We start from the raw sequence: 72,089 nt of genomic DNA on the forward strand, positions 1-72,089 counted from the left end.
GAGGATAATGTTTGCTGTGGGTTTGTCATATATAGCTTTTATTATGTTGAGGTATGTTCCTTCTATTCCTGCTTTCTGGAGAGTTTTTATCATAAATGGATGTTGAATTTTGTCAAAGGCTTTCTCTGCATTTATTGAGATAATCATATGGCTTTTATTTTTCAATTTGTTAATATGGTGTATTACCTTGATTGATTTGAAGATATTGAAAAATCCTTGCATCCCTGGGATAAAGCCCACTTGGTCATGGTGTATGATCTTTTTAATGTGTTGTTGGATTCTGACTGCTAGAATTTTGTTAAGGATTTTTGCATCTATGTTCATCAGTGATATTGGCCTGTAGTTTTCTTTTTTGTGGCATCTTTGTCAGGTTTTGGTATTAGGGTGATGGTGGACTCAAAGAATGAGTTTGGAAGTTTACCTTCCTCTGCAACTTTCTGGAAGAGTTTGAGTAGGATAGGTGTTAGCTCTTCTCTAAATTTTTGGTAGAATTCAGCTGTGAAGCCGTCTGCTGCTGCTGCTGCTGCTAAGTTGCTTCAGTTGTGTCCAACTCTGTGCGACCCCACAGACAGCAGCCCACCAGGCTCCCCCATCCCTGGGATTCTCCAGGCAAGAACACTGGAGTGGGTTGCCATTTCCATCTGGACCTGGGCTTTTATTTGCTGGAAGATTTCTGATTACAGTTTCAATTTCCATGCTTGTGATGGGTCTGTTAAGATGTTCTATTTCTTCCTGGTTCAGTTTTGGAAAGTTGTACTTTTCTAAGAATTTGTCCATTTCTTCCACGTTGTCCATTTTATTGGCATATAATTGCTGATAGTAGTCTCCTATGATCCTTTGTATTTCTGTGTTGTCTGTTGTGATCTCTCCATTTTCATTTCTAATTTTATTGATTTGATTTTTCTCCCTTTGTTTCTTGATGAGTCTGGCTAATGGTTTGTCAATTTTATTTATCCTTTCAAAGAACCAGCTTTTGGCTTTGTTGATTTTTGCTATGGTCTCTTTTGTTTCTTTTGCATTTATTTCTGCCCTAATCAGGCTGATTTACTATCTCTATTTGGAGAGGACACAATTGGTAACAGGATGCTCCTGATTCTGCTTCATCCTGAGAAACACTTCTCTGTGATATGATAGCATCTAGAGTCTACTCATTTAAGCAAACACAATTAACCAATAACAGATAGTCCCTGGGGCAACTGTTTGCCTAAACACCTGCATAAACACAGGATATATACAGTCTCTGTAATTCTTGAGTTTTCTTAGTGCTTTCCTAACTTTAGGGAGTAGGACGCAGAATGGAATGCTTGGCTATTCCTATCTAGAGGACGGAAGGACGGTATTTCACAGGGCATATTTCTTCATAATTCTAGATCATTTGTTTATGAACTAAATATAAAATCTTCATGAAGAAAGCAAACTAAGAAACCAGAAGACAGTGAACTTACAGGAGACTATGAATAACTGAACAGCACATATCTCCATGGGGAAGGAGTAGAGTTGAGTTCAGGGGTGCTGGTTGGAAAGGAGCATCTCCCTGGCTAATTAGGTGGAGTTGTACAAGATGCAAAGGTCCCTCCTGCTTTCTCTGTGTTTTCTGCAGGAGTCATAGTCATGTGAAGTCTACTGGAAACATGATTCAGAAGCAAAAAAGAATGCCAGTTATCTATTGCCTGGATACTGGGTTAACCTTGAGAGAACTTTGGAAGGTGTTTTCAGTAAATAAGAGCTTTAGCAGTGATAGATGAAGAGAAATTATGGCACCAAATTTTGACACTGAAAACTCTTCAGTTTATTGATGGCAACATTTCTACAAGTTGCAATAACTATTTTTTCTTGGGTGTTATCAGGTAAAATATTTGGCTTTCCTTAGGAGCTAATCACACATTTACAAAACTTCATAATCTTTCAGCTACTATTGACCTATCAATCATAGAAGGCTTTGACATTTGAGCAAGCCAAGCAGAACTCACAGTTCAGAGTTTCTGCTCCCAGGACTCTAATGCTGGTGTGTTCTGAGGATTATACTATACCTTGTGTTTCTAAAGTACCTTTCTCCTGGGAATTTCATAGATATAGACTTTTGCTCTGAGCCTCACAAACATTTCAATGATAAAGAAAGTGAAGGATAAGTCTTCCGAGGAAAAGTTTAGTCATCTCTATCTGACTCAACACTTTCCATTGAGGAGAGCAGCTAGTCTAGTGGCAATAAGCAGAGGCCCAGTCACGTCTCTGAGTTTGCGCCTCTCTGTAACCAGAGATGAGTCTCCCTGTTGTCTCCATTTCTCCAGCTGTAGGGAAGGGTTAGCTATCAAATAGGGCAGACGTCCAACATTTACAGGGCCTGGAGCATAAGTCCAAATGGACCTCTCTCCAAGTGTTCTGTTCTTCCCACTTCCCATGGTTCTACATAGGGAGGTCTTCATTCAGATGCTTGTGGACAGCCCGGTGTGTGCACGTACCCTCCCAAATGTCTGTCTCTTGGCCACCTCTGCAGCCTAAGCTTGAAAGATTGGGGTTTGGGAAAGTGCAGTTAGGAGGGATTCAGGCTTTGGGCTCTAAGGCCCTTGACCCTTGAGGAGGGGCAAGTTTGGAAAAAGAAGAAATATCAGGGTGGAATCCTCCAAATGACAGGACCCAAGGCAAGGATCCATGTCTAAAGTGTCACAGTCTAAAAGACTGTGATGTACCTCCCAGAATCCTCTGTGAGATAGAAAGACACATGCCTCCAGCTGCTGGAAGTCCTGTAGCTCAAAGCCCTCAACCTCAATGACATCTCTCCCTCTCTTGGAATAGCTCGAGACTGAAGAAAGTTGCCTCAAATAAGTCATATCCCATCCCTGATGGCAGCCTGCATCCCATGGCTGATTGACATGAGTGTACAACAACCTGGACCCTCGTCTCAACTGTGGAAAACTCTGAAGGGACATCCTGTCCTCAGAGTTCCCCGAGAGTTAGCTGAGGCCTTTACTGAGACTGCACCACAGTGAGATTCTCGTCTATACAATCCTGTTTCCTTCCCTTCCCCCATGCCTCTCCTGGACACTACTGCCTTCTCAGAGCCTACTTCCCAGGGAACCTGATCTTCAACAAAGAGCAATGATGGAAACACTCTGAAAAAACTGAACATAAGAAAACTATAAAATACTTGTTAAAAATAATCAAGTAATGCTTATTCATCTTAAAACAATTGGGTCTTTGCTTTATACAAATATAAAATGGGATTTACTTTGCCATTGTTGTTGTTTAGTCACTAAGTCACGTTTGACTCTTTGTGACCCCATGAACCATAGCCCGCCAGTTTCCTCTGTCCATGGGATCTCCCAGGCAAGAATACTGGAGTGGGTTGCCATTTCCTTCTCCATGGGCTCTTCCCGACCCAGGCATTGAACCCACACCTCTTGCACTGGCAGGCAGATTCTTTATCACTGAGTCTCTAGGGATGCCCGGGATTTACGTTAGGGTTAAACAAACTATGCCTGTGTATGTGTTTGTTTACTCATTTTTTTGTGTTGTTGTTCTTGAAGAACGGAGGGAAGAGACAAGTGATCTGGGGCAGGAGGACTAAAAACAATGGCCCTCCACAAAGATCAAACAAAAAAATAAGACATTTCTGTCATTAGAGTATGAAGCAAGGGGAAACATATGTTTTAACTGTACCTTTACAGAACTCTTAGCAGAGAGTTCTTTACAGGTCATACTAACAATGCTGCAAAGACTCCTAACCATTTAGAAATGCAATGCACTTATTTTCAGGATGGAGGGTGATTTTCTGAGTTGTATTGAAGGGAAAAACAAGCAAAATCCATTCTTCCTAAAAGACAGAAAATGTATAATGTTCAAATGGCTTCTCCCCAGCTCAGTTCAGTTCAGTCGCTCAGTCGTGTCTGACTCTTTGTGACCGCATGAACTGCAGTACACCAGGCTTCTCTGTCCATCACCAAATCCTGGAGTTCACCCAAACCCATGTCCATCGAGTCAGTGATGCCATCCAACCATCTCATCCTCTGTCATCCCCTTCTCCTCCTGCACTCAATCTTTCCCAGCATCAGGGTCTTTTCAAATATGTCAGCTCTTCACATCAGGTGGCCAAAGTATTGGAGTTTCAGCTTCAACATTAGTCCTTCCAATGAACACCCAGGACTGATCTCCATTAGGATGGACTGGTTGGATCTCCTTGCAGTCCAACGGACTCTCAAGAGTCTTCTCTAACACCACATAGGAAAGAGTAAATAGAAGGGCAGGAAGATAGGAAGAAGGAAAAGTCATCTGAAAGGCTATCTTCACTGAACCAATGGACCCAGAGGAGAAGGATCCACCTATATATTCACAGAATTGGAAAGATTTATGCTCCTTCAAAATATTAACACAAACTGGAGGTGAGTGAGTGTGGAGGGGCTGACTGTCCCATAGGAAGTCCTAAAGTCATAGGCCATATTTTCATAGCTGAATGATTCAAAGATAAAAATAGTTAATATTTACTAAGCCTTTTTATATAAGAAGCTGTGTGCCAGATACTTTATATTCTCAGCCACTCTGCAAGGGAGGGGATATCATCCACATGTTATAGATGAGAACAATGATACTCAGAGAATTAGGTGATTTACCCCAATCACCAAACTTGTCAGTGACAGAGTCAGGACTCAACCTTAGCTCTAACTCTCCAAAGCCCTCTGTTTTCCCCTATGACTAAGCTTCTTAATCCTGAAATCAATGGCCAAAGTTTTAGTTGCTACTTTGAGCTGAAGAATTTCTGGGATCATTAAATCATGATTTGTCCATTTGCTCTGCTCCTGTTCTCTGAGACACTCTTGTAATTAGTCAGAAATATCTCTGTACCTTTGATGACCAGATCACCTGCAAACTTGACCTGGCAATTTTAGTGAGGTAAAAGGCTGCCAAGTGTGTTTATGGGATGCAGGACAATTTGGGTAGGCCTGTGCTTGTGTCTTTGTGCTTTAAGCTCAGTATCCAGGTACTGTGATGGTCACCAGCTCTGATGTCACTTATCTGCTATGGTTGGCACGGTATGTTGTCTGCAAAGATGGCCACCAATAAATTCACCATCTCTGATGTCACTTACATGCTATGGATGATATGGTATATTGTCTGCAAAGATGGTCATTAGTAAGTATTCTCATCTTTATAGGAACATGCCCTTTAAGAGTTCAAGACTACATCTGGGCTGGCTATGCTGTTTGCTTTGCCAATAGAATGTGACAGAAGTGACTCAGGCTGAGCTCTGGGCCCATGCCTCAAGAGACAAGATAGCTTCTCACTTTTGTTTGGAATCCTGAGGTATTACACAAAGAAATTTAGTTATACTCTAGTGGACACGCAACATGTAAAAAGAAGTCCCACTCAATAGCTAGTACTAACCACCAAATGCATGACTAAACCACCTTGTATCAGTAAGCCCCAGAAGGATGCTGCCACATACAGAACCCAGCTGACACCAGGTAGAGCAGGAGAAAAAGGATCAGCTGGACACAGCCAACTCACAGAATTTTAAGAAATAATACAATTATTAATATTAGTGGTTTTAAGCCACTAAGTTATGGGATAGTTTATCATTTAGATCACTCACCTACAGCCAGACATCTTGGAATGTGAAGTCAAGTGGGCCTTAGGAAGCATCACTACAAACAAAGCTAATGGAGGTGATGGAATTCCAGTTAAGGTATTTTAAATCCTGAAAGATGATGCTGTGAAAGTGCTGCACTCTATATGCCAGCAAATTTGGAAAACTCAGCAGTGGCCACAGGACTGGAAAAGGTCAGTTTTCATTCCAATCCCAAAGAAAGGCAATGCCAAAGAATGCTCAAACTACCACACAATTGCACTCATCTCACACGCTAGTAAAGTAATGCTTAAAATTCTCCAAGCCAGGCTTCAGCAATACGTGAACTGTGAACTTCCAGATATTCAAGCTGGTTTTAGAAAAGGCAGAGGAACCAGAGATCAAATTGCCAACATCCGCTGGATCATCAAAAAAGCAAGAGAGTTCCAAAAAAAACATCTATTTCTGCTTTATCGACTAAGCCAAAGCCTTTGACTGTGTGGATCACAATAAACTGTGGAAAATTCTGAAAGAGATGGGAATACCAGACTACCTGACCTGCTTCTTGAGAAACCTATATGCAGGTCAGGAAGCAACAGTTAGAACTGGACATGGAACAACAGACTGGTTCCAAATAGGAAAAGGAGTACGTCAAGGCTGTATTTTGTCACCCTGCTTATTTAACTTATATGCAGAGTACATCATGAGAAATGCTGGGCTGGAAGAAGCACAAGCTGGAATCAAGATTGCCAAGAGAAATATCAATAACCTCAGATATGCAGATGACACCACCCTTATGGCAGAAAGTGAAGAAAAACTAAAGAGCCTCTTGATTAAAGTGACAGAGGAGAGTGAAAAAGTTGGCTTGAAGCTCAACATTCAGCAAACTAAGATCATGGCATCTGGTCCCATCACTTCATGAGAAATAGATGGGGAAACACTGGAAACAGTGGCTGACTTTATTTTGGGGGGCTCCAAAATCACTGCAGATGGTGATTGCAGCCATGAAATTAAAAGACGCTTGCTCCTTGGAAGGAAAGTTATGACCAACCTAGACAGCATATTCAAAAGCAGAGACATTACTTTGCCAACAAAGGTCCATCTAGTCAAGGCTATGGTTTTTCCAGTGGTCATGTATGGATGTGAGAGTTGGCCTATAAAGAAAGCTGCTGCTGCTGCTGCTAAGTCGCTTCAATTGTGCCCGACTCTGTGCGACCCCATGGACTGCAGCCTACCAGGCTTCTCCATGGGATTCTCCAGGCAAGAACACTGGAGTGGGTTGCCATTTCCTTCTCCAAAAGAAAGCTGAGCGCCGAAGAATTGATGCTTTTGAACTGTGGTGTTGGAGAAAACTCTTGAGGGTCCCTTGGACTGCAAGGAGATCCAACCAGTCCATCCTAAAGGAGATCAGTCCTGGGTGTTCATTAGAAGGACTGATGTTGAAGCTGAAACTCCAATACTTTGGCCACCTGATGCGAAGAGCTGACTCATTGGAAAAGACCCTGATGCTGGGAAAGATTGAGGGCAGGAGGAGAAGGGGATGACAGAGGATGAGATGGCTGGATGCATCATCAATTCCATGGACATGGGTTTGGGTGGACTCCAGAAGTTGGTTATGGACAGGGAGGCCTTCACTTTCACTTTTCACTTTCATGCATTGGAGAAGGAAATGGCAACCCACTCTAGTGTTCTTGCCTGGAGAATCCCAGGGACTGGGGAGCCTGGTGGGCTGCCATCTGTGGGGTCACACAGAGTCAGACACGACTGAAGAGACTTAGCAGCAGCAGCAGCAGCGAGGCCAGGTGTGCTGCAGTTCATGGGCTCGGACCCGACTGAGCATCTGAACTGAACTGAATAGGAAACTGATACAGATGGGCTCTGTATGATTATTGTCCCAGAGCCAGCAATACAGCAAAGTTCTATCTGTCTACTGGTGGCCAGCTTATAGAGTATGCATTCTAGACACTGCAGGCAACCAGCTGCCAATGGAAAAGCCAAAGTCCAAGTCTCTCAGTCTTGACCAACTCTTTGCAACCCCATGGACTACAGAGTACATGGAATTCTATAGACCAGAACACTGGAGTGGGTGGCGTTTTCCTTCTCCAGGGGATCCTCCCAACCCAGGGATCGAACCCCAGGGCTCCTGCATTGCAGGCAGATTCTTTACCAGCTGAGCCACCAGGGAAGCCCAGCTACCAATGGAAAGTAAGTGAAAAAGGAAGACCCTCCTACCACCAGTTTATTCCATATCCTTAGTTAGCACTGAATGAGACTGGATCACCTAGCTTGCTCAGCAGAAATGCTCCAAGACCTCTGGATCAGTTAATCATTCAGCTGTCTTCTGTAAACCAATGCTTTTCTTAATAAGTGCTAAATCAAAGAAGAATAACAAAAATATCATTCCAAAGCTATTGATCCCAAATCTTTGTTAAAATAAGCTTTAAAATCTTGCCTCATAGAGCCCCATTACTGAGCTACACTTGCCAGCCTTTAAGGCTCCCTTCAAACTTCCCCAGATAACAGATCCACATCCCTGCATTGATGTTCAAAGAAATCCTGCCCCCTGTTATTCACTTCTCTGTAGGAGGCAGAATCTCACCACCTCCATAAGAAGCTCTTCTTTCAGCTCCCAGAAGGAATCACAAATGACACGCTCCTCAATGAGGTGTTTTATTCAAGGGTAGTATTTGCCCTTAGACCTACTTGGCTCTGGTCATGTGTAAGTTTCTTCAGTTTTTCAGAGCTACTTCATTTGGAGCCTTTTTAAAATTTATTTCCCTACTGTATGGAGGAAAGTTTCATGTTGACCTTCCTCGTATGGTATATGATATTGAAACAAGTGAAAACTTGTTCTAATCCTGGTTTTATAAATTCACAAACTCTTAAAAATCTTCATTGCACAGAAAACCAATCTCTAAAAGAGGGATGAGACATACAGAAAATAAAGAAATTCATTCTACAGAGGGTAAATTAACTGCTTTAATTTGGAAAGAGGCAGGAGAAAGGAAGACTATATTATAGGGGAATTAGACTGGAGGCTTAATAATCACAGAGAGAAAGAACATCTGCTTGTGTTTTCATAATGGTGGACCACCTTGGAAATGGTACTAAAAGATGGGGGTGGAGGGTAAGCAGGAGGGGAACTGCCTTGGTAGGAAATCCAAGAAGTCATAAGACTTGACTCTCAAACATGAGAAAAGGAGTTCAAAGAACAGGGCAAAAGAAAACTGCTAGAGTCTTTGAGACCAAATAAAAAGAGGAAATCAGAGTGGGAAAGTCCACTCTAGGAGTCTGAGAAAGTGTTCTTGGTAACAATCCTTAAAAATAGTCCAGTCACTTAAACAAAAAATGCTGTCTAGACAGGAGATTTTATCTTTTGTTATTTTGTATTATGTAAACATTTGAGGCTTATTTAAGTTAGTTAAGTTTTAGTAAAGATCATCTTTTTTTAATTAAAAAGAAAAGGAAATCCTTTCCTATGCTGGTCAACCATTTCCATATGTCACAGCATTTGGGACCATCTGAGCATGCATCTCTACTTCACTACATTATTGAAGGTATAGTAGATGGAGACTACCAAAAACAAAAACATATTTCCTGATCTCATATAGTCACGGGAGTGACAGCTGTGCACATCCTCTTTGCATTTGACCCTGAAGCTATGAACAGGCTGCCACAGATATAGCAAAATTCCCTTGGTAGATAAGAAGTGTTTCTCCTCCTCCTCCTCCTCCTCAGCTGCTTCTCAGTTCTTAATCTCCATCCTGACACTTCCATTAGCCTTTGAGTCCATTCCAGGCTCACTTTGATTTAATTATTTGTATTGGTATCACAGACTGCAAAAACACCCATAATTCATCATTTTCTGGAGAAGGCACATATCCCCTTTGAAACTGCATTTTCATTTTCAGAAAGCCAGCATTCCAGCAAAGGTATCACTTCCTTATTTCAACTGAAATAAAAGGCTCCTCTGCTGTTAGCCAGACTCCCTGACTCACCCAAGCTAGAACAACTCATATCTAACAGATCCTTCCTCTGCACCAGACGCTATGCTAAGGGTCCTCACAAGGACCCTTTGGGGAGGCACGATTATCTTCCTCCATTCTCAAGCTAAGATGGTCTGATATGCCCTGGTTCCCAGGTGGCACTAGTGGTAATGAATCTGCCTGCCAATGCAGGAGACGTAAAAGATGAGGGTTTGATCCTGGGTTGGGAAGATCCCCTGGAGAAGGGAATGGCTAACCATTCCAGTATACTTGCCTAGAGAATCCCATGGACAGAGGAGGCTGGCAGGCTACAGTCTAGGGGGTTGCCAAGAGTCGGACATGACTGAAGTGACTTGAACATGCACACACATACCCTAGTCAGTGACAAAGCTAGACACCCACAATTTTACCCCCTGACTCCAGGGACTATTCCTTCCCGGGAGTGTAGAAATAGGGAGCCACAGTTTACCAGATCAAGTCTCTTCAGGTTGGCTGTCAAAGCTATTTCTACAAAATGTACTCATAAACCAGTTTGAATTTCTCAATTGATCTTAAGTATTGTACTTACCCAATCCATGGAAATTTATATTTAAGAGTATTATTGATTTGTAGTTAACTCTAAACCCAGATCTTGAGTATGGTAGGATGTAATACCTCATTCTTCTTGGGTAAGGAAGATATTTAAAGTTAGTCTATCACACTTCTTTCTCATTTCACATACTAAGTGAACCATTCCAGTCACTAGATTATCTACCACCTATGGCCTTTAACAGAAAAAAAGGCAGAACAGCTTAAACAGCAGGCAGGATCACTTCCTAACTCTCCGCTGCACTGAAAATGATATTTGGGATAATGTCCTCCTTTTATCCTCCAAGTGAATTCTCCATTCTTCTAAACCCTGCTCTCTGCCCTAAGAAGATGACATGTTCAGAATACATCAACATAACCCCTTGCTGCTGGCGCCTGTCAGATTTCACAGGTGGTCCAGTGTCAGGAGATGAGAAGCAAGAAGCAAGTGGGCGTGGGTGGTTTTCCCCGGGAAATCCCCATGCTGGGCTGTGGCTTGGCTGTACTCCTCCACAGTTAGGCAGTCCTCTCTGCTCACCTCTCTCTCTGGGTCTCCCTTGTATGCTGAGTCACTCGGTCATGTCTGACTCTTTGTAACCCCACCAGAGTCCTCTGTCCAGTATTTTCCAGGCAAGAATATTGGAGTGGTTGCCACTTCCTACTCCAGGGGATCTTCCCAACCCAGGGATTGAACCCACGTCTCTTGCATCTCCTGCATTGGCAGGCAGATTCTTTACCGCTAGCTCCCCCTGGAAGCCCCTCACCCTTCACTTGTTCCTTCAGGCCTGGCAGTATTAACACGAACCATGGCACGTGGTTTGCTTTGATGGAGTACACACCATCCTTGTCGCTTTTCCTAAGCCATGCTTGCATCCTTCTAAACTGACTTTTCATCAAACTCCCCTCAAATCACCTAATCTTAATGTGCCATCTGTTTCCCGTCAAAATCTTGACTGATACAATACTGAAAATGTTGGCAAGAACCACAAGCTTCACAAAAACATTACTGCTCTGTGTAATTCCTACTTAAGATAGAATCTCAAAAATTAGGAGAGAGAGCTTTTTTTCTGAAGGCCAGGCTTTCATTTATTAGAGGTTAATTATGCATTGACTCAGATGAAGAAAGGAAGGTTGATTTCTTTGTGCATAAGTAAAAATATTCTAACCTCATATAGCAGAAGAGAAAGAGATATGTTTATTTTTGTAGTTACCAGGGTTCAGGTGCCCTAGCCTTCCAGTGTTGTTTGGGAATCCTAAATGTCTAACAGTACCACAGACCCCCACTTCCCACTTGTTCTTTCTTATTCTCTGGCCTTCTTGACTCAAAGTAGCACAGAGGCCCATCTGCCTCCAGAAATTTGGGGATCCTGTACTTGCCCTTCTACCCAGTAACTCTGACCTTGGCTGTATTATGTAATCTCCCCAAGCCTTAGTTCCTGTTATGAACTGAATGTCTGTGTCCTCCCATATGTTAAAATCCTAAACCCTAGTATGATAGTATTTAGATGTGGGGTTTTGGGGGAGGTAGTTACGGTTATTGGGGGTCATGAGAGTGGGGCTCTCCTGAAGACACTGAATGCCCTTATGAGAGGAGATACTAGAAACTTGCTCTTTCTCCTCTATGTGAAGACACAGTAAGAAGGTGACCACCTGCAAGCCAGGAGGAGAGCTCTCCACAGAAACAAAACCCTGCTGGACCTTCATCTTGGACTTTCTAGCTTCCAGAACTATGAGAAAATAAATCTCCTCTTGGCCACACAGAATTTTGTTACAGTATTTCATTGTGGTAACAGCCCAAGCAGATTGATGCAGTTCCCTTCCCTTTAAAACAGAGGCGATTAAACTAGACCACCCACAGTGGAATGTCTCTCTCTCTCATTTACTAGTTATAAAGCCCTGGGCAGGTTGATTAAATGTTCCTCAGTTTCCTTGTCTGTAAAATTAGAGCAATATCAGTACATAGTTCTTTGGTTTGTTGGGAGGACTGAATGAGGTAATGAGTACTCAACACAGTATCTGGAACTTAATCAGCGTTAATCATCATCATCACTTCTATGGAACCTCAGAATAAATCACTCTGCCAGGGGTAGAACAGAATTAGCAAAGTCTTCTTGAAAGAGATGATGGAAAAAACAGGCAAGACCACACCCTATGGTCAGTGCTTGTTGCACTCCCCATATATGTAACCCAGTTTAACCCATATAAGTGCTTGTAACCTGCTCTTTGATTAGTATATTGCTATTTGAAGCAATAATCCAATTATAAACAAGTACAAGCTGGTGAGTTTACATAAAGCAGGTAGTTTCTAGGCAGAGAAATGCCTTGGAAAAGGTCAGTTTATAACTAATTTCTCAAAGAATTTTGTAACTCCTGTTTTTCAGTTGTGTGTAAAAAGAATTGCATAAAGTTAAGAAGAAGAAAAAGGAGAAGGAGAAGAGGGAAGAAGCTGGGGGAAGAAAGAAGAAGGAAAGGGAAAAGAGGAAGAATAAAAATGCCCTAAAATTTCTGGGAGAAGCCCAGAGACAGCCCAGGACAGACTGAAAAAGTGTGAGTCGTCACCGTTCCTTTGGTGGGAAATGGGGAATGCTGGAGCCGGTTAGTTGTAGGACAGGGCAGCAGGACCATCACCTGCTCTACCATCCAAGTCTGACTCACCTGAACAAACAGAATCAAGACTTGCTCCATTATCAATCCCCACCCCATGTTTCTCTAATTTGACAAAATACACTCAGTCAATATGATGGTTCACTTGGTAAAGAATCTGCCTGCAATGCAGACGACCCGAGTTCAATTCCTGAGTGGGGAAGATCCTCTGGAGAAGGAAATGGCTACCCACTCCAGTATTCTTGCCTGGGAAATCCCATGGACAGAGGTGCCTCGCAGGCTACAGTCCATGGGGCCACAAAGAGTTGGACACAACTGAGCAACTAAACCACCAGCACGTTATTCATGGAGTTTATGGGATTCGCTGCTTTGCTAGTCCCAAATGCTGGAGAGTTATGAGACGAAGCAAGATAAACTAGAATAGACATCTGTTCCCAATGACTTTACAAGCTGAGGAATAGAAAAGACACAAAAGTGACTATATAGAAAAGAATATTACACATAGAAGAGATTGATTCAAACACCAGAAAAGTTGTGTCTTTGTCAACTATTTATAAAGCTGATCAGAAAGGAAGAAGAAAAGTGAAAGATTTCTCACAGGATGTGAGTTTGATAAATGTCCTGAAGCACGTGATGGACTTGGCTTGACCAGGGTACGCAATATCATTCCAACTGAAGGCTAAAGGAACAATTTGTGGAAAAACTGAACAAAAATAGACAAGATATACCCATCACTTAGAAATAGTGCTTGATACCCCCTAAAACTGTATTATTGAGCATATTTTGGATTTATTGTTCTCTCATAAACAGATATCCAAAGGGGGTTGATACAAGTCTGGTATGGTGTTCCTGGATGGCATCAGAGATCTAGACACTTGAATTTTCCATTTCTCTATCCTTGAGACCTACCTCTCACAATTTTATGTTCTCAAGATGGCTGCCAAAGCTCCAACCATCATGTCCGTGTTTCAGACAAAAGGAAAGCTAGAGTAAATAAACACATACTTCTCTTTTGAGCAGCTTCTCCAACAATTTCCAATTATGCCTTGTTGGCTAGAATTCTGCCACATGGCTACGCTTGACCTGCAAGGAAGGCTCAAGGTATATGCTGTTCCCTGGGCACTTTGCTACTGCTCAAAGAATCAAATATTTATGAGTAAGAAATAATTCTAGAACTCAGCAAAAAGTGCATGCATGTGTGGCTAAGACACTTCAGTCATGTCCAACTCTTTGCAACCCCACGGACTGTATAGCCCACCAGGCTCCTCTGTCCATGGGATTCTCTGGGCAAGAATACTGAAGCAGGTTATCATGCTCTGCTCCAGGGGATCTTCCCAACCCCAGGGATTGAACCCACATCTCTTATGTCTCCTGCATTGGCAGGGGGGTTCTGAACTACTGTGCTGTGCTGTGCCTAGTCACTCAGTCATGTCTGACTCTTTGCGACCCCATGGACTGTAGCTCATCAGGCTCCTCTGTCCATGACATTCTCCAGGCAAGAATACTGGAGTAGGTTGCCATGCCCTCCTCCAGAGGATCTTCCCAACCCAGGGATAGAACCCAGGTCTTCCAAATTGCAGGCAGATTCTTTACTGTCTGAGCCACCTCCAGACAATCTTAACCACTAGCACCCCCTATTCTCGACAAAAGATGAAAAGCACATGTAAACAACTAACCATATCATTTGTGGCCTATGTCAGACTTTGCAGAGAGGGTTAAAGACAAAGTAACAATTGTTGCTCCTGCAAAGTAATCTGGTTTTGAAGAGATGGATTAAAAGCTTGTCAAAGAGTTCTTGAAAAACCTCATGTAGAGGAACTGCTAAGTGCAAAACTTGTTCCACTGGATATGCAATGTCAATCACTGTTGAAACATGCTCAGCGGAACACACAATAGTCCCTGAAAGTTAGTGGCTCATATGAAATATGACACTGTGATCACAGCCTCTTTTAGGATCATTGACACACCAATTTGCTTCTTAAGACCTTCAAGCTCCCTTGTTTTGATGTTTGGTGCATTTTCAAACTGTCCTCATATGATTCTGACTTTCCATCAGTTGAGTTTAAAATAGAAATCAAAAAATTTTCTCATACCATTTTGTAAAATGTATTTGGATGCATATTTAGTAATACAAATGCAATTTTTTAAACTTGGGTCAAAAATATTGATTTAAGATACAGGTAGGTTCTCTGAAGTTTAGAAAAACCAAGAGGCATTCTACCAAGGCAACATTGACCAGGAAGAGGTTCTGCAGAGTGTACCTATGACTATACAATGTGCACACTGAGAGTCCAGCAGGAGATAAACCCATGCAGATTAACAGGGTCCCAGAGCTTAAAGCCTCTGAGGGCACCATTCATACTGTGATCTATGATAACGGCACCCCTGAGGCACAACTTCATAAGCAGCCTGCAAACACCACCCCCAGAATGGTCCCAGGAACAAATGTCTATGGAAGAGGGTAATTCACTAGAATTTCCATGTGGCAGTAACTGAAAACAATTGTAAGACTTTATTCTTATTAAGTGTTTTACAATTTAGAATATCTTTAACATATGCACCAATCTGGATCATTCATTTTTTTACAGCAGAAGAAACAATCTCAGTAAAATTTAGCGACCTACACAGAGCCACACACCTAAGTGGCAGGATCCATGGTTAAAGAGACATACCAATGTGAACTCAGACTGTAGACACCTATTTGCACTCAGACTATATACCTGGTGGGCAGGGTGAAGTCTCTCTCGAAGTTTCTCAGATCATGTCATTCTAGATTTACTTTTACTAATACAGCTGGTGAGCACTAAGAGAATACAGCTTGGTTTTTCTTCCTCTGGTTTATATAAACAACACAAGAGCCTTAGATACTATAAAATCATTAGCTTGCTTAACTGTATGGTTAAGAAACCTACTTTCAGCCCCTCTCATATCCAAGACTCTCCACCCCAAAAAAAACAAAACAAAACAAAATCCTTAGTTTAAATTTATGATATGTTAAAGTCAAGAAACATGGATGTGTTCCGAACTCTGTAGCTAATAAATGTCTTCATCTCTAGGGTCCTCAATTCCCCCTCTGTAAGATAAGGGCATTAGAGCCTTAATAGCCTATAATAGACTATAAGCTTTACATCCTAAGATTCAATGCGGGCCTGGTTAAAAAGCCACTCAAGCTTACTGAAAGGAGTTGGACATTTCAAAAGTTAAGATCCATGACATGATAAGGAACAGTACCGGAAAAACATGGCTTGCCCACATGACACGATGGCCTCTATAAATAGGAATCTCAGAATATCTTTTCATGAGACTAGCTGGTTAGCTCTCAGCTGCCTGGAGCTGCTATAGATTTAGAAGAAACTTCTTAGTTTGGCTCTCATCCTGTACTTCTAAAAATCCAGTAGCTAATTTAGGATTTAGGACTGATAGATCACTGTTTTATGCGGCTTAGTACACTGACAAGCTTGTAGAACCAGGTTTCCAGGTTTATTCCCTGTTCATGCTCAGTTCGTGACTTCCAAGAGAAACTGTGGGAGAGAGTCCTGCTCTGTCTCCTACTTAGCCTTCCTCTTAACAAACTGGAACTGTATTTTAACAGAGGGAAGCAAACTGTTCTCCCTGAGCTTGGGCCTGCCTGGGTCTGGAAACCTGCTGGGAGAACAGACAGAAGTCTCCTCACACCACACCCAAATTCACAGGGCTGTAAGGGGAGAGGGAAGGAAGACCAGAAAGCATGAGTAGACCTCATTGACTGGTTCAGTGTTGATGTTCCTGGTTGTCTGATGGAGGACCAAGCTAACTCTTTGCGTGGGGCACGTCTGTGGAGTCTTTGGAGGTCCATGGTGATCTTTAGCTGACCTCTTGCTTCTCCCTCACCTCAGCTCCTGCCTTAGCAATAAACCCTACAGCCTCATACTTCTGGAGCGCCTCTGCCTTGCAGAGCCCATTCCAGGAGGCTTCAACCTGATTCCCTTTCATGGCCCCATTTGGCCCAGAGGAAGGTCATATTGTTGCCGGATGTCAGATGTCCAGCCTTTGTTCTCACCTGGCCTTCATGCATGGTTTCAGCCAGTCTTTCATTTCGAGACTATCTTCCACATACTTCAGATGGCAGTCCAGTATGTGCCCCCCAATCAAGGGACACGCATCAAGCATTCTGGCTGGCCTCCTCATGGCCCCTCTCACTAGACTGAAGTGAAAAGCAAGCACCCCTACCCTGGTGGTGCTGGGAGCAGGGGTAGCCACCCAGTTTCGACAACTCACCACTAAGATACTGCCTCTCTTGGCCTTTTAAACATCAATCCTTCCCATCCTCAAAGGGCCTATTGGGCTAAAGGTCATAAAGCTTCTTTCTGATCATCTCCTTTGAATACTTTGCACGGGGAATCTAACCTCACTGCTGATGTGTCCGTACCTGCCCGCCGATGTTCCTTCTCAGACAACAAAGGTCGATAAAGAAAAGAATTTCTTTTTAATGTCCTATTGATTAACTTACAAATATTCTTCCACCCCTCAAAATATGTCTGTGAACATGTAATCAATCAAATATTGCTTTTCTATAAATATAAAAACCTAGTCATTTCCTCCTTATGGACCCTTCCTCTTTTGTGACGTGTGCTTTACCCTCAATCACTTACTTTCCTAACCCTCTTCCATTCTTTTCTTTCTTTTTTTTTTTTTTTTAAGATTTTAATCACAGGAAGTTGATTCTATAATTTACCTCTTTACTTTTGGCTGTGCTGGATCCTCGTTGCTACATGGGCTTTTCTCTCATTGCAGTGAGTGGGGCTACCCTCTAGTTGCAGTCTATGGGATTCTCATTACAGTGGCTTCCCTTTTTGCAGAGCACAGGCGTTAGAGCCCATGAGGCCAGTAGTTGTGGTTCTGGGCTCTACAGCACAGGCTCAACTGTTGTGGTGCGCAGGCTTAGTTGCTCTAAAGCATGTGGGAGCTTCCCGGACCAGGGATAGAACCCACGTCTTCTGGCACTGGCAGGCTGATTTTTTCCCACTGAGCCATCAGGGAAGCCCATCCCTTCCATTCTTAATTATCCAGTATTTCTGTTTCCCCAGAGGCTTTATCCAAAGAAGTTTATAGGAAAAAGTTAGGAAGAACTTCAGAGTTCATAGAATTCAACAGGTTAGATTAAAAACAGTAAAACCTGTATTATTACACTTTCATTATTTTTCTAAAACCTGAATTGTTTAGGATCGAATTCTGAGTTTCTATTTTTGATCCATAGGGTCAATTTATTATGAAATGTGTGTATAAAATTATGCATGGCTTGATTTTTTAATATAAAATTTTAATTTTAGAATAGTTTTAGGTTTACAGAAAAGTTGTGAAAGATAATAAGTGTAATAATGCTGTTCAGTTGCTAAGTCGTGTCTGATTCTTTGCGACCCCATGGACTACAGTACCCCCAAGTTTCCCTGTCCTTCACCATCTCCCAGAGTTTACTCAAACTCATGTTTATTGAGTTGGTGATGCTATCCAACCATCTACAGAAAAATAAAATGCACCAAGAATTAAGAGGGTCTCATCACAAGACTATCATACTGAGTAAAGTTAGACAGAGAAAGACAAATATCATATGATATTGCTTTATGTGTAATCTAAGAAAATGGTACAAATTATATGATTTTCTACATCAAATGACAGATGCAGAAAACAACTTAATGTTATGAGAGGAGTTAGGAGGGGGCTGCTGCTGCTGCTGCTAAGTCACTTCAGTCGTGTCCAACTCTGTGCGACCCCATAGACGGCAGCCCACCAGGCTCCCCCGTCCCTGGGATTCTCCAGGCAAGAACACTGGAGTGGGTTGCCATTTCCTTCTCCAGTGCATGAAAGTGAAAAGTGAAAGTGAAGTTGTTCAGTCGTGTCCGACTCTTTGCAACCCCATGGATTGAAGCCTACCAGGCTCCTCCATCCATGAGATTTTCTAGGCAAGAGTACTGGAGTGGGTTGCCATTGCCTTCTCCAGTTAGGAGGGGGAGAGGGGGATAATTTGGGAGATTTGGATTGACATATACACATGACTATATATACAGTAGAAAACTAATAAGAACCTACTGTATAGCCCAGAGAGCTTTTCTCAATACTGTGATGACCTATATGAGAAAAAAATATGTATTACTGATTCACTTTTCTGTACACCTGAAACTAACCCAACATTGTATATCAACTATCCTCCAACAAAAATTAAAAATAAAATAAAGTTCCAAAACAGAAAAAAGTAAAACCCAAGACCAAAAAGAATTTGCCCAAAGTGAAAAAAAGTTATAGCCAGCACCAAAGTTATAGCACTTTCATTCTCTCCTTATTGTTTTTTTTTTTTTTTAAAACAAAACCAAAAGTCAACCTTGAAAACTTAACATGACTTTTCCAGACAAGATCCAACCAAGACCACACGTGGGCATGAGTACACACTTCAGTCTGAGTTCCCTAATCTCTCCTCTCTTCTATCGCTTTAAATCCTCAGAATCCATCCCATTCTGTCCTCAATGGGAGGACAATCTGGTGACTCTGCAAAGGAGACACAAAACTGTTTTGTGTTTCCTGAAACCTTTATTTCACCACAGATAAGATAGTGGAGAAGGAAATGGCAACCCACTCCAGTGTTCTTGCCTGGAGAATCCCAGGGACGGGGGAGCCTGGTGGGCTGCTGTCTATGGGGTCACACAGTTGGACACGACTGAAGCGACTTAGCAGTAGCAGCAGCAGATAAGATAGATAAGTTCACATGACATATACCACACAAGAAAAAATTTACCTCAATCTCTCTAGGCCTCTCCAAAAGATCTGAAAGAGCTGGAATGATGACCGGAGCCTGTGTCAACATCTATGTGCATTATACTGAAGGGAGAGAAATGTACCCTTAAGACCCTCTTGGACCACTTCTCTTTATAGCTGACACTCTCATTCACAACATTCTCCAGTGCAACCATGCTACACTCATCAACCAAAGCTCCCCTTCTTTCTTAACACCAAGATGACCCGTCTAAACCCCAACCTATTATGCACCATTTCTATTAACTAGTAGAAAATAATGACTAATCACATTGTTTGAACATATAGTCCATCTGGCACCCACAAGGAAGACCTTTGCTCACCACTGTCTCCCAGAGCCACCTCTGCCATGGGCAGTAATCTGTTCTCACCTGCACTTACAGACCCAGCTACCCAGCTGAGGACCAACAGCTGATCAGAAAGGAAGCTCCTATGCAGTTCGATGCGAGCTGAGAGAAGGGCAGTGATGCAACCATAGTGAATAATTGAAGGGCCTGGCTGCCAGCTCATGCTCCCTTGTGTTCTCTGCCCCTGCCCATGACCATCCTGCCTGTACCTATCCTATCTCACAGTGCATTGCCTTAACTTATGACTTGGTGAGTTTGTCAGAACACAGTTCTCGATAGGCAATTGGGTAACACAGTCATTGGAGGGCCAATGCCCAGTCGTTCCTTTTCTCCTGGGGCCATGGAATATGTCAGAGCTCTATTTTAAAGAGTTAATGCTCTTTGCAGCAAATGGCAGGGGCTAGATCTAGAACCCTGGGTCTGTGTTGCCATAAAACCCACACATCCTTCTCACCATGCATCCTTTTCACTGCAGACCTAACAGCAGAGTCTGTCGTGCATGAGGTCAAGGTGGCAGGGCTGCTGGCACCACGCCCTGACCCTGCTGCAAAGCCCTTTTCTTCTCCAGGCCCCACTCAGAGCTGGAAGCCTCCGTGTCAATCATTGGATACTCTGTGCCCCCAAACTTGGAATCTGTTACTTCCATAGCCCAGAAACACCTGTCAGATGATGTGCCTGTTAGTGACAGGAGGCATGGGGTGTGACCATTGGTCCTTTATTTTGAAGAGCTGTCTTGCCAAAGACACCTATGGTCCCTGGAAAACTAGAACATTACAGACAAGGAGAGCATAGGGAGCGAAGCAGACACTACCTCCCTGCCTGATCGGGTCAGCCAGCCGCACTTGCCATCACGTCGTTTAATCACAGAGAAGCTCAATCATAGAAGTAGGAATCTAATTCCGATCCCTGTCACTCAGCAGCCACAAACACACCTTCCCCCGTATGTTAAAGGAGGCTGGCACACCACCCCTCTGCTCCATCACGGCCAGAGAAGTGCTCTGCAGTCTCACACATGATGAGCAGGAGCTGGAGAGCAGGAGATGTCTCACCACCCTGAAACCAGCATCAAATTCTAGACCCCCTGTGCCTCCCACCCGAATATGCTTCAGCCCACATCACCCACACCATAAAACCAGAGGCAGGAGCCAGTAGCCAGGAAAGGGAATAAGGAATACTTTGTGAATTAAACTGGGTTTAATATTTTAACAGGTCATGACTGCATGAGGCTGAAGAAGGAAAAAACTGTAATTCTTAAGCTATAGGTGTTTGGTCCTGCCTGAGAATCTGATGCTTGGATTGTTGTTTCTGTGGCTACTTTAAAAAGAGGAATACTTTTACCTAGGCTGGAATTTCATATGAAACAATACGTGAAGAAACCTAGCAAGTGCACATATCCTCAATGGTTAAAGGAGGAAGGGAAGAGGAAAGATAGAGGATGATCGCATATCCCTACACCGACTTCACATACCTTACTTACATAAGCGTGCTTGTCCCAGTCTAGCAGCTGAAGCCAGAAATAGTCTCTTTCCCCACCTCTCCCTGGTTGCCAGGCAGCTGGGGAATCAGCTTCCTGTGCACCACGCGCAGGTCTGCTCCTCACCTCTAGCCAAGTTAGCATCGACTCTTCCCATTCATCCAGCATTGCTTGAAGGAGAGGTCTGCCTCCGAGGTGGTGGAGGGGGGACAGTCCTCCACATAATGCAACTCTCCCTCTTCTTGGTCCAGACCCCAGGGCTCAGCTCTTACTTCCTCCTCAATGCCTCCTTTGTTGTGGCTGTTCAGTTACATTTAAGCTCTGTTTGACTCTGTAAGGAGTAATATTGACACTTTGTCCAGCTCCCTTGAGATGTCTTTATCTGATTATTGTGGGGTCAAGGGATTTGAGGGCAAAGCCACTCTGTGTGAGGTTCTGCCTGAGATGAAACCCTTGCTTCACTTCCTCCTGCCCCAATGCCTTCGTGTGTCTCCCGTGGGAGCAAGTCCTTCATGAGCCAATTGCACACAAGTCCTTGCACCAGCATCTGCTTCTGGGGGGACCCATCCTACAGTGGATTCTAAAGCCTTGCTCTTAATTCCAATGTTATATAGTTCCAGAAGGGTCTAGTCCTGCCACTGCAAAGAGTGCCAATATTATAGTAGGTACCGAATATATGTTTGATAAATAATGTTTTGCAATACATTTTAAGAAATGATAGGTCATTTGAATCAAGTAGATAGGAACCCATTTCTCTTTTATATAGATATTTGATATTGATACATAAAACACGTGACAATTATATGTCAGAGAAATTCATAAATGATAAGCTTCTAATAGCATATCAGAAACCTAAAATTGCTTCCATCTTAATAAATGTCACATTCCCGCTAATTTCATAAATTTGAAATTTCTGAGAAATTTTTTAAATCAATTTATTTTAATTGGAGGCAATTACTTTACAATATTGCAGTGCTTTTTGCCATACATTGACATGAATCAGCCATGGGTACACATGTGCTCCCCATCCTGAATCCCCCTCCCACTTCCCTTCCCATCCCATCCCTCAGGGTCATCCCAGTGCACCAGCCCTGAGCGCCCTGACTCATGCATCGAACCTGGATTGGCGATCTATTTCACATATGATAATATACATGTTTCAATGCTATTCTCTCAAATCATCCCACCCTCGCCTTCTCCCACAGAATCCAAAAGTCTGTTCTTTACATCTGTCTTTTTTGCTGTCTCACATATAGGGTCATCATTCTGAGAAATTTTTAAAAACACACTCTCTTGGGTTCTCTGAATTTTGTACCAACAGATACATACATATACATTCACATTCTCTTCACTATGATGTCACACACAGGAGGGGAAAAAAAATACCTGAGAGTTTGCAGAGGTTATATAGACTGGATTTAACTGGATTATCAATAGCTATTCAGAACTTGCCTGGGATCATTCCAGGCATTTTTTAAAAAATGCTGGTCAGGAACTTCCCTGGTGGTCCACTGGCTAAGACTCCACACTCCTCATGCAGGGGGCCTAGTCAGGGAACTAGATCTCACGTGCCACAGCTAAAGATATGGCATGCCACAACGAAGACTGAAGCTCCTTTGTGCCACAAAAAAGACCCAGCACACTCAAGTAAATAAAAATAAATGTTTAAAAAAGGCTAGCCAGCTTTAGCCATGATTTGAGAGATACTAGTGGTCAAATAGGTAGGAATGAGCCTCAAGGAAGTTTAGGTTTATCTTGGAAAAGGGATAGAAACAATACACTGCATTTTCCCCTGCTGCTGCTAAGTCGCTTCAGTTGTGTCCAACTCCGTGCTACCCCAGAGACGGCAGCCCCCACCAGGCTCCCCCATCCCTGGGATTCTCCAGGCAAGAACACTGGAGTGGGTTACCATTTCCTTCTCCAATGCATGAAAGTGAAAAGTGAAAGTGAAGTCGCTCAGTCGTGTCCGACTCCTAGCGACCCCATGGACTGCAGCCTACCAGGCTCCTCCATCCATGGGATTTTCCAGGCAAGAGTACTGGAGTGGGGTGCCATCGCCTTCTCCGCATTTTCCCCAGAAGGAGTCAAACTTCTAGAATGGACCCTAACCCCCTAATATATAGTCTCTGTAGTGGTAGCCTGGAAATAAAATGCCTGCTCTCCAAAGAGAATCACTAAACAGTAGAGTCAGGGAAAGTAGAAGTTATGACCCCTGGTGTCTCTGGCGGGCCTGAGAGGGCTGTGATCTCAGCACCCCTTATCTCACCTCCACTGCAACAGCTGCTATGATCAGGGCAAAGCTGGGTCACCCTTGCTGCTAGGAGGTAACCCCTTCTGCACCTGTGCCTCACCCTAGGGTGTTGTTTCCAAGTTCTCAGCCTATTTCCTATGCCCATCTTGCACCCTGAGGCCAGGCACATTCCTAGGTCCTCCTACCCACTGCTGGCCTTAGTCGCTGACCTCTGCCCAGGACTCCAGCCTGGCACCCAGGCCTGCCACAATGCCTCATTTCCTCTATGAACAGTCTGGTTCATATGATGATGATATGTTCCTCCTTTCTGCTCTGTCTCTACCCCATCTTATCCCATAGCCACCACAGTAACAGGAGGAACTGGGTGCAGGATGCACGGGAATTGTGCTATCTTAGCAATAGACTCTAAATCTATTCTAATATAAAAAGTACATTTTTGAAAAATAAAATACTAGGGATCTTCATGGGTTTTAGGTGTTAAAAACCTCTTATCTTCAACAAAAAATAACTGTTTTCAAGGAACAGCCACTACTCAAATTAGCTTAATCAAAAATAGCAGACTTTTCTGGAAGGACACAGGGTATCTCCAGGGACCCAAAGAAGGTAATAGAACAGAACCTCAGAAGAATCAGAATGAGTGGAGAGACTGAGAGAAGTTTCTCTCTCCAGGCCCATGGGGCTGAGGGGCTTTTAGCTCACATTCACTCTGATGCCAGCTTTCCGTGCTTCTGCAAACCTTAGTGAACCCAGCCTCATCTTCATACAGTTTCTTAACTCACGCACCTGACAAACACCAGCTCGAGGCTCTGTGTCCCAATTGTAGACTCTCGAGAGAGTGGATTTGATGGCCTCAGCTGGGAAAAATAAACCCTGGTGACAAGGGGAAGATGGACTAGCAGCTGGGGCTGTGGGAGACACGCTCCTTGCGGGTGGGAGCAGCGATGAGTATTTCAGGACACTTTGTCCTCCAGAGGCCTGGAGAGTGAGTCATCTGGTCATCTGTTTTCCAGAGAGCTGAGACTTTTAGAGAAGCTCCAAATTATGCATTATTGTCATTAGACTTTTTGAAAATCTTTTAAACCTGCATTTTAAACTTCCCTGTCTTCCTAATCAGTATGATGTGGGCAGCTAAACCTTTCTCTCATGACTCATCCATCCTTATCACCATGTACTGTACATTCTGCAATACTGAGAGAGCCAGAGATCCTTTTGAAGGAGGCCTGCAAGGCAATTTTCACCCTCAGAAAATGGCACAGGTTATTATATTCAGGGGTTGTTTGTCACCAACAGCTTCCTGTTGCTCTCCGTGTACCTATTTCTAAAAGACTTTCTCCTCAGGTTTAATTTACTACTGTTATAATCCCTGTAGCTTTGCAAATTAAATCATCCAGGCTATTTGTCACAATCCATTAGGCTGCAAGAAACAGTCATGCAGTCAGGCTCCTCAGTTAAAGGAGGACTATATAAAAATTCACAAAATACTGAAGAAGGCTCAGCATTCCCAAAACCAGCTCTCATAGGAAACTCAACTGTTATCCAGGGTACAGAGCCCAGCTCTCATGGCCCAGTTATCATATTCCCTGTGGGGGAGGCAGAGTGGGCTTTCATAGAATGGATGGGATGAAACTGTGGACCCCTTAGTACAGCTATCACCAGGTAAAAGGATTTGGAACATGCTCAGATGCAGCCTACCATGAATGGATAATGTGTTCTGTTGAATTTTAATGTGCACACAAATTAGCTGAGACTCTTACTATAGATTTGGATTCAGTAGGTTTGGGTGGGGCCTGAGTGCCTACATGTTCCCAAGCTCACAAGCAATACCTATGATGATCCACCCTGAGTAGGAAGACTATCAGATATGTTCAGTTGTAGCCCATCAGGGATAAATACCATCTGTGTCCAGTATCCCTTATGTGAGAACTTAAGGGAGAGCATCACACCAGAGGAGGCTTGGTTGGACCACACAGATGCTGGATAGACCTGTCAGTCAGCCAAGATGATGGGGGTGGCTTCTCTGGCTGGATTAATATCCCTTTAGGCCGTCTCCCTAAAATTCTGAATCCTAAAATTTTGCCCTTAGCTCTTAAAGGGAAGTAAATCTTATGTTTGCCATGCCAATACTAAGTGAGCTTGTGCTAAGGGTAAGTCACTCAGTCATGTCCGACTCTTATCCCATGGACTATAGCCCACCAGGCTCCCCTGTCCATGGAATTCTCCAGGCAAGAACAGTGGAGTGGGTGCCATGCCCTCCTCCAAGGGATCTTCCCAACCCAGGAATTGAACCCATGTCTTCTGTGGCTCAGGTATTGCAGGCAGATCCTTTACCACTGAGCCACCAGGAAAGCCCAAGTGAGCTTGGGGAAGTACAAAATGTACAATCCAAGAATGAAGCCGGTGCTCCTCCAGGCCATGCCCTCAGGCATCCACCTTAACGCAAGATCTTCCTCCAATGATGTTTCACCATCTACTTTTAGTCCTTTCACTCTCTTGATTCTGCCAACCTGTTCCCTCTTTCCTCTTTCTGTTGCAGCTTGTACATGCCTTCGACTGCCCCACATTTCCTGCTGACACTTTTCTATGTGTGTGAATCTGGGCTTCTACCCTTTATGTCTCTATCCCTTTCTGAGTCTCACTTTGAAATTCCCCAACACTCAGAATCTGACTGTGTCTGTTACTACTCAGTTTGGGCCATTCCTTCTGAACAAAGATCTCACATCACATTGCCTCAATAGCCATTGGTTCTCCAGAGATGGCTGCCTTTGCCCACGGTTTTGGTCTCTAAATAAGGTCTAACCAGATGTGGCCAGCACCAAATAGCATTGTGTTGTTAGAAGGAGCTCAGGTTAGAAGAGAAAAGGCCTGGCTTAGTAACTTAGTTATGTCACTTACTATGAGCCCTTAGGCAAGTTTATTGGACATGGATGGGTCTCTATTTATTCATTCATAGAATGGAGAAAAATTGTTTTATTGCAAGGAATAAAATAATATTCATATAAAGCACTGCAATGGGCTTCTTTTTTTTTGACGTGCCAACTTGTTTAGACTGAACTACAGTCTCCAGTTATTCATTCAGAGACTAACATAGGTGCAGAATGAAGAGATTTTGCAGATATAGTGAAGTCCCTAATCAGTTGACTTAAGTTAGAGAGAGTATCCCATGTGGGCCACAATCAGTTGGAAGGGAAATTATTCAGTATATGTAGACTTAAATGATTTGGAGGATTTAAAAGAAAACTTGGACTTTCCCTGGGAGAGGGAGGAATAAGGAGGAGAGGAAAGGAAGAGAGACACTCGTGTCTATAGACAACAGGAAGGAAAGAAGGAGACTTCACGCCAGTGGGTTTCAGCCTGCTTATGGTCTTCCCTTCCTGACCACCTGCCCTAAGAACGTTGGGCTCACTGGGCTTAGTTAGTCCCCACAGTCATGTAAGCCAATTCCTTGAAACAAATTGTGTGTTTATATATATATACATGTGTGTGTGTGTGTGTGTGTGTGTATAACATTTATCTAGTCTCCAACTGGTTCTGCCTGTCTGGTTGAACCCTCAATAAGCCTGGAGCATAAAGTGCTCAGCAGATTTTACCTACTCCCATCATCATCATTACGATCTATGCATAATGAGGTATGAGCAGCTGCTTCTCTGAAGAGTGGACTGTGGGTATACTGAGCTCCCAGGATGGCCAACCCTAAGGCATACAGTCAGTTTCTAAGAATCGTGGGTTTAAAAAAACAAGGAAAATCAGGGTTCAGAAAGAAGACCAGAGGGTGTGTCTATTGATAAAACTCATTCTACTTCTATGCGTATTTACTTCTTGGCTCTTAAGCTTGTCTGGAATAGGCAAGATTGCTAAATAATAGCAGTGGTGCTACTGTATTTTAAAAAGCTGATACTGACAATTTTTGAGCTTATGTGTCAGTTATTTAATCTTATTGAGATTGTGCTGAATGAGTAGTTGTAAATGAAAAAAGGCAGAAAATTCTCTGTAATCCTACTTGACTCCTCTGTGCCAGCATCTCTTGTCTTCTCTTCACCAGCACCACTATCTCCTTTCTTCTGGCAATAATACCCTGCTATGAGGGAATTAATTACCTCTGCCACATCCCATGTGGTTGGAAGGAGGATGGTTACAATGAGACTCTGCATGTGGGCACAAAAGCCAACTCAAGTAATGATTCTATGTTATCTCCCTGGTGGGGTGGGAAGCAGTGCCTGGTAGACACATGATTCCATAGAAGCTGATAACAATTCTCTCTTAAGATCATATGCGGACCTTGAGAAAAACAGAATTTCTCTCCTGTATCGTGAACCATAAGGATGTAAGCTTATGATTATCTGAAGCCATCACCTATAAAACATACAGCAAGCTAATTTGCAAACAAAGGAAAAAAAATTAGAAAGCCAAGCTGAAAAGCAGAATAACATGGTTCATTGACTTTAGCATTTGAGACCCAGGATCAAACTATGCCTAAAACTGCATCCTCCTCTGTCAGTTATCTATTGCTACATTATTACCCTAAAACCCACAAACTTAAAATAATAATGTGTTATTTCCCAAGTTTCTGAGAGTCAGGAATCTGGGAGTAGCTCAGCTGGGTGGTTCTAGCCAAGGGTCTCCCATGCAGCTGGAGTCCAGGTACAGGTCAGGCTACCGTCATCTGCAGGCTTGTCTGGGAACCTTGTCTAGAGACTCTGCTTCCAAGATGACTATTGGCTGAAGACATCAGTCCGTTGCCAAGTGGGTGCTTCCACAGGGCTGTCCAGGTCTCCTCACAACATGACTTCTCCAGAGTGAATGACCCAAGAATGAGAGCAAGCAGAAGGTCACAACGTCCAGAGCCACAGACTGCGCTGCCATTGCACTCCACTGAGTGAGCCACTGAATCCAGCCTGTGCTCGAGGCGAGGGAATTGGGTTCCATGGCCACAACGCCTGTGTGGATAGTTAACGCTACCAGCTACCCTTGGACTTCCAAATTCCATGACCCTACAATTTCCATTTTCTCTCGAACTAGACTGAATTGGATTTCCGTCCCTTGTCACCAGCTGGGGACTTCATCACACTTACTCCTCCTCTAGCTGTGAACTTGATTCCACAATCTCGTAAGTGGAACTTTCTCCAGGTGATATGCCATCTGATGGGCATGTCCCTTACTTGTTTTCCTGTGCCTAAACCTCCATGCTGGTAACTCCCAGGGGGCAGCTGCTTCAGGGCTGAGTTCCAACGAACTCTACCCTGGCTCACAATGACGACAACCCACCAGAACTGCAAAGGTCTGCCTGTTCAGTGCTCCTGATGTTTTTTTTTATGCTGCCTGCTTGCCTGTTATCACTTTCTATGTTCTCATGCTGTACCTTTCTACCTCCCCGGATTTCTTCTCTTCACTAACAATAATATCTGTGATTTCCCACTACCTCACCAGTGCCTGCCTCTTCCCCAACCACAATTATTTTCAGATCATAGTCCAACAACTCTGGCCCATCTCTCTGCAGTTAACCCTTCCATATCTCTTTGATTTATAATATAGAGAATTCTACAATTCCTTTCATAAAAATTGATATAAGTTGACTTAATAAAACCTTGGCTTAAGAACAAACTGACAAACCCCCTAGAGTTATTGATAAAGTCTCACTGGCAAGAGGTGCAATGCTAAAAGTTAGTATCAAGCATCAAAACAAATAAATGGCTGCATGACTTTTAAATTTAAAAGTCTCATGAATAGAAACTAGAATATAATATAAAAAATGATATTAATTAAATGATGTTAAAGCCAGGAGCCCTAGACATCATGTCCAATGTTATCCAACTTGGGACCAATGGATGTAGCAATAGCATTCATGATATGTTTTTAATATTAAAAAAGAATGGAAATATTTGCTCACAACAGGGAATAACAGACTGGTTCCAAATAGGAAAAGGAGTACGTCAAAGCTGTAAATTGTCACCCTGCTTATTTAACTTATATGCAGAGTACATCATGAGAAACGCTGGGCTTCAGGAAGCACAAGCTGGAATCAAGATTGCCAGGAGAAATATCAATAACTTCAGATATGCAGATGACACCAACCTTATGGCAGAAAGTGAAGAGGAACTAAAAAACCTCTTGATGAAAGTGAAAAAGGAGAGTGAAAAAGTTAGCTTAAAGCTCAACATTCAGAAAACGAAGATCATGGCATCCGGTCCCATCACTTGATGGGAAATAGATGGGGAAACAGTGGAAACAGAGTCAGACTTTGTTTTTTGGGCTCCAAAATCGCTGCAGATGGTGACTGCAGCCATGAAATTAAAAGACGTTCACTCCTTGGAAAGAAAGTTATGACCAACCTAGATAGCATATTCAAAAGCAGAGACATTACTTTGCCAACAAAGGTCCATCTAGTCAAGGCGATGGTTTTTCCTGTGAGAGTTGGACTGTGAAGAAGGCTGAGAGCCAAAGAATTAATGCTTTTGAACTGTGGTGTTGGAGAAGACTCTTGAGAGTCCCTTGGACTGCAAGGAGATCCAACCAGTCCATTCTGAAGGAGATGAGCCCTGGGATTTCTTTGGAAGGAATGATGCTAAAGCTGAAACTCCAGTACTTTGGCCACCTCATGCAAAGAGTTGACTCATTGGAAAAGACTCTGATGCTGGGAGGGATTGGGGGCAGGAGGAGAAGGGGACGACAGAGGATGAGATGGCTGGATGGCATCACTGACTTGATGGATGTGAGTCTGAGTGAACTCTGGGAGTTGGTGATGGACAGGGAGGCCTGGCGTGCTGGGATTCCTGGGGTCACAAAGAGTCGGACACGACTGAGTGACTGAACTGAAAATGCCAGGGTCTTTTATCTTGCATGAAATTTTTTCAAATCTGTGTAGTACTGTATAGAAGAAGAATAGAGTATTGGTTCTCTATTAGTGTTCAGATGCTTTGACTAGCTATATGTGACAGCTGGTTCACACTTGTTAACACAATCATATGTAAGGAGATTTGAGGGCCCAAACTGAACATATTTAGGAAATAATTGACCTGGGATTGGAAAAGAGAGTAAGAACAAAAGTAATGATTGGTAACAGTTAAAGGGGAAAAGGAAAGATATACCCATTTGAATGCAGAGTTCTAAAGAATAGCAAGGAGAGATAAGAAAGCCTTCCTCAGTGATCAATGCAAAGAAATAGAGGAAAACAATAGAATGGGAAAAACCAGAGATCTCTTCAAGAAAATTAGAGATACCAAGGAAACATTTCATGCAAAGATGGGCACAATAAAGAACAGAAATGGTATGGACCTAACAGAAGCAGAAAATATTAAGAAGAGGTGGCAAGAATACACAGAAGAACTGTACAAAAAAGATCTTCATGACCCAGATAATCACAATGATGTGATCACTCACCTAGACCCAGACATCCTGGAATGCAAAGTCAAGTAGGCCTTAGGAAGCATCACTATGAACAAAACTAGTAGAGGTGATGGAATTCCAGTTGAGCCATTTCAAATCCTAAAATATGATGCTGTGAAAGTGCTGCACTCTATATGCCAGCAAATTTGGAAAACTCAGCAGTGGCCACAGAACTGGAAAAGGTCAGTTTTCATTCCAATCCCAAAGAAAGGCAATGCCAAAGAATGCTCAAACTACCACACAATTGCACTCATCTCACACACTAGTAAAGTAATGCTTAAAATTCTCCAACCCAGGCTTCAGCAATATGTGAACCATGAACTTCCAGATGTTCAAGCTGGATTTAGAAAAGGGAGAGCAACCAGAGATCAAATTGCCAACATCCATTGTTTTTTGGTTTTGTTTTTTTGGAATGTGTTAGTTGCTCAGTCACGTCAGACTCTTTGCAACCTCAAGGACTGTAGCCTGCCAGTCTCCTCTGTCTGTGGAATTTCCCAGGTGAGAATACTGCAGTGGGTTGCCATTTCCTTCTCCAGGGGATCTTCCCAACCCAGGGATCAAACTCAGGTCTCCTGTATTGCAGGTAGACACTTTACTGTCTGAGCCATCAGGGAAGCCTAACATCTGTTGGATCACTGAAAAACCAAGAGAGTTCCAGAAAAACATCTATTTCTGCCTTATTGACTATGCCAAAGCTTTTGGCTGTGTGGATCACAACAAACTGTGGAAAATTCTTCAAGAGATGGGAATACAAGACCACCTGACCTGCCTCTTGGTATGCAAGTCAGGAAGCAACAGTTAGAACTGGACATGCAACAACAGACTGGTTCAAAATAGGAAAAGGAGTACGTCAAGTTTGTATATTGTTAACCTGCTTATTTAACTTTTATGCAGAGTACATCATGAGAAACACTGGGCTGGATGAGACACAAGCTATAATCAAGATTTCTGGGAGAGGTATCAGTAACCTCAGATATGCAGATGACACCACCCTTATGGCAGAAAGTGAAGAAGAACTAAAGAGCCTCTTGATGAAAGTGAAAGAGGAGAGTGAAAAACTTGGCTTAAAACTCAACATGCATAAAACTAAGATCATGGTATCCAGTCCCATAGATGGGGAAACAGTGATAGGCTTTATTATTTTGGACTCCAAAATCACTGCAGATGGTGACTGCAGCCATGAAATTAAAAGATGCTTACTCCTTGGAAGGAGTCCAGCCTAGACAGCATATTAAAAAACAGAGACATGACTTTGCCAACAAAGGTCCGTCTAGTCAAAGCTATGGTTTTTCCAGTAGTCATGTATGGATGTGAGAGTTGGACTATAAAGAAAGCTGAGCGTTGAAGAATTGATGCTTTTGAACTGTGGTGTTGGAGGAGACACTTGAGAGTCCCTTGGACTGCAAGGAAATCCAACCCGTCCATCCTAAAGGAGATCAGTCCTGAATATTCATTGGAAGGATCAACACTGAAGCTGAAACTCCAGTACTTTGGCCACGTGATGTGAAGAACTGACTCATTTGAAAAGACCCTGATGCTGGGAAAGATTGAAGGCAGGAGGAGAAGGGGATGACAGAGGGTGAGATGGTTGGATGACATCACAGACTCAATGGACATGCGTTGAGTAAGCCCCAGGAGTTGGTGATGGACAGGGAGGCCTGGCGTGCTGCAGTCCATGGGGTCGAAAAGAGTCAGACACGACTGAGAGACTAAACTGACTGACTGACTGAACAGTTAATAGTACTAAAGTGTACTTGTATTTAAACTTCATTTCTGAGATTTCATACCCTCAGACCCAACAAAATTATTAAGACACACACAGAGCAGTGAAATTTTTTTAATGTCCCATGGAGAGCAGAATCACTTTTGGTTGAGAATGACAGCTTTACCCATGTGATAAAATCTAAGCTTCCATACTTGAAATGTGAATTATGTCTCCACTGCAACTGATTGCAAATCTTCTAAGAAAGATTTCAAAACATCTCTGTTGGAATCCAGCCAAATGACTGGAATGCCAATAAGGAGGGGATTATCTATCTCTGGACTAAGAAAAAGATGTTGTCAAGGAATTCAACACAACTCAATCTAAAGCTGTGATCAACAGGAAAAAAAGGTAAAGCTGGTCAATGCCTATGTTCTGAAGGAAGCAGAAAAGTGTCTCTCAGACAGAGCCTACCTTACTAGGAAGCAACGTAACACTTCTGAGGATCATCTCAGGATCACTTTTGGTCATCTTAGCTCATGCTGCAGGTTTCTCAGACCCTTCTCTAAGAAGGGTTTCTCACCCTTCTCATTCCACACATTCCCTAAGTTATCTCATCTACTTTGATCATTATAACAACCCCCTAGCACTGATGAATCCCAATTTCATATGTCCAGCTCAGATTTCTTCCCTGAGTTCTAAGTATGCACCTCCAGTTTTCAACTGAGCATTCCACTTATAGATCCCATAGATACGTCAAAAACACATACCTAAAACAACACCCACACCAGAGGTATTTTAGCCACAGCTTCAGAGTAGGACTGTGCTAGGATCATGGTGGTATCCAGGCAGGAACAGATCAGTGGGCCTAAAACAGATCAGTGGGACCATGAAAGCTAGAGTGTCTGTGACCTGCCTCCATGAACTCATGGGTTCACTGTTTGGGGATGGCTGGCCTGATAATTATGAACAGACATGGAATGGGCAGGATCCTGCTCAAAATTTTCAAGGTAGCCCTGTGTGAAAAGGCTTCCATTTATTTCTTTAAAAAAAAAAAAATCAGGAAAGGGACCTAGAAAAAAAAATACTTAAAAACAAATGGTACATTTTGACATATTTGACATGGAAACATAATATCCTATTCCCAAGCCATGGCTTCAGGAAGTTAATATTTTGCACACCGTGATGCAAGTCCCACTGAAGTCAGACCACCTATCCTGACCCAAAGGCAGTGTAGCTGTAGGCCTCTGATTTGGTAACATGTATATCCTGTCAAGTGGGTTCCCGTTCAAGTATTTCTTGGCCTTGGCACCTGGAAGCTGTAATGAAGAGCAGTGAGTCCTGACGTGAAGCTGTAATGAGGAACAGTGTGTCCTGACATGAACACAGCTTGAGGCAGGCTGTTCTAGATGAAGCAGCTCAGCAAGGCACAGTGACCATCACAGAAAGTGTTGACACAGGGTCTTCTTAAAGACTCGCCCAAACAGTAACGTAAGTTATTCCCAAGAGAGATGGCTGCATGGTTTGCATTGACTCCCCTAGCACTTCCATGATACCAAGGCTCTATTTCTTTACCAGTGGAGCTGTGATGGCAAAGTTCAAACAGATTTCCTTCTAAACAAAACCTCCATTTAACTGCTTAAGAGAACCGCCTAATAGAATTACAATGTATTTTTCATTGATCTCCTTTAAGGTCTACATTTTCATCACCTAGTGTAAGTAATGCCTGCTGCTGCTGCTAAGTCGCTTCAGTCGTGTCCGACTCTGTGCAACCCCATAGACGGCAGCCCACCAGGCTCCCCCTGTCCCTAGGATTCTCCAGGCAAGAACAATGGAGTGGGTTGCCATTTCCTTCTCCAATGCTTGAAAGTGAAAAGTGAAAGGGAAGTCGCTCAGTCGTGTCCAACTTTTTGCGACCCCATGGACTGCAGCCTACCAGGCTCCTCCATCCATGGATTTTCCAGGCAAGAGTATTGGAGTGGGTTGCCATTGCAACATTAAATACTTTTGGCTTTTTGTGTGTATCAAAACACTGTAGGAACTGTACTATGTAGAGCTCAGAAGCCATTATTATAGCTACTGCCTCATACTGGTCTGAGGGAATTGGCTCCCAGAAGAGTTAAATTACTTAACAAGTCACCAAGCCAGTTAGTAGAAGAGGTGAATTAAGAATTGGCCCTCTATTTTTTAGATAGTATCACAGTGTATATATGTCAATCCCAATTTCCCATTCATCTCACCACCACCCCCTTTCCATAGACAACAAATGAGAAGATACTGTATAGCTTAAGGAACCCTACTCAGTGCTCCATGGTGACCTAAGCGGGAAAGAAAGAAAAAAGAGGGGATGTGTGTATACCTATCGCTGATTCACTTTGCTATACAGTAGAAACTAGCACAACATTGTAAAGCAACTATACTCAATAAAATTAATTAAAAAAAAAAGAATCGGCCTTCTTCCCCCAACCCACGTCATCACCTCATTGTCTAGCATATCTTGCACAGGGAGCATGTGGTGTTTATAGAACATCCAGGTAGACACATCCAGGACTGGAAATGGAAAAGAAAGTAGAGCTCAGAGTTACCCACTCAGGAATTATTCATACTGAGTTAAGGACAGAGAAAAAAGAGTTATGAGGAATAGAAGTCAGATTGCAATTCTAATTAAGCATCTCATATCAAACTGTAATCAAATCACTGAAAAATTGTTTCAAAAAACAGAGACTTGAAGTGAACCAATAAAGAATTTCATGGCATATAAATGCTTCCATCAGTTTCATAGTTATTCCATTCATTCAATCACCTGTGAGGACAATGTCAAGGGCTGGGAGATATGGAGATGAATAAAAACTCATGATATCAAAAAACTCACAAGCTATTAAGAAAACAAATGAATAATGAATTATTTGGCCGGAATAGAACTATATTTGAAGTTCTACAGGAGTGCAGAAGAGAGTACCCAACTCTTCCTAAAGTTTTCATTAGCACGGATTTCAAAAACAAAATTAAGTAGCCACAATTTTAATGCAGCACAGAGTCGTAATTTGGTGAGCTCCCAGTCAAATATTTTACAGCAAGATGCTAGGAAGAATGGAATAACTCTTTAAAGATGGCGTAATACTAGCATTTGTCTCTTTCCTCTTTTCTGTTTTCATTCTGTCTCTGAACAGAAATGAATTCTTGGGTCACCACACCTTTGAAATACAGGCGCTGCTCTCGCTAATGGTAAAGTTGTCAAAATGGAAAGCAGGAGAGATTAATCCTGTGTATGATTCCTGAAGAGTGATTTTTTTTCGAGATAGGAAAAGTAGTTACATTCATTCCTAATGCACAGAATAAAATACTCTCTAGCATGGAGATAGATCAAAGAAATAAAAAGATATCTGTATGAAATTTTATTCAACATCTGTTCAGCCAGCTGGTTTCACGAATAATATCTGGCTATCACCCTTCCTTCCAGCTAGCACCAAACTGTGTACTATTGGGTCCTCTTGTCTCTGCACTCAGGAAAAACACAGACTGGAAACAGCAAGCGTCAAATGGAAACGGAAGAACAAACTAAAGATCTATAAGTACAATGTTGGAAAATAAACCCTTGCCTCCTTCTGGGGTAAATCCATCTCCATTCCCTCTGAGTACACCAACTATTTCCAAACAATCCTGGGAAGCAGGTAAGGAGGTATGATTAGACTAAACTGTGAACATGAAAACTAAGATCGAACCCAGGGTTAAACAGCAAATTAGAAACTAAATCAGATCTAAAACTTGGATTTTATTTTTCATTCTAGTTCAGAAATCTTTTTTCCACATCAACAGTTGGCAAACTTTTGCTACAGAAGGCAAAGTGGTAAGCATGTTAGGCTTTTTGGGTCGTCTAGTCTCTGCCTAGGATGGCCAGACTGTGCACAGAAAAATATAGAACACTAAGCTTTACAAGTACATCTCAAGCAAGGTTTATTGTTTATCTGAAATTCAAATTTAGCTGGGTTTCCTGTATATTGTCTGGTGATTCTATCTCTGTCACAACTATACAACTCTGGCATTGCAGCACACAAACAGGCCAGAACACATCTAGGCCACATCACTGGCTCTGTCTTTACTAGAGATGGTCCAGATAAAGGAAAAACCAAGCTTGCGTTACTGCTGTATTTGATTCTTAGATTATTTAGCAAACTGAACTTTAAATGTCATATCTCTCACTGAGGATTAACTGACTCAATTTAGGGGGAACAGGTAAAATGCAGAGCATTTTCCATGAGATTTTGGGTTCACAATCTCATAGTATATAATACAAGAAGTCACTTCAGCATCCCTTCAGTCTCTAGTTTTGCACATTCAAGAAATGACATTCAAAGGAGTGGGTGACTGAGCCAAGGCCACACACTCAGTTCAGTTCAGTTCAGATCAGTCGCTCAGTTGTGTCCAACTCTTTGCGACCCCATGAATCACAGCACACCAGGCCTCCCTTTCCATCACCATCTTCCGGAGTTCACTCAAACTCACGTCCATTGAGTCGGTGATGCCATCCAGCCATCTCATCCTCTGTTGTCCCCTTCTCCTCCTGCCCCCAATCCCTCCCAGCATCAGAGTCTTTTCCAATGAGTCAACTCTTCACATGAGGTGGCCAAAGTACTGGAGTTTCAGCTTCAGCATCATTCCTTCCAAAGAAATCCCAGGGCTGATCTTCAGAATGGACTGGTTGGATCTCCTTGCAGTCCAAGGGACTCTCAAGAGTCTTCTCCAACACCACAGTTCAAAAGCATGAATTCTTCGGAGCTCAGCTTTCTTCACAGTCCAACTCTCACATCCATACATGACCACTGGAAAAACCATAGCCTTAACTAGACAGACCTTTATTGGCAAAGTAATGTCTCTGCTTTTTAATATGCTATCGAGGTTGGTCATAACTAGTTAGGGGCAAAAGTGGGTCTATGATTCAAAATTAAGCAATCATTTAGGTTTATTAAAGATTATTGTTGTCATCGGATTATTAGAACATTGGAATCTCTGTGTCTATAAATGTTTGTGTCAGCTTTGTTCGAACAAGTATTACCTACCCCAATAAATGTGAGGCATTAAAAGATACTTGGCATATAGGAAAAATTTACAGAAATTTTACCCCATTTCTTGTCTTCTGAAGTCTCCTTCAGGTCTACTCCTTGTTATGGTCAGTGTGCCATGGCCTCCACTCTCTGGCTTACCCCTGTGCAGACCTGCTTCCAGAAAGAATGTGCTTCACCTTCACTGAGGTACCAGGGAGGTGTTTCAGCCCAGCAATAGATACTTTGTTTCCAATCACAAACAATAATTTTGCCCCTAAAGTCACAGTTGAGCAGCCATCCTTTCTAACAACTCAAAACATACCTGCTTCCGTTCATCTGTAGTTGGACACTTCAGTTGTTTCTGCGTTCTGGCGATTGGACATAGTGCTGCAATGAACACTGGGGTGCGTGTGTCTTTTTGAATGGAGAAAGAAGATGTGGTACATATATACAATGGACTAGTACTCAACCATAAAAAAGAAATGAAACTGGGTCATTGTACAGATATGAAGATACCTAGAGTCTGTCATAGAGTGAAGTAAGTCAGAAAGAGAAAAACAAGTATCATATATTAACCCATGTATGTGGAATCTAGAAAAAGTACAGATGAACCTAGTTCCAGGGAAGAAATAAAGACACAGATGTAGAGAGCAGACCTGTGGACACAGAGGGCAGGGGGCAGGGGGATGGGATGAATTGGGCGGTTAGGTTTGACACAAATACCATGGGTAAAACAGATGGCTAGTGGGAACCTGCTACATATCCAGGGAGCTCAGCTGAGTGCTCCATGATGACCTAGATGGATGGGATGTGGGGGACCCAGTGGGGCTCGGGGAGGGAGGTCTAAGAGGGACAGTATATATGCATACATATAGCTGATTCACTTTGTTGTACAGCAGGAATTAACACAACATTGTAAAGCAATTATGCTGCAATTTAAAAACGTGACCTCTTTCATTACCTGTATGCATCTGTATGGCTTCAGAGGACACTATACAGAAAGAGCTGACTAAATAGGAAAGGATCAAAGCTTGGGGAGGTGTGGCCGAAAAACTGAACACCACCAGGCAAAGAGAAATCATGGATATAAATAACTAGCCACTATTTGCATGGCAAAAATAATGTTTATAAAGGGACTTTTTGAGGAAGTGCCTAAGTATAGGCACAGGGATTTCTGGAAATAGTAATATTGCCCTTAAACAACAAAGTAACTTCTCAGAACAAGTGAGTGTTAAAAACAGTGTGGGATTCAGGGAGCTTAGCTGGTGCTCTGTGATCATTTAGAAGGGTCAGATGGGGTGGGGAGTGAGAGGGAGGTTCCAGACAGAGAGGATATATATACATCTATAGCTGATTCACTTTGTTGTATAACAGAAACTAAGACAACATTGTAAAACAATTATACTCCAATAAAACACCTGTGGGATTCATAAAAGAGAACCAGAAAAAAATCTTTCTGTAAAAAGAAAAATAAGAACCAGAATAAACACAACTCTCTCAGCTAAGAGCGAGTAATGAATTTGTTAACAAGGAATAATTAGAGATTTACACAGGGCCTCTACTGTGGAGACTCCCTGGTGGCTCGGATGGTAAAGCGTCTGCCTGCAATGCGGAAGACCCGGGTTCAATCCCTGGGTCGGGAAGATCCCCTGGAGAAGGAAATGGCAACCCACTCCAGTACTCATGCCTGGAAAATTCCATGGATGGAGAAGCCTGGTGGGCTACAATCCGTAGGGTCACAAAGAGTTGGACACAACTGAGCGACTACACTTTCTTTCTTTCTTTTCTTTCTTTCTACTGTGAATCACTGAAACTTCATGGTATATGTGTATATCCGAGATCTCTTTAGAGTAATATGTGTGTATTTATGTATGTGTGTGTGTGTTTATACATTCTCATATAAGACATGTTAACTCATTCTCAACTAACTCTCGTGATGCCTTCATAATGTACCAAGGTAAAGAACCTCATCCAGTTCCTGCTTCATGGAAAGATGGATAGTGTGGACCCTACATGACTGTTACAGTCAAAATTGTTACTGCCCAAGGGTAATAAAACAAAATCAGCAGCATTTACAAAATGAAAAACCTAATTTCTGATCGGATAAACATACAGGACCATATCTTTTCTTCAATGTGTTTGATATTGCTAATGACATGACACCATAAACATGTCCAACATATGTTACATTTTGAAAGTAATTTTTTATTTCATTTTTAAATTTCCCTTTCTCTCTCCTGTGTAGCTGACTTTTGTCATTTCATCCACCCCAAAATCTAAGTACTCTTCATATTTGAGGGGAATTCCAATGTAGACGGGAGGCATCTCCCATTGCAGAATCAAAAGAGGAAAAATATCACCTGGGCATATCAAATTTTATGATGAAACCAGATTGTTTGGACAAATTCTGCCTCCTTTAAAATACATGGTCACTACAAATAGTAACACAAATCCTCAGCATTATAATCCGTAACTGCTTAGTAATGACCTGAACTGGAAATTTAAGTACCAACATAGTCTATAAAAATAGAGATGCATTGCTTTTATTTATTTATAGCAGAAATTTTACCTTTCTTTGAAAAGGTAATTTCAGCCCACCCAATATGATATTCCCAGACTGATTAATCCTAATAATGAGACCCAAAAATGCCACCACAGACCAATGACTTAAGTCTTCCAAAGGCTTCTCACAGATGTGGGAGTCTAGTCGTGTGGACCAAGTATGGGCAAGAGAGTCCAATGGTGGTGAGAGCCACAGCCTGAAAGATTTAGCAATATTGGGGAGGAATAAGGTGCTCCTTGTGCTAAAACAGTGTCTCAACTTACCCCAAAGCATGAACTTTCTGGTATACCTGCTGGTCTGAAATCATAGCAGGTTTTATTGCTTGATTTAAACTTTGGCATAGCTTGTATATAATACAGTTTAATATATCATGCTCATTTTTTAATTAAAATAATTTATAATTTTTTAAGTTAATCTCTAGAGGGATATTGCCTATAGGGTTAATGGCCCATCTTTGGGAACCCAGCCTCTCAGGTAATAAACACTAAGCTAAAATACCTTTTTGAGCTCACAGGAAACATCCCCAACCAGGCCTACCTGTGAATGACGGCAGAAAAAAAGAAATGAACACATCCACTCCAGAGGCTGATCAGAACCAGGAAATGTGTTACTTTACTCCCTCCCCATTTAGAATTAAAGAAGGCTGAATTCTAACTCAGGCAAGACGGTTCTTTGGGACACTAGTCCACCATCCTCTTGGTCTGCTGGCTTTCTGAATAAAGTCACTATTCCTTCCTCCCGCCCCCTCAAAAAAAAAAAAAAAAGTACAAAACAAAAATAATGGCATCGACAGCAGCAAAGAGGATTCTAATATTAATATGTGGGGTCCTACCACAATTTGACTTGTTTTGTCTTCTATGGTTTAGACCAAATTTGGATTCTGCAAAGTTCTTGTCAATTCTTTGAGCAATTCATGTCAATTCCACTCTAAAACCTTGCAATAAAATTTGATCTTGCTTAATCAGAGTGGGTTCTATTTTTTCATAATACAAAGCCTAAACTGATACAGCCTGATATAAAATATTAGTAATCATTCTAAAGCTTCAAGAAATTAATGTACACATGTACACACAAAGACAAATTTATGACAGAAGGCTATTATTTCACGGTTTAAAAGAATTGAGGTTAAAAGGCATGGTTAATGTCAGATTCAGGGGTAGAATTTATAGCGGAAATTATACCTTTCACAGCTAAATCCTCCCCTAATACTTGCAATTTGTTATTAAAACTATAGTGTATATGGCAATTAATTAGAATTTGTTATGTTTAACTTTATACTAGGTATTCTAAATAATAATTTGGCCTTGATCACACAGTTAACCTGTAGTCAACCAACCCTAATGCCTATTTTACAAATATACTTTCTATGTAGGATAATACATTTAAACTAATTGGAGCTCAGCTTTCTGCTACCTGGATTCAAAACTACCTTAATAAATATACTACATTTCAACTATCAATGATGGGTAAGTAAAAGAAACTACTTCTACTAAGGAATCAATTCAGTCAGTCACTTGAGTAGCTCAGTCGTGTCTGACTGTTTGTGACCCCATGAATTGCAGCACGCCAGGCCTCCCTGTCCATCACCAACTCCTGGAGTTCACTCAGACTCATGTCCATCAAGTCAGTGATACCATTCAGCCATCTCATCCTCTGTCATCCTCTTCTATTCCTGCCCCCAATCCCTCCCAGCATCAGAGTCTTTTCCAATGAGTCAACTCTTCGCATGAGGTGGCTAAAGTACTGGAGTTTCAGCTTTAGCATCATTCCTTCCAAAAAACACCCAGGACTGATCTCCTTTAGAATGGACTGGTTGGATCTCCTTGCAGTACAAGGGACTCTCAAGAGTCTTCTCCAACACCACAGTTCAAAAGCATCAACTCTTTGGTGCTCAGCTTTCTTCATAGTCCAACTCTCACATCCATACACAACCACTGGAAAAACCATAGCCTTGACTAGACGACCTTTGTTGGCAAAGTAATGTCTCTGCTTTTGAATATGCTATCTAGGTTGGTCATAACTTTCCTTCCAAGGAGCAAGAGTCTTTTAACTTTATGGCTGCAATTACCACCTGCAGTGATTTTGGAGCCCCCAAAAAATAAAGTCTGACACTGTTTCCACTGTTTCCCCATCTATTTCCCATGAAGTGATGGGACCGGATGCCATGATCTTCGTTTTCTGAATGTTGAGCTTCAAGCCAATTTTTTCACTGTCCTCTTTCACTTTCATCAAGAGGCTTCTTAATTCCTCTTCACTTTCTGCCATAAGGGTTGTGTCATCTGCATATCTGAGGTTATTGATATTTCTCCCAGCCATCTTGATTCCAGCTTGTGCTTCTTCCAGCCCAGTGTTTCTCATGATGTACTCTGCATATAAGTTAAATAAGCAGGGTGACAATATACAGCCTTGATGTACTCCTTTTCCTACTTGGAACCAGTCTGTTGTTCCATGTCCAGTTCTAATTGTTGCTTCCTGACCGGAATATAGGTTTCTCAAGAGGCAGGTCAGGTCGTCTGGTATTCCCATCTCTTTCAGAATTTTCCATAGTTTATTGTGATCCACACAGTCAAAGGCTTTGGCATAGTCAATAAGGCAGAAATAGATGTTTTTCTGGAACTCTCTTGCTTTTTCCATGATGCAGCAGATGTTGGCAATTTGATCTCTGGTTCCTCTGCCTTTTCTAAAACCAGCTTGAACATCTGGAAGTTCATGGTTCATGTATTGCTGAAGCCTGGCTTGGAGAATTTTGAGCATCACTTTACTAGCGTGTGAGATGAGTGTATTTGTGTGGTAGTTTGAGCATTCTTTGGCATTGCCTTTCTTTGGGATTGGAATGAAAACTGACCTTTCCAGTCCTGTGGCCACTGCTGAGTTTTCCAAATTTGCTGGCATATTGAGTGCAGCACTTTCATAGCATCATCTTTTAGGATTTGAAAGAGCTCAACTGGAATTCCATCACCTCCACTAGCTTTGTTTGTAGTGATGCTTTCTAAGGCCCACTTGACTTCACATTCCAGGATGTCTGGCTCTAGGTCAGTGATCACACCATCGTGATTATCTTGATCGTGAAGATCTTTTTTGTACAGTTCTTCTGTGTATTCTTGCCACCTCTTCTTAATATCTTCTGCTTTTGTTAAGTCCATACCATTTCTGTCCTTTATCGAGCCCATCTTTGCATGAAATGTTCCCTTGGTATCTCTCATTTTCTTGAAGAGATCTCTAGTCTTTCCCATTCTGTTGTTTTCCTCTATTTCTTTGCATTGATCACTGAGCAAGGCTTTCTTATCTCTCCTTGCTATTCTTTGGAACTCTGCATTCAAATGGGAATATCTTTCCTTTTCTCCTTTGCTTTTCGCTTCTCTTCTTTTCACAGCTACTAAGGAATGGGGAACCATAAATCATGTCACATATAAAATTATAAGAAAGTCAAATCTACATGCTGTGTTCTATTATCTGGGGGCTCTCAATTCTATATATGTTCACACATTTCATTATTTTTTCACCTTATTTTTAGTGATATTCATCTGTACAGTATACAAATTTCCACAGCAATAAGCAAAGCACTGGCTAGAATTTTTATGGTGCTATCACTGAGCTTTGCATCCCGAAATTTAGTTTTATCATGCCCTGAAGCCTGGTTATTTTCCTGTTGTGTGGGTGACATCCCAGCCGAACACCAAATCTGTTCATTATTCAGTTAAACTGATTGGACAGAAAACACTGCATCATCTCTATTTTTATAGACTATGTTGCTACTTAAGTTTCCAGTCCAGGTTGTTACTAAGCAGTTATGGATTATAATGCTGAGGACTTGTGTGACTATTTGTAGTGACCATTTTAGTAGTATTTTAAAGGAGGCAGAATTTGTTCAATCTGGTTTCACCCTAAAATTTAATATGCCCAGCTTTAGAATCAAGCAGTAATTTTTGGAAAATGGGATGTTGTTTTAAGTTTAAATGAGCACGCAGCTAAAATATTAACATTTTACATTACTTGATGCTCTATAAATTTGAAATGGCTTTTCTATTTTAAAGGCAATTTTGTAAATGAATGGAAAATTATATCCACAAATGATGCCCCAATACTTTTTTGTTAGTTTTTTAAATTGCTTTATGGCAAATCTGTGAGTCAGCACACACTGTATTACAAACAATTCAAATTCAGAAACCACATCTCCTATGTTTAAAGAAACACATGACTTAGAGAAAGACAAATATCATATAATATCACTTACATGTGGAATCTTAAAATATGATATAAATGAACTTATTTACAAAACAGAAATAGACTCACAGACATAGACAACAAACTTATAGTTACCAAAGGGGAAAGATGGGAAGAGGGATAAATCAGGAATTTAAGATTAACAGATACAGACTATCTATAAAATAGATAAACATCAAGGACCTACTGTATAGAATAGGGAACTATATTCAATAGTTTGTAATAAACTATAATGGAAAAGCATCTGAAAAAGAATCTATATATAACTGAATCACTTGGCTGTACACCTGAAAGGAATACAACATTGTAAATCAACTGCAATTCAATTTTTAAAAAAAGCGAATGACTTAAAGTTGAAAATTATTTAAATATTCAGTGTCAGGATGAAACTCTTTTACTATCCCTCCATGCTTCATGTTTTATTGTGTCATAATTGTTCTTAATACATGTTGTATTTTTTCCATTTTTAAACAAAACAGAAAAATGCACAATGCCCAACAAAGCATCAGTTGATCACAGCTGAGCAACTACACATGAACAAAAGGTGATTTCAGAACACGGGACAGGTGAACTATGAAGAAACACATCCAGTTTCTTAGAATCAAACAAAGGTGATCTGGGGATTAAATTTCACTGGAGTGCTCTGAATAAACCTGCAGAATGATGTATAAAACTATCATCTGGGAAATACGAAAACTAATGGTCCCAGTTATCTAGATGTTGGGGTACATAATTCAAAAAACAAATAAGAGAAGAAATGAGAGGATAATAAACTTCCATGGAAGAAAAATAAAGGCCTTTCAAAAGAAGCAGTTAAATTAAAAAACAAACAAAACAAAACAAAAAAACGGGTTTTGGCAGCATATTCTTCACAAAACAATCTGGAAAGAACAAAAGTCCCAGTTGAGGTTTGTTTTCTCGTAAGTAGCCTTTCTTTCTCTCTCTGAAGCAGTTCCTCTACCCAGCACTAGGATCACTGTTCTAAAGAAGACATTTCTATTTCATAACAGAAAAAGCAATTATACAAAACATTTATTTTTCGCTCTCAGCAACCTCTCTCCCTTTTTCTTGAAAATGTCTTTAATATCTTTGTTCCAGAAAGGAGAAATATAACCAGAAAATTAGCACAAGCATTCCAAATAAAGTATTTAATCCCTGGTATGAAGAAGGAAGAAAACAAAGTATGTGTCTAAGAAGTGTAACAACCTGCCCAGGAAATGTAAAAGTCCTGAGCAATGCCATGAATCAAAAGAAGAAGACAGCATGTTTGTGTTGATTGTTAACGAAAGAGCCCCCACAGTGAGAGCTCTGTTATTTCCCAACAGGGTTTTTAGAGTTGTCACCTGTTCTTTCACCTTTGGGCAACATATCTACAAGCAAAACAGTTGTTACTCTGCATTCTCTCTGACACATTTTTCACGGTGACCAGTTTAGTAGCAACTAAAGCTACTTTACTGTAGCTTCTCTTGGAATGAAGCAAGAGAAAAGCCCATCATCAACAAGATGTATGATTTACTGCTAAATTATTCCAAATTAGAATGAATTGGCCAACCTGAGCCTGACAAATTGTGTTCATGTTAGTCAACCTCTCACCAGGCAGGGACCTTTCCATCCCACACATATACGTCATATGCTTTTCCTTCCTGCCTGCAGGTCTTGGTTTCTCCTACACCCCGATCTAGAAGGCTGCTCCTCAAACCCCTAATGAGCTCTACGCTACAATCCCTTCAAGACTGGCAGCAATACTGCATCCTGAACAGCCTTCTCCTACTAATCCCACTTCACCAGGTAAATCTCCCTTCCCCTAGATGACATTATATTTATAGCACATTCAGCACAATTTTTGGCCTCAAAGAATTGGTTTTTATTACTATAACTTTGAATTCCTTCCAATGTTAAACTGCCAACTTTATTATTCAGCCTAGAATATCATAAAGGTCATCTCCAGATCAAATATTTCAAGCAACCAATTTTCTCCTTATCTTTATAGTTCTTGTCTTCTCTTTCTAAGAAAATGTAGAATGCTCAAGTGATACTTGATGAACTGAGTTTGGGGGTTTATTTTCATCTTCTAAATTTAAAATATAACTGTTTTGTTTTTAAATTTTAAAGAATTTATGATTTCTTATAAATTTACTGAAAGAAAAAAGTGAAAGTGTTAGTTGCTCAGTTGTGTCTGACTGTTTGCAACTCCATCATCTATAGCCTGCCAGGCACCTCTGTCCATGGACTTCTCCAGGCAAGAATACTAGAGTAGGTTGCCATTTCCTTCTCCAGGGGATCTTCCTGACCCAGGGACTGAACCCTGGTCTCCTGTATTGCAGACAGAGTCTTTATCACTAGCACCACCTGGGAAGCCTATAAATTCATTAGGTTACTTCTATCAATAAGATAGCCAAATGGTTGATTTATGTTCCAGATCTACATTAATAGAGATATACAAAATTATAAAATGTTTCTGGTTGTGCTACAGACTAAAGGAAAAATGAGGAAGAAATAAAGGCAAATGCTCTGAGGATGTCTACCCACTCTACAACTCCAGAGTTGAATCAGTTAAATGTTTAATGCAACTTCCATTCCGTAGTGAATGACCTTCCTAATTGGACTTTCCATCTAAATGAAAGACCATCCTCCTTTCTAGTGAGTACAACTGCTTGCCTAAATAATGATTTCTGACACACTTAACTTTCATTCCTTGTCTTCTCTTTGAATTTTGAAAACCTAATTAAGTTTCTTTAACTTGATTCCATCATAGACAAGGTTATTGGAGGACAAACTGAGAAGTACATTCAGAGGCCCTTGTCTTCTTTAAAAAGGTTTAATTTTTTTCCTCTTTCTCATCCAAAATCTATTTTCCCAGAGAAAAGTGACCAAACTCTCAGCTGATTCTCTATAATGATGAAGAAGCAAGACTTCCCCAGGCATAACAAAACAGGGCCTGAGAAACTTCTGGACTCATGAGCAGATGGTGGGAATGATAAATGAGATCAGAGTGGTCTCTGAAGCTATCCTATCCCAGGTGTCTCACTAAAGTTTGGGTATGATATGGTTCACTTATTAATGAAGTGATTACTCCATAACTGAAATATCGATCTCACCTGTTGGACCTTTGCCTGGGATGAGAACTGCATCTTCCTAAACATCCTCCATCCATCTGCTCTATTCATTCAGTGCCTAACTTGACAAATGACTATAACTTATGGTACAGATAAAGTTCAGCAGATGCCATCTAAGCTCCCATCTTAAGCTTAACACTTTTTTCAGCTGATGCCCTTTTCTTAAATAATCTGCATAGACAAACTAGTGCTTTTCTTTCTCTCTTCCTCACATCCTTTTCCCCACACATACATTCTGACTGATACAAATAACTTCCTACTTATATATAATTTCTGTACAAATATCCTTACACAAAAAAAGAACTTTCCAAGAAGTCTGAACTCAAATTATTACAGATAGCTGTGGATAGTCAGGGACAGGCTCCAATGAATTGAGGCTTATCCTCAATTCCTCTCTATCATCTTCCTGAAAAATGGACACCCCTAAGAGAGAACACAGTCTTAAAAAGTAATCTGACAGCAGATCTTAACTTTCTACTCATCATTTACAGCCCATGCAAGAGAACACTGCTATATTCTTCTCCAACAGTCTGATTTCATAGAATTACAGAATCTTAGCCCTTGGGGAGGAACCTTGAGTAAGGAATCTACTCCACCTTTCTCAGCTCAGAAAAAGACTGTAATTCAGCTAAAGTGACTTCTCATGGTCAAACAGCTAGTTAGTCACGGATCTAGGACAAGAATTCAAGTCTTCTGACCTCAGCGCAATGCTCTTTCCACTATTTGTTAACAATATCCCATGCAAAGAATGAGTTGAGTAAAATAAATTCTGTTTATAAATTCCTCCAAACATAGCATTATCCCTGAGAAAGGGAAACAAATGCCTAGATATAAGTTAACCCAAGTTGCAGTTGCCAAAAATGCATAAATGTAAAACACTGCTGAGGCCATTCATCCATGACTGGGAAAAACAAAAAACAGTCAGAAACTATACATCATGGAAATCCCACAGATTTTAAGCTTCCCCTCTTTGGATGGAGGATGACATAATTACTGAAAAATTGCCAGGGGCTCATAAGCCTGAAAACAAATGTTATGAGATGATACTCTCATGAACATCTTATAGAAGGGAAATGATTGGACATCTCCCACCAGGAAACAGGTGAAGACGTCATGTGATCTAGTAAGATAAAGTCTCTCCAAGGTCTTACTCTTAGAATAAAATCAAATTAAAATCATAATGTGTCCACCCTACCTTCTGGTCTTTTGCCCATATCCCAGGATATAGGAATTTGCTCTCCTGTTGGGAGAAAGCTCTTCAGCTGCTCCTTTGAAAAGAACCAAAGTATCCTCTTCCTCCCCAAGTGTTCAGGGTCTTCGTGTAAGAACTTGGTCTCCTTACTTCTCTCACCAGAGAACAGGTGAGCTGGTGATAAAGAAGAGATTTGTGCCATTTCCCGTCATATATGACAGCCTGGAATTAGGATCAAATAGAAACCTAAAGTTTCTGGCTTCATGTGATCTGGGGAGATACTAAATCTTTCTAAGTTATGTTTTAAAACAAGGAGGTTGAACCAGCTAATCTTTGAGATCTAAAGCCATTCCTTTCTGCTTTCCAATCTTCTCCCCACCTCTTCTTCCTTCTCCCTCCCTCCTTCCTCTTCTCTCATCTTTTTTATTTTTTCATTTCTATCCCCTTCAGAGTACAAGAAGCTCAGTCTGTGACTATGGATGAGCTACTTTACAATCATTCCATATCAAGAACAATAATGATAACAGAGAACACTAACTTGAGCACCAGAATTCTCAGGGTCAGAAAGGGTCAATAAATGAAATTTCATAGAAACATAAGAGGAGGGGATACTTTGTAGGAAAGTTTCTAGGAAACTTTGTAGTTTAAACAATGCCCCTACTACACCTTGCCTACCATCTCTACCTCATTCAGCTTCCCCTCCAGTCAGGGCCCACTAAGAAAAGCATTTCCTACTTTTGTGGGCCAAACACCTCCTAAACATACCTGTTGAGTGATACATCTTAGTACTTCCTTCTGACTGTATAACAAATTTTCCAGGGATAATTTTCCAGGTATGTGTGGTGGAGAGGAGGCATCTTCCAAAACCACTCTAATTCTTTGTGTTAATGTTTAACCATCTCATCTACCCAGGAGACCAGTCATGCATTTCACACCCAGGCCTGGAACACAAGTCGAATGCATGGCATGGCTCAGAGACACAGACTTTAGGTTCAGACCAACAGGTTTGAATGGCAGCTCCTTTTGTCCATTATATCTGAAAGGTAGACAAGCTGCTGAACACTTTGATTCTCAGTTTCCTAATTTGTAAAAAGGAAAATATCAACTCATCTGCTTTTTGTGAGGTATCAAAAATCTGGAATATAGTTTATATTTAGTAATTTAGAGCAGCATTCAATAAATCATAGATTCATTAATACTATTATGATACATCCTAAAAATACTTGTTTTACACAAAGCAGAGATTCAATTCCAATGGGAAAAAAATATTTTTCTACATATAGTAAGTACAAATCCATGTCAGATGTTCCATGTCAGAATTCTGATAGTCAGAATGTGTATAAAATATTCATGTCTTCAGAGCACATGTACACACACACACACACACACACACACACACACCCTTTAACTTTGATCCAGGTTCTCAATTCTCCATCAACAGAACTTATCACAGCCAGCAGCATTATCAAACTGCAAGAAACAGGTGTATGAGAAAATAGTAACTACGTGTCTCTAGTATCCATGCCATATTGAGAACATATACTCCTCAGGCTTAGAGGATGCCATCAAGGTGACCCCAGCTTCTTTTGTGAACCCCTCAAGAGATCCAGAAGGAAAAAGAAACATCTTTCGCCCTCTTCTCCTGCCTCACTTAGAAGTCTCCCATATGAATTCTAATCCCATCTCACTGCAGTATGAGAGGAGGAATAAGCAAGTTTACTAAGAGACCCAAGTCAGCAGTTATGCTTTCCTATTGTATATTTTTCATACTGTACAATATATGTGAGGGGTTTGCCCTGACATTTCATTTGTGAAGTTAGCAACACCTAAAAAAATCTATAGATATAAGGCTCTTTTTCATCCCCTGGGAAACCAAGTGAGAAATTTTAACATACCCAGCTTTATTTCAGCAGAATCACTGAAATAGAAAGGAAAAACCTCAGGGTAGAAACAAGAGCTCCTCCCCAGCCCCCGCCACGGCCACCGCCATTCATAATTGTGTGCCTTTGACTTGTAACCTCTGAGTCACTACTAGATTTATGAAGCCCGCCATCCACAACCCCTCCAGAAGGAATATGCCCACCCACAGGCCCTGTGACATAAATGACCACATTTGTACCATGTGACCTACAGTCAACTGGATCAGGGGTTGTGCCTTTAAAAATATGGCGATCCATCCATAGGCTGGACTTCAGTCTTTGACCTGGTGGGAAAAGATGACCTGAACCAATTAAATTCCATTCTTCAGAATGCAGCACTGAATTCTGCTGAAACGTAGAGGTGAGGCAGCTAGTAATAGGGGTAAGAGCTAAAAAGGGCATCAGGACATGTCAGTAAGGAGCAGTAAGGAGCCGCAGAGAACACTGCAAGATGATGGCATATATAAGCCAACATTTTCAGGGAATGAAATGTTCAAGAAAGCAGTGAGAGTGAAAGTCATCTGGTTGATGGGAGGGAAGGAAGGAGATAAACAGAGAAGGGACTGAGACTCACTCCATCCTTATATACCTTCTTCGTTCTTCCACCCTTCCAGGTAAGCCTCCTACTTAACACCTCACTTCGTCCCTCCACTTTGCTTCTTTTGTTCTATTCACTTCCCCAAGCAGACCTCACTGAGCATGGCTTTAGATACCCCTCCATCACACGCAGTCCTTGAGCTAGGTCCAGGTTCCGAGGGCCATTTACCTCTCCAGATAAACATCAAAGGTCTGGACTGAAATATGAGATTTGATCTAGAGTGATGCAAAGCATGAAAAGTGAGGCAAGACACCAAAGAAGGAGCCAATGTGAACTTTATAGGCAGAATACCATTCTGACATTGCCACAGTTATTGAAAACCATTGGCAGAGCTGAAACAGTTTTTCATGTCTATGGTACTTTTATGTGTTCTTACTAGCCGTCGCCAGGCTGAATCATTCTAATTGTGTAACTTTTCCTCTTAAATATGTTTTGAATTCTAATGATGGTCATTTTCCAAGTTCAAATCTAAACCTTGGAATTTGGTAGCAATCGACCTAATCTTATGCTATGCTCTTCAATGATAAATTGAAAGAACAGAGAAATCTCAGGTTTCTTTTAGCTCTAATATCTACAAGTTAAGACGTACTGATCATTAGCTTGATAACTGGAAACAAAGCAAATAGAAAAAAAAAGACATCTTGATTTAATATCTGTGCTCTAAAGGAGGGTTTTGGTAGAAACTTCTTATTGGAGCAGGAGCTTAGGAAGAAACATGAGGATTTTTAATTATTTTTTCATAATATGTTAAATATGAATAAAATAAATTATATTTATCCAGAAAAAATATATATAAGTAAAAAGGAGGTCTTGGCAATGGAGTAAGGGCTTGAGATATGGTCTTGCCACGCTTAGTCACTCAGTCGCGTCTGACTCTTTGCGACCCCCTGGGCTGTAGCCCACCAGGCTCCTCTGTCCATGGGGATTCTCCAGGCAAGAATACTGGAGTGGGTTGCCATTTCCTTCTCCAGGGAAGATACGGCCTTACTTACCCTGAAAACTGAAAATGTTAGTCACTCAGTTGTGTCCAACTCTGCGACCCCAGGGACTGAAGCCCACCAGGCTCCTCTGTCCATGGGATTCTCCAGGCAAGAATACTGGAGTATGTTGCCATTCCCTTCTCCAGAGGATCTTTCTGACCCAGGGATCAAACCTAGGTTTCTTGCTTTATAGGCATATTCTTTACTGTCTGAGCCATCAGGGAAACTCTTACTTACCCTGCTGCTGCTAAGTCGCTTCAGTCGTGTCCAATTCTATGCGACCCTATGGACAGCAGCCCACCAGGCTCCTCTGTTCACAGGATTCTCTAGGCAAGAATACTGGAGTGGGTTGCCATTTCCTTCTCTGTTACTTACCCTAACATTTTATAAATATGGTCTCTAAAATCTGTCAACCCTCTGCCATGGGTATACTCAACAGTTCTCAATGAGTTCAAAGATAAGAAAGATCAGGACTTACTGTTTTGGATTTTAGATTAGGAAACAAGATGTCCTAGATACTTAAAGGGATTGATAACCTGTTTAAACATTCCAGTTAATCAAATGAATCCATCAAACTGATCAAACCCAAAGAACATGTAGCCATGTTGAAATATTCCCTGTTACAAGGCTTTAAAAAATCATGAAACACAAAAGAAAAAACAAAACACAAATATTTGTGAAGCCTAATTTTTAAGGGCTTTGTTACGTTGTCTATATCTCCAGGTTTATTGTCCACTCAAATGTTGAAGAGCTTAGAGTGGGAATGTGCTTTCACACGAGTGAGGGATGTCTGCTCACTCCAGCCAGCTGACGTGTATAGAGAGAAATCCTGTGGAGGGTGAGGCTGAGCACTCAGGAAACTGCAGAACTGGGCCTGGGTACCCTGATGAAGCAGGACAGAGCTCCTGGTTACGCACAGCTTACAAAAAGATGAAAGAAACATATTTTTAAATGGCAGTCATGTAACTTCTTGTGGTAATGACAAGTTCTCACAATTCAAAACGGAGAATATGGGGAAAAAAAAAAAGCTAAAATTTAACAGCCATGAAAAGATTATGAAAACAAAATCTCTTTCTAGTTTTTTTTTTTTTTTCATCTTAAGGAAAAGTATGTCTCAACTCTACCTCTATATTCCAGAACAGGTCAGACCACCTCTGTGTGGAAAGAGGAATTGGCAACCTAGAGGAGACATATTTTAGAAACTTGCAGTATATAAACGTCAAGTCAAATTAGGCTATTACTTTCCCCTTCGTTGAACCATAATTCAGTGAGAGCTTTATTATGCAAATCCACTAGAAAGCACAGGTCTCTACATCTCTGCCAAATGCGGAGTGCAACAGTGCCCCTCGTGTCATTCTAGTAAGAAAACATTCTATCTTGAGGACAGGAACCAGAGCTGATATAAAATTTTAATATGTTCATATTGCTTCATACAGTGATATCTTGAGAGAACACACAATAAATAACACTAGGAAATGGCACTATTCTGCACCAAGTTAACCAGAAGGAAAATGTGTTCTGAACTCAGCTATAAAGCGTTAATCTCCCCAATCAGTCTCTAGCTCTATGGTTTTCAGTACACTTTGCTTATGCTCGTTTTTGTTGCTTTTGGTTGTGTATTTTATATCTGCTTCTTTTTTGTATTACCATGTGTATTATCCTTTGCAATTAACTACATTGCAAATTTTTCAACGTATACTTCACATTTATCAAAATATCTCAGTTAATGAGAAAAGATGTGTCACTAAAGATTTTCTTATTCACACCAACACAAAGGACTTAAGGGATTAATGTTTAAGCCTCCTTATACAACCAGTAAGTTATCTGAGCCATTTCCCAGGAGTTTAGAGACACTCTGAAAGACTTAAACCTTCTAACTACCTACGAAATGAACTCATCAACTTTATGAACTTGCCATAAAGCCCACTCATGTTCCTTAACTATAACATTTAATATAATCACTGCTGCTGATAAATGCTGTTCAAATAATAAGAACACAGCAGAAGGTCTGAAAATCTTTATTTCTGACAAACATTAAAAGAGCCTCTTTGGAATATGCAGTTCCCAACCCAAAACATTTTATTTTCCTGTTAGAGTAATATCCACTTGAAGGAACTTAAGCTTGGTACAGTCGATATAATTCTTTTTTCCAAGGTATAAAGAAAAACCAGGTCCAAACCTCCATTGTCATTCTCCTGCAACAACCTGATTTGAGTTGAGCAATAGCCAAGGATGCTGTCAGAGCCATAACCTGAGCTCTTCCTATAACATGGCAAATGGGAACATCTCCAAGAAGTACAGACTCACATCCACCTTGCTGCATGGAGCCCTCTCCAATAGCCCCAGAATGGTGTGATCCAGACTGCTGAAGGATTCTAGGGATGACACACCCACTGGCCTTTCAGACCATCACTGGGCAACTCCAACTTGGGGAAAGGTTTTCTGTGGACCTTGCAAAGGATCTTTTCAATCTATGCGTGACATTGCGAGGCACATGACTAAAGCATCCTACCGGTCTCTGGTTCTTCCTATTTTCCCCACCCCTATTTACCTCATCTGGGTCAGGGTACCACGTTCCTGTCTTGTCTGGTTCTCTGAACCACAGGCTGAGTTCACAGCTCCTGATTTTCACTTCAGCCCTAGATTGCTCTGACAACCATTCAGCCGTGCTTCTCGCATACTACTTAGCACTTTCACAGAGACATCATTTGTAACTTGTTCTCTGGCTCCAAAGAGCTATAAACTATAAGCAAGAGGCCCTCCTACCTTCTGCCAGCTCCTGTTCTATGGGCCTTGAGCAGCTCTCCCACCAAGGAGCCAGAATCAGACCACGAAGAGCTGCGCTGTCCTGAGACTTCTACTCACATGACCCCATTCTGGTGGTTATAAGGTGGCTCAATAATAAAGAACCCACAACACAGAAGATGCAGATTCAATCCCTGGGTCAGGAAGATCCCCTAGAGAAGGAAATGGCAACCCACTCCAGTATTCTTGCTGGGAAATCCCATGGATAGAGGAGCCTGGTAGGCTGCAGTCCACAGGGTCACAAAGAGTCAGACACCGCTGAGCACACTGACCAGGACCCTAAAAATGTAGCACATAGTTTACCAAGACACAAACTGGGGGGTTTCTTTGGACAAAACGGGTTGGATTTCAGAGCCTGCCAATCTCTCAAGGCCAGAGGCCCTAGCAGGAGAGAGGATATGAGGCTAGAACCCAAGGCAGTGCTGTCTTTCCCGTTGAGGGCACGCCTCCTTGCCTCGGTCCTGAGCCAGTGCATCCAGCCTGCTTTGGACTTTGCTCCCTCCAAAGGAAAGTCCATCTTTCCTATCTCTGTGCCTCTCTTTCACAATCAACCTTGGCCCATTTTTTCGTTCAGACCTCAGAACTCATTCCACCAGCCAGACATGCCAACTTCACTCTTCAAGTGTATGTTTTAATCTTCTCTACATCTCTGCCGCTGTTGCCTTCAACCAGCCTTGCATCACTTCATACTTCCCCTCCTGTCTCCTGCTTGCTAGCCTCAAAACCACATAGCCAGAGAGTTTTCTACAGCACAAAACTGCCCATGTCTTGATCCTCTACATTGAAAACCCTGTCCGTCTCACTAGTCATCCTTTCACTTTGTACCAGAAAAAAACCAAGTTGTATATTGTACCCTGAAGACTTCAAGCTGACTGCTTTTCTCCACACCTGTGTTCAGGCTGTCCTCTCTGCCTAGAGTGTCCTGTACCCATATCCCCACTCCTGACTTGAATATTTCTTCTTCATTCCCCAAAGCTCTACTTGGACATCACCAGCTCCAGTGAGTCTTTTCTCAGTCTCCTAACACTAGAGAGAAGGTTGTGGACTCTTAACACCCAATGCCTCTCCCTAACAGTGTTGTATTGATCATGACTGTCTACTTAGGTATTTGTGAGCTTCTTGAGGGCAAAGCATACATTATCTCTCTGAACAGGTGACATACAGCAGCAACATGTAAAATGTTTATTCTATCTAAGATATTAGAAAAAAGAAAATGAACCTGAATATTCAAATACCTGAACAATTTTTTTTAAGATAGGACATACCAAGCAAACACATGGAAATAAATGGTTTTACATCAAGGGAGAATCAGAAAGTTTCCAGGTAAGTGTTATGACTGAATTGATGGTACTATATGAATCCCTTATAAGAATGATTTAGCAAAACTTGGAGTCAAGAGTTTGGAGTCAATTAGAAAATAGAAGGTGGCTTGTATTGAATAGAGTGTATATTATATTTAAGTCGGAGTACTAGGAGACCTTAGATCTCACAAAAATGTAAACTATACTGCAGAAATAACCACTCTCTAAGCACAGAAATCAATGAATAAGAATGAATAAAGACCATAAAGTAACACTGTCTGCAATAACTTATGAAATGAGTCTTCTTTCAACCATAAGCAAGCAGCAGCCACTAGGGAAAAGCAGAGATCTCTATCAGCCCCTGAGTAGAAAAAGAATACCTTCCGGATAAAGGCTACAACCCAGGAGAGCCAGGGCTTCTAATAAGACACAGGGAGCTGCGCTCCTTGTAGCCCCACAAACTGTGCCCTGGGAATCCAACTCTGAACACATAACTAGAGTGGTTTCAATACTGGGATGAGTACTGTGATCTGGCTTCTGCATCCAGATTTCTCTGCATCTGTGTTTATCTACTTCAATCAGGCAAGATATGCAGAGACAACATATTAGAGAAGATATGATACCAAAAAAACAAACCTGCAGTTAAACAACAGGGATAGCAATAAAGTAGCAACCTAAGAAAAACATGAATTCTAGCCTTTCCTTTTCTTTCCTCACCCTCTCTTTGTTCGCCTCTCCCCATATGAAGAAATGGAATCTCAGGAGACCCAGGTTTGATCCCTGGGTCAGGAAGATCCCCTGGAGAAGGGAATGGCAACCCACTCCAGTATTCTTGCCTGGAGAATTCCATGAACAGAGGAGCCTGGCAGGGTACAGTCCATGGAGTGGAAAAGAGTCTGACCCATATAGAATTCATCCCATATAAAGAAATCCCTCTTTTTCTTTAATCTTTCTCTTTTCTTCATCACTCTTACACTTTTCTTCTTTTTAAAAATAAGGAGAAACTGAAAGGGAAAAAGTATGAGATTCTGTGGATATGGGAGTTTTCATAGGTTCATTGTCCAAATCTTGGGAATTTTCTCTGGCACATATACCCACACATGTACCCATAACCTCCAGTTATTTCAACAACCATTACTTATAAATGTCTAGAGTTCTTCCCCCAAATCATCGCTCATACCACAGGAGCCTCAATAGCTATATTCAAAAGATCAACATGGACAATTACTATATTCACGCTCCCTAGGGGGTTGAATGGTGCCCCTACCACTGAAAAGAAACATTACCCAGAACCTGTGAATGTGACCTTATCTGGGAAAAGTCTTTGCAGATGGATTTGGTTAAAGATCTTGAGGAGAGATCATCTTGGTCACCCTCAGTTCAGTTCAGTTCAGTCGCTCAGTCATGTCCAACTCTTTGCGACCCCATGAATCACAGCACACCAGGCCTCCCTGTCCATCACCATCTCCCGGAGTTCACTCAAACTCACGTCCATCGAGTCGGTGATGCCATCCAGCCATCTCATCCTCTGTCGTCCCCTTCTCTTACTGCCCCCAATCCCTCCCAGCATCAGAGTCTTTTCCAATGAGTCAACTCTTCACATGAGGTGGCCAAAGTATTGGAGTCTCAGCTTTAGCATCAGTCCTTCCAAAGAACACCCAGAACTGATCTCCTTTAGAATGGACTGGTTGGATCTCCTTGCAGTCCAAGGGACTCTCAAGAGTCTTCTCCAACACCACAGTTCAAAAGCATCAATTCTTGGCATTCAGCTTTCTTCACAGTCCAACTCTCGCATTGATACATGACTACTGGAAAAACCATAGCCTTGACTAGACAGACCTTTGTTGGCAAAGTAATGTCTCTGCTTTTCAATATGCTGTTTAGGTTGGTCATAACTTTCCTTCCAAGGAGTAAGCGTCTTTTAATTTCATGGCTGCAATCACCATCTGCAGTGATTTTGGAGCCCCCAAAAATAAAGTCTGTCACTGTTTCCACTGTTTCCCCATCTATTTCCCATGAAGTGATGGGACCAGATGCCATGATCTTCGTTTTCTGAATGTTGAGCTTTAAGCCAACTTTTTCACTCTCCTCTTTCACCTTCATCAAGAGGCTTTTTAGTTGCCACTAAATCCAAGTATACATCTAGAAGCCAAGGAATGCTGACTGCCCACAACCATTGGAAGTTGAAAGAGGGACACAGAAAGGACTCCCCATCAGAGCCACCAGAAGGAACCAACACTGCAGGTACTTTCCTTTTGGACTTCTAGCCTTCAGACCGGTAAGAAAACAAACTTGTTGTTCTAAGTCACCTGATTTATGATCACTTGTTACAGCAGCCACAGGAAACTAATAATGCAATAGTTATCAAGTCATCTATGTAACGCCTGTTTTACCAGCAAGCATTCTAGTCTTTCGTGGTTGGAGGGGCATGTTTCTTAAATACTCCTGGAGATCCCTTCATTTCTTTTGGGGAATCTGAGAACAAGTGTTTTTGGTTACTCACTTGCTCTTTCCTGTTGCCACAGGCAAGGTCCAAATGATGCCATCCCTTGGCCCTAGAAAGTGGGAACTTCAGTTCTCCTGCAGATACTACTGCTGCCAGTATCAGACGACGTAATGCACAGAGTAATTTACAACTGCTAGCAGATGTGGCTGATTTCACTGTCCACATACTACATTGCACAAGTCCAAGGGGATCTATTTACTTTTTTTCCACAGGAAAGGTAACCCCTGGGGGCTCTGTAGTGCAGTGAGTGGTCTTTCTCATGGGGCCCCTATAAAACCAGCCCCCTTACCTAGCCCCACCTGTCAGGTCCCAACTTCATTCCAACTGTAAGTCACTCAGTAGTGTCTGACTCTTTTCAACTCCATGGACTGTACCCTGCCAGGCTCCTCTGTTCATGGAATTCTCCAGGCAAGAATACTGGAATGGGTTGCCATTCCCTTCTCCAGGGGATCTTCCTGACCCAGGAATCAAACCCAGGTCTCCTGCATCTTCTGCATTAACAAAAGTATTCTTTACCATCTAAGCCACCAGAAAATCCCTAGAGTGAATTTAAGCAGCCTCACTGCAGTCCAGAATCAAAACAGCCATGAAGACCAAAACCAAAATCTCCCCCTTGACTCAGTTTAAAGCTTACCTTCTCAGGAGCCGCCTCTTCTGACTCACAGTGGAGATACCTCACCTTTCCAAGATAACTTCATCTTCAACTCCATGTAGCCTCACCATGAAGCCCCCAAAGGCAATGGCATCAAAATTCAGCTGTTCCACAACTCTTCATTCCTCAGAGTTTGGGTTATTCAGCTTGTGATCACTCACCAAAGACAATAATATCTGTCTCCATGATGACCATCATTAATTCCCTCCTTCCTGAACATGCATGTTAATCTCACAGTGAGAGGCCAAAAATATTCCTCCACCCCCTTCACTCTTGTCTGGTCTTTGATGCTTTGACCAACAGGAACTGAGGAGGTGAACACTTGCCAGCTCCAAGCCTAACCATTAGGAGAACTGGCACGGTTCACTTTAGAATCTGCCACCTGAGAAGCCATTGAGAAGTCCAGTTGTATACAAGGAAGCCTAGGCTAAGCTTTGTTTGGTGTGGTCCCATTTCTTTATGTGATGGTTCCTGCAGTGTGTGGTGAAGAGTAGGTTTAGCTATCTCTTCTGCTGTATAGACTTCCCTGGTGGCTCAGACAGTAAAGTGTCTGCTTACAATGTGGGAGACCTGGGTTCGATCCCTGGGTTGGGAAGATCCTCTGAAGAAGAAAATGGCAACCCACTTCAGTATTCTTGCCTGGAAAATTCCGTGGACAGAGGAGCCTGTTATCCTACAATCCATGGGGTCGCAAAGAGTCAGACATGACTGAGCAACTGAACTTTAAACTTTCTGCTCTATTTTTTTATCTCAGCTTTGGGGCTCTCATCAACCTTCAAACAAGATGCATACCTACATACCCTTCCATTAGAACAAACAGTAATTTACCCTCATAGCAATATCTAAATCCATACTTAGAAAAAAAAAGTATTTCTTAGAAACATATGCACAAAAATGTACCTCTGATTCAACTGTACAAAATAGTTGCTATCACTAAGCCATTAAAGTACTTACAATGCTTACAAAAATAAAAAGTACTTACAAAAAACAAATGCTCAATTTATCCAAGTTACATGCAAACAGCAAGAACAAAAAAAAACTGCTTATAACTTAGCGTAAACAAAAAAAGGTATTCTGAAAGTCTTGTTCTCCAATCATTTATAAGGGTAAATACCAGCTTGTTTCAAATACAGAGTCTATATTTATTGCTGATGCTTGACCAAAAATAGACATTTTTAAAAGAAGTAACAAAAGTTCACAAAAGCATCTGTTTTACAATCCAGTATGTAATTACAAATAAAAATGTTCAAAATCAGTAATGCATTTAGACAAAGGGTCTTTAAAATCCCAAATGTGCACCATTAAACTAAACAATAATAAAGAAAATCAACACCCCTACAAGAAAAACAGAGTTAACAAAACCTTCAAAACCCACAGGCACTACACTTAAAAAAAGATTTATTTCCCTTTAAAAGTACAAAATTAATATATTGTCCCTTTTCATAAGCTTTTACCTGAATGAAAGTTGTGACTTCATAAAATATTAGATTAAAAAGGAGATTCTAGGAATTCCTGGAAATAGAGACAATATTTAAATTCAACCATGAATTAGTAGCTGAAATATATAAAGATCTGGAAAAAAAGAAAAATATATGAAATCTAATAGAAAAATGGCAACCAGCCTATTCATGTGAACATATTAATCATGGCTCTGTTTAAGCCTTTGTCTAAGAAGATCAGTATCATCGGCGGATCTGTTTCTATGGTCTATAACTTAATTCATTCTCTTTCCTTTTCTGCTTCCCCCACCCCCGACCCCACATCATTTGTCAAGGATTAATAGTACGCCATGTAAATTTTGGCTGAATGCCAGAGGTTGTACATGAGACTATAGAGACTCTGAATAATGTTGTCTTTTGTGGAAAGGGTTTAGCCCTTTTCTCTGTAAGATGAAATAGAGGTGGCCACCTTAATCCAGTCATGGCCTGAGTGGTGTCATGGATGAGTTACAGTTTTGGCAAGGCTCTGTCTACCTCTGTATTTCTCTCCTCCTAAGATAAGTGCCCCAGAGTTCCAGATAAAATGGCCCTCTTCCCTCTCTGTGTCTGGTACCCTAATCCTTGTTTTCTCAGCCTACAGGCCTGCTGAAAATGTCACTCTGTTCTTGAAGCTTTTCTGCTTGGCTTTCTTAGCCTCCTACCCTTTAGTATCAATATTCAACAGCTGTCTTGAGGGGAATAGAGGTAGTGTGTTACATTCAGTTCTCTACCCATCCCCTCTCAAAAGGATTCTGACTCCTCATGTTCTAAGTGATGCCTTTCAAGCACCACTGGACTTGTGGAAACTCTGCTGATTTTTCTCCCTCTTAGTAACAGTTCTTTTCCCAGATTTGCAGCATCGTCCCCACACCTGGAATTGGCAAATGCCGAAAGAAACATTCACTTCCCCTTTTCCTGGGATTTTGTCCCTCGAAATACTGACTGCCTTAAAAGTTCTCCAATGCCTGTAAATATGTTTTTTAATCTGGCTTTTCTAAATCCCTTAACCTTTGATAGGAGCCTTGGTCTGCTGTAAGCACTCAATCATACCTGGAGGCAAAAGCTCAAGGTCTATAAATAACACAGAGAGAATTGGAAATTTGGCATATTCATAGAAAGTCTATGAATGCCCTGTGACCCAGAGATCTCATTTCTTGCAAGTGTGCTAGTCATGGAATTGCTTGTGGCAGGGACCTGGGGCATCTTAGATCATCATCACTTGGTCAATGGATAAGTACAGATGATGGACATACACTATAGGGTGCTGGGAGGCAGGGAGAAGTAATGAGCTCGACAGAAACACAGCTGACCTTAGACAATATGGGGGTAATCCATGCATAATGTATATTTAGCCCCTCTGTATCTGCAGTTCCCCCACAGATTCACCCAACCACGGACCCTGTAGTACTACAGTACTTACTGTTGAAAAATATCTGCATGTAAATGGACCCATGCAGTTCACACTCACATTTTTGAAGTCAGTTGCATAGCCAACTGGAGAAACCTCAAAAGTACAGAAACATAATAAAATTATTCAGTCTATAAAGTGAAATCAAGCATATAGACACACATACACGAACACACATGTAACATTATATACAGAAGAATATATACATACTTAAGAACACAAACACATTAGAATAAGTGTCTATGGAAGTGGCTCTCAAGCAGGAAGGGGAAAAATACAGGAAAATAATGAACAAACACTTGTAGAGATGGAATTATGTACCTGGCATGGTTCTAAGTACTTTGCATTGACTAAAATCCTGTCAACAGTGCAGGGAGACAAATGACATTATTATCCTTTTTTTATAGTTGAGGAAACTGAGGCATAGAGTGGATAAGCAACTTACTCGAGGTCACATAGCTAGTAAGTGGTAGAGCCAGAGGTGAAACCTGGGAAAACCGGAAGGAGAGGCTATGCTATGCTGCCTCTCCTGGGAGGCTTCAGATCAACAGCAGTACTGCTGCTAAGGAATACAGTGACTTCAACACTCCACCCCAGAGGTCCCAAAATTAATCAACTGACTACTTTATCTGTTACCAGATGAGAACATCTGGGTAAGGCTGACGGCGTTGAAGGCTTCGATTTCTTTCCACCAGAAGCTCATCTTTCATGAAAAGTATTTTCCTCATTTTCCTTCAGCATAGAATCTAAATCATTTGAAGTTATATTCAGAGTTGAACAGTGATTATATTCTCATCAGAAGCATATGGTTTATATTGTATGCTTCTTTTACTTGAGAATCAAAGACATGATCTTTGGCTGCGTCAAGCCCTACAGCTCCCCTCAGAGAATGGGAACTCACAAGAACAAAAATAAAAGATACTATGGAATGTCTGGGAAAATATCAGAAAATTGAATGTACAGAGGAGTCCAGGTAGCTGGGCTTAGGTGGGGTTCAATACTACATATTGATTTGGGTCCTAGGAGAGATTCTAAAAATGCTTCTTAAGGCAGAAGGTTAAAAACAGAGGGTAATGAAAATAATTCTGGAGTTTCTGGCTTTGAATACACTGAAATCAGTAAACAGAATCCTAGACAAGGTGAGAAAGGAGAATGAAATCGTAACCACTGTTCAGAAGAAGAATCTGCCTGTTGACTAATTAAAGCAGTGTTCAAAGAAAGGAATGCAAAAATAAGGGTGATGGAATGGGGGAAAAAGATGAGAGGTAAGAAAGACAGAATGAAGAGGAAGGGGAGGAAGTGTGGAAAGTAAGAAACAGGAGGGAAAGTAAAGAAAGTGGGAGAAGGAAGAGGAGAGGGGAAAGGATGTGAGCAGATGGAGGAGAGGAAGGGGGAGTTAATATGCAAGAGCACAGGGAACAAAGTATCCATTCTGTTTCATAAAAATAACTTTCCTCCTTACAAAGTGGCTTGCAAGTCTATTCCTCTGGGAAATCCTATCAAAGTGAAAACCAATTGCTTTTACTCTTCCCACCTCCTCTAACACTCTCTCTCTCTCTCTCTCTCTCTCTGTGTCACACACACACACACTTTTTGTCTTCACTGTATTGACAGTCAAAGCTTAGATACAGATTTCAAGTAAATGGTACCAGATGTCCCCCCCCACCTCCTGCCGATGTTATTCACATGCACACACATCACCACATGTGATATGTGGGCCATTTTCTTGTTTGCTCTCAGATCCAGAGCCTGTCTGTCCCCTCTTAGCTTTAGATCCACTGCAGCTTTGTATCCCCTTGCCCTCTACTTTCTGGCTTGTTAAATGAATAGGAGGCACTAGTGGATGGGAAGGGGAGAGAAGCCAGGGTAGGTGTCCCCACTCTCCTCACTGCAGGCAGTGTCTCTAGTGATGCCTATGCCTCTTCCTTGACCTCAGCTCCTGCCAGACACACCTTCTCCAAGTTTTCAGCTGCAGTCCAGTGGCCCTGCCTCCTAGGCTCTAGTAGCCCTACCTCCTCCCGTTATCCCTCCAACGACAGATGCTCCATGCTTCTTCGGTAGTCAGCTCTGAGCTGACCTGCCTCCCCTTGTCTTCAGCTCCTAAATCATCTCTATTTCCAGGTCCCCATCTGCAGTTCCCCCTACTGAGCACAGCCCAGATTTCCTGCCTGGAGCCTGTCTGACACACTTACAACCAAGATCAGTAGTACAGGGTGACACACAACCCACCCCTCCTGTTCCCAACTCTTTCATGTGGTGGGCATATCAACCTCCACCCCAAGGTATCCACTTCTTAGTCAATCCTAGGAACCTGTGAGTTGTTTTCTACATGACAAAAGGAACTTTATAGCTATGAATAAGTTATAGGTCTTGTGATAGGGAGATTATCCTGGATTATACAAGTGGACCCAATCTAATTCCAAAGTTCTTATAAGTGAAAGAGGGAGGCAGGAGGGTCAGAATCCAAGAAGGACATGTGATGGTAGAAGCAGAGGTCAAAGTGATATGATTGCTGGAGAAGGCCAGAGGCCAGGGATGCAGGCCGTATCTAGATTGTAGGAAAAGCCTAGAACATTCAAGCCCCTCCTGTTACCTTGATTTTAGCCCAGAGAAATCCATTTTGGACTTCTTACCTCCAGAATTGTAAGATCATAAATTTGTATTATTTAGAGACTTCCCTGCAATGCATGGGAGCACGGGTTCAACCCCTGGTTGGGAAACGAAGCTCCCACATACCACACGGCCAAAAAAAGAAAAGAAAAAACTGCATTATTTAAAGCTACTAAGTTTGTTGTAATTTGTTTCAGCAACAATGGGAAACGAATACATTCTGCAAGGGTCACCCACCCTAGGGAGCACAGAACACTAAAAGAAACTGTGGACACTCCTGGGAGAAGCCTGGGCATCATGGGCTCATGCGCAAGCAAAAGGAATGGAAAAAGCAGTAACCCCGTCACTGAGGGTCAACAAGTCTCAACACCAGTCTCAATAGGCACATATGTGGGGGTCTTAACGCAAACTAAGGAATGACAAGAAGTCAACTCAGAGCCAATATGACAAGCAAAACACCCAATTTTTCAATAATTGGATGTGACAATGTTACCAGAGATGCCTGCTCCTCCACTTCACAGTGTCCTCTCTGTAAGGATGAGGGAGGGGAAATGCCAGGGAAATTTTCTGAGTTCAGTATCAGAAACCATTATGTTTCATCTATTTGACTAGTTTGATCTTACTTAACAGATTCTGTGAAACGTGTTCAAGCCATGCTTCCCCTTCTCATTTGACTCTTAGCACATTTAAGGCTTAAATTATCTCACCTGTGACCATAGGCCAGGACTTGATGATATGCCTTCCGTGGACTAACCTCACTTCGACTCCACTGTCCTTTCCTACCTCTCTTCTTTACTCACACTTCTTATTTTAAATTTATTTTATCCTGCATACACATCAAAATAAAATTAAGACCCTTCTGACACAAGTTAGGATATGATAAGTGAATAAACAAATCAGTTATCTACATTGGATGCTACTGGCAAGAGAGAATGGAAGGAGAGAAGGACATGAATGAATGATACATGATGAAATGGCTAAGGCAATCAGAAGTGAAGCTGAGACTGGACAATATTGAGATAAACATATTTTCGGTTAAGTAAAGATATATTTTGAAGGATGCAAGTCAGACAAAGGAGGCAAGAGTTCTCTATCATCCCTCCACCAAATCTCCCTCGGCTCTCTGATCAGGACTGCAGACAGACAGGAAGGAAGAACTGCCGGCAAGTGTGATGAAGAGTTGGCAGCTGCTGCTGCTGCTGCTGCTAAGTCGCTTCAGTCATGTCCAACTCTGTGCGACCCCATAGACGGCAGCCCACCAGGCTCCCCTGTCCCTGGGATTCTCCAGGCAAGAACACTGGAGTGGGTTGCCATTTCCTTCTCCAATGCATGAAAGTGAAAAGTGAAAGTGAAGTCACTCAGTCATGTCCGACTCTTAGCGACCCAATGGACTACAGCCTACCAGGCTCCTCCATCCATGGGATTTTCCAGGCAAGAGTACTGGAGTGGGGTGCCATTGCCTTCTCTGATGAAGAGTTGGAGACACTAGGAAATCCCAGGTGGGGGTGGGGCACTCACAACAAATGAACAGACGTACTCAGATGTGGTTCTTAGCACTGACCAATATTAGCCTAGGTATTTTTCCTTCTTTTCCTGATAAAGACAAGAACACACACACACTACAGAGCCTACCAAACTGCATATAAAACAGACCCGGAAATGTTCCTTTGGACTGCTCCATGTGACTCCCCACCTTCAATGAGATTTTGCAGACCGGCTTTATATCTGGGTAAAAACAGCCGTGGTCCAAGCAACTGCTATTCATAATGATCATTTGATGATTTATAATAGGGAGGGTATAATCACTACCTGAATTAACAATATAGGCTGAAGGCATCAGGTAACTAAGCTTCAGACCAAAAATAACCTGACAGCAGGGAACATAATTGCCTATTTATACAAATGATTTGTGCACCCAGGCATTCTGTGTAAATAGATCATTATAGCCTTTTCCAAGACATTATAATCCATTAAGTAAATTAGACATGCATTACAAGTCCTAATGATACATCCCCATGACCAAATACCTCCAGAAACATTTACCCAGCCCATCTCTCAGACCAGCCTAACTCAACATGAAGCCATCCAGCTGAGAAAACTGCCAGGCGGTTCTATTTTGAGAAGAGGTAAGAGCTGGGTCTCAAAGTTCAGGGAGTCGATACCTTCTTTGTGCTGCTGGGCAATAGGTGACTATTCAGAACCAACCCTTCCCTTTAATGTCACTAAACTATGAGATTTTTAATAACCACCAATAAAACTATGGACATGAACTTGAGCAAACTCCAAGAGATGGTGAGGGACAGGGAGGCCTGGCGTGCTACAGTCCATGGGGTCTCAAAGAGTTGGACACGACTTGATGACTGAACAACAATAAAACTTTCTCTTCATTCATTGCATAAAGATTTTCTTCTGAATGGCTTCAGTAGGTTTCATCTTTCATCCTTACTACTGTGACTCTTTATTGCCTAAGAATAATAATTCCCAGGCCTTTTTCTAAACAGTTCTGCCCTCATTATCTCTTGCCTGGACTATTCTGGTAGCTTCTTACTGGTTTCCTGGTCTCTGGTCTCTCTCCCTCCACTCAGTTAATGCTTAGCAGCAGATCAATTTTCCTTAAGCAAAACTAGTAAGTATACTTTGTTTTGCCACATATGCAAACACATTTTATCATTCAATTATTAATCTGAAAAAAACTAGATAATTTCCCTAATTAAAATCAACCATGATGGTTTTAATTTAATCAACAATCCATGATGCCTCCCTGCTTACAACCAGGGTGACCTTGAGTTTCAACATGCCCTGGATAGACATAGCTTATATCCACTGTTCTGCTCAGATATGCAGATGACACCACCCTTATGGCAGAAAGTGAAGAGGAACTAAAATGGCTCTTGATGAAAGTGAAAAAGGAGAGTGAAAAAGTTGGCTTAAAGCTCAACATTCAGAAAACGAAGATCATGGCATCTGGTCCCATCACTTCATGGGAAATAGATGGGGACACAGTGGAAACAATGTCAGACTTTTATTTTTTGGTGCTCCAAAATCACTGCAGATGGTGACTGCAGGCATGAAATTAAAAGACACTTACTCCTTGGAAGAAAAGCTATGACCAACCTACATAGCATATTCAAAAGCAGAGACATTACTTTGCCAACAAAGGTCCATCTAGTCAAGGCTATGGTTTTTCCAGTAGTAATGTATGGATGTGAGAGTTGGACTGTGAAGAAAGCTGAGCACCAAAGAATTGATGCTTTTGAACTGTGGTGTTGGAGAAGACTCTTGAGAGTCCCTTGGACTGCAAGGAGATCCAACCAGTCCATTCTAGAGGAGATCAACCCTGGGTATTCTTTGGAAGGAATGATGCTAAAGCTGAAACTCTAGTACTTTGGCCACCTCATGTGAAGAACTGACTCATTGGAAAAGACTCTGATGCTGGGAGGGATTGGGGGCAGTAAGAGAAGGGAACGACAGAGGATGAGATGGCTGGATGGCATCACCGACTCAATGGACGTGAGTTTGAGTGAACTCCGGGAGATGGTGATGGACAGGGAGGCCTAGCATGCATGTGATTCATGGGGTCGCAAAGAGTCGGACATGACTGAGCAACTGAACTGAACTGACACAATTCTTAAGAGCATTCCTTTCACTCTCAAGAATGTCCCAGTTTGGACAATAATTTTACTGTTCAAATGTAGGGTAAAGCCGAAACTCTTTGGCTTAAAGTTCATACTTACCTATACAGAACAGGAATTGCTCTGGAAATAAATGTGTTAAGCACAAGACTAGAATCCCAGTAAAATTTGAGGACCAACTAACCACCCTGGCCACCATTCACACCAAACTCTTCCAAGACAAAGAATACTGCCCTTTAAAATCATGTACCCTACAGTCTCCAACTCAAGCAACTCCAGCATTTAATCGATGGGCAAACTGAGGCACAACTAGCTGATGATGGAGCCAGACACAGGCAACTGTGCCTCCTAACTCTTGACCCAGGGCTTTTTTTCCTTCTGCAAAAAGTGAGAATGTGAGAAAGAGGTTTTCAATCTCAGTATCAGAAATACATGTTAAACTGAGCTGTTGACATTCCTCCATGCCCAGTAGGCATGCCAGCATTTAAGAGGACTCTACAAGTGAGGGATGCTATCTGTTCTTGTGAAGCAGTAAAGCTTTATGACTCACAAAGACATCACACTCACAACCTCAATTTCATTAACAGCTCTGCATTTAAGAAAGGAAACAAGTTGATTTTCAACTCAAAGAAATGAGGCAAATAGACTACCTATTGAATGAGAGAAAATATTTACAAATGCTATGTCCAATAAGGGGTTAATATCCAAAACATACAAAGTTCAAATAACTCAATATCAAAAAACCAAGCAGCCCAATTTTAAAGAATGGACAAGAGATGTGACTAGGCAGGTCTCTTTTCCAAAGAAGACATGACATGGCCATCAGTTCAGTTCAGTTGCTCAGTCATGTCCACCTCTTTGTGACCCCATGAACCACAGCACACCAGGCCTCCCTGTCCATCACCACTCCCAGAGTCCACCCAAACCCATGTCCACTGAGTCGGTGATGCCATCCAACCATCTCATCCTTTGTCATCCCCTTCTCTTCCTGCCCTCAATCAGCATATTGCCATTGGGCACATCAAAAGATGTTCGACATCACTAATCACTGGGGAAATGCAAATCAAAACCATGATGAGCTATCACATCACACCTGTCAGAATGGCTATCAACAAAAAGACAATATTGTCAAGGATATGGAGAAAAGGAAACCTTTATACACTGGGTGAGAACATAAATTGATACAGCCACTTTGGAAAACAGTATGGAGATTCCTCAAAACACTAAAAATTGAAGAACTATACAATCCGGCAATTCCACTCCTGGTTACACTTTAAAAAAAAAATACTAATTTGAAAAGAAACGTCCACCCCAATGTTCATAGCAGCATTAGTTACAATTGCCAAGATGCAGAAGCAACATAGGTGTCCATCAATAGATGAATGGGTAAAGATGTGGACTGTATATATATATACAGTGAATTACTGTTCAACTATTAAAAAATGAAATATTGCCATCTGCAACTATATGGATGTAGGGTACTATACTTAGTGAAATAAGACAGAGAAAGAACAAATACCATATGTTATCACTTATATGTAGAATCTAAAAACGTAAAACAAAAGAATGAATGTAATAAAACCTAAACAGAATTAACAGACATAGAGAACAAACTAGGGGTTACCAGTGGGGAGAGAGAAGGGGAGAGAGAAGAAAGAAGGGTAGCAAATTAACAGGTACAAACTACTATGTATAAAATAAATAAGATATATGGATATATTCTCAAAACATAAAATATACCCAATATTTTACAACTTTAAATGGAGTACAACCTATGAAATACTAAATCACTGTGTTGTACACTTGAAACTAATTTACTGCTGTAAATCAAGTATGCTTCAATTAAAAAAAAAACAAAACAACTAGGGCTTCACACTCCATGGCCCAAACAGAATTACAAATGGGTCTCCAGCTTCCTTGGTGTATTTGTTTCTTGCCTAATCCACAGGATCGGAGCAGGAGCTCAGCTCTCTATCCCGCCGTGATGTCTTTCTTTCTCCCCTTGCTTCTCTCCACCATGATTAGAGGTGACAGGGACCCACTTGAGTCCCCTTGTCATTCCTGTGCTGCTTCCAAGGTCACACTGACGGGAAGAATGATGACAAAGGATGGATCACCTCAGCCAAACTCCCTCGCAGTGTTTTTCCTCCTTCTGCTTTGAATTGTTACAGCCAAGCAATGAGAGTTTTGGGAAAGAGTTAAAAGTATGAGGTAGGTGTAATGGTTAATTTTATGTGTCCACTTGGCTGGGCTACAGTCTCCAGTTGTTCAGTCAAGCAATAACCCAGGTGTTTCTATGTACGTAAAACTGGCCCTCTGTATTCACAGGTTCTGCATCTGTAGAATCAACCAACAACAGGGCAAAATGTTCAGGAAAAAAGATTCCATAAAGTTCCAAAAAGCAAACTTGAATTTTCTGTGTGCCAGCAGCAATTTGGGCTTCCCTGGTAGCTCAGCTGGTAAAGAATCTGCCTGCAATGCAGGAGACCTGGGTTCAATCCCTGTGTTGGGAAGATCCCCTGGAGGAGGGCATGGCAACCCACTCCAGTATTCTTGCCTGGAGAATACCCATGGACTGAGGAGCCTAGTGGGTTATAGTCGTGGGGGTCCCAAAGAGTCGGACAAGACTAAGTGACTAAGAATAACAGTTCACATAGAATTTACACGGTATTTGCAACTATTTACCCAGCATTTACATTGTATTAGGTATCGTAAGTAATCTAGAGATGATTTCAATCATCTTTCAATCTAGAGATCCCCTCATAAACATGAGGGGATGTGTGTAGATTATATGCAAATACTATGCCATTTTCTGTGAAGAACTTGAGTATCCACAGAATTTGGCATTCATGGGGGATCTAGAACCAATGCCCCTCAGATAATGAGGGACTGTATTTTGCAGATGTGATTAAAGTCCATAATCATTTGACTTTCAGGAATGGAGATTATCCTAAATAATCTGAGGGCCTGACTCAGTCAGTTGAAAGTCCTGAAGAGCTAATCTGAGGCTTCCTGAAAGAAGAAAGTCAGCCTGCGGACAGCAGCTTCACCTAATATCCAGAAGTTACAGGATAATCTTCCTGAAGGCCAATCACATGGATTTCAGACATGTTCACATTTCAGAGTTGCCTTATCAGCCACCACAATCACATAAGCATTTGCACAACCATACAGTTCTTTACAAGAAATCTCTTAATATAGAACTCTCACTGGTCTGTCTCTTGATTAAACCCTGACTGATAAAGTGGGGACAAAAACTCTTGGCTTTTCTTTCCTTTTGTTGTAGAATTACATAATGCTGTAGGCTTCCAACTGAAATATATTAGACACCTAGCCAGGTCCAGACCTTCCAGCAGGTAGTTAGAGCCCAGTGGGCACAGTCCCCTCACTGGAGTCCATCCCCCTCCCTCTT

This window comes from Bos indicus x Bos taurus, chromosome 20, assembly GCF_003369695.1.
Source record: "Bos indicus x Bos taurus breed Angus x Brahman F1 hybrid chromosome 20, Bos_hybrid_MaternalHap_v2.0, whole genome shotgun sequence".
NCBI lineage: Eukaryota > Metazoa > Chordata > Mammalia > Artiodactyla > Bovidae > Bos > Bos indicus x Bos taurus.